General features: G+C 40.2%; 1 protein-coding gene across 9 annotated transcripts; it reads right to left on the minus strand.

Annotated features, from left to right (window-relative positions):
* Positions 1-12,149: 12,149 nt before the first annotated feature.
* On the minus strand, positions 12,150-52,059 carry LOC113167001 (neural cell adhesion molecule L1-like protein). Of its 9 annotated transcripts, XM_026367307.1 has the most exons (28): positions 39,401-39,761; positions 37,357-37,531; positions 36,991-37,099; positions 36,682-36,869; positions 36,457-36,579; positions 35,140-35,310; positions 34,823-34,861; positions 34,557-34,668; positions 34,299-34,480; positions 34,060-34,194; positions 33,757-33,897; positions 33,368-33,479; positions 32,548-32,714; positions 32,225-32,390; positions 31,775-31,899; positions 31,585-31,689; positions 30,313-30,510; positions 29,905-29,975; positions 29,571-29,793; positions 28,489-28,604; positions 26,791-26,995; positions 25,623-25,745; positions 23,834-24,016; positions 19,691-19,804; positions 19,203-19,380; positions 18,851-18,963; positions 17,143-17,215; positions 12,150-13,464 (listed from the first exon to the last, which is right to left on the minus strand). In XM_026367307.1, the coding sequence occupies exons 1-28, from the start codon at positions 39,413-39,415 to the stop codon at positions 13,242-13,244; spliced, it is 3,885 nt and encodes a 1,294-aa protein (XP_026223092.1). In that variant the 5' UTR covers positions 39,416-39,761; the 3' UTR covers positions 12,150-13,241. The 9 variants fall into 9 exon arrangements, with proteins under 9 accessions (XP_026223092.1, XP_026223085.1, XP_026223087.1 ...); XM_026367304.1 differs by lacking the exons at positions 19,203-19,380; positions 19,691-19,804 and adding an exon at positions 16,885-16,954 and having other exon boundaries at positions 13,376-13,464; positions 18,803-18,982; positions 39,401-39,758; XM_026367305.1 differs by lacking the exons at positions 19,203-19,380; positions 19,691-19,804 and adding an exon at positions 16,885-16,954 and having other exon boundaries at positions 13,376-13,464; positions 18,851-18,982; positions 39,401-39,757.
* Between the last annotated feature and the right edge of the window lie 11,717 nt (positions 52,060-63,776).

Consider the following 63,776-nt stretch of genomic DNA (forward strand, 5'->3'; position numbering starts at 1 on the left):
ACAGTTTGTGCTTTTATTTGTTTATTTGTGTATTTTCACAGAGGAATGCGACAAAGTGACTGACTTCAAATGGCGTTCCTAGATAGATTGCTCTGTGCTCGTGAATCTTTGTTTTTTTGATTTGTAAGTTTTCAGCACATACTGTACAGTAGGACTTGAGATGAAATGATGCAATGTGCATAGATTGTCCAAGCAGCTGCTGCATTTTAATTTATTGTATTTTCAAAATGAGCTTGTGCCACACAGCAGTAACACATTTTCCTTTTGTCAGGTCTCCAAAGGTTAAAAGTTATAAAATCTAAAATTAGATTACTTAAATTATTATTGACTTGAACTTAACCCCAACCCTAAAACCACAATAAGAGACAAATAATAATAAATTAATAAATTAATTTAAATAAAGTCCTGTCCTGCAGCCTAACATGCAACACGGACTACTAGATGCCTTGTTGTGTGAGACAGTTTAGCTTTCTCAAGTGGAGCATGTGTTTACATCTAGGTATAATTAGGGTGTAGTATACTCCTCTTGATTGGGTAGCAGCTCCACTTTAAGAAGTGTGTTCCACATGGGTTTATTTGGTTTGTTTCATATCCCACATAATTTACCTTTCAGTAGAAATGGGTCTGGGTTCTTATGAGGTAAAGAGGGAAATTACACTGGCAGTTGCTCTGTAAAAAGAGCTTGGTCAGTGACTTCAAACAAAGGGACTGGTTTGTAAGCAATATAATTTATCTTTACTTGTTTCATATACAATATACTGTGCTCGCTTGGTCATTTGGTTAATGTAGTTTTTGTTCATAACCATAAGCATTTTTAAAAAGTGGTGTTAACCATATAAGGAAATGTTTAATATTTAATATAAAATCATATTTAATGACTCATTGATTTATTCATACACATGTTCTGTGTTAAGATGTGCTTTATTAAAATGATTCACTTTCACAGTGCGGAGTGTCCAATTTTTAAACGCTCCCTTCTGTGCCCAGCTAAGACATCGAGATGAATATTTGTTAGACAGTAAGGTCAGTGGGTTGTCTTTGCTACTAATTAAAGTAATTTGATGTAATGTAATTGAATAGTGAACTGTACAGCTGCTGTAGGTGGATTGTGTTACGTTCAAAAAGATCCCCACTTTACAGTCATTATGCAGCTCTAAGCTTACCGGCTTATGGCTGCATAATAACTTCATTTTTATCTTACAGACAAGTGTATCAATGTACCCATCTGACACTTTCATAAAAATGTTAATGTCAGTTGATAGTCCTCACATGGCTCATGTTTTAAAAAGTCAACAGGTGAGAATAAGTTCATATGAAGCAGGAACATGGACCGGTACAAAGTGTGATAAATCCTATGCAGTGATGTTTGATTAAACAAATGAGACGAATAAGACTGCAAATAGAGAGCCTGTTCTTTTCCAAGCTTCTATTTCACCTCATGAATGTCAATGGGGAGGTGGTTGGGGTTATTTTTAGTCAAAGGTTGAATGCAGGGTCTATCCCTCTGCCAGATAAGACCCCCTTGTTTTTCTCCGTGTGAATATAGAGTGATGTCTATGCTTACAGCTACAGAGCCCTAGCATCACGGCAGGGGAGGATGAAGGGAGTGAGAGGAAGACTTAGAAAGGCAGAGAGCTTGAGTTACATTTAAAGGGAATGCCTCTAGCTGGGGCACATAGTCAGCTGTGCGCACAGACACAACACAGGCTGCACTACATTGGACGTGCCCTTCTTGTGATGCCAGCTCATTGGACACACGGCATGCAGGAGTCATCGCTGGCTGCCAAGAATAATTATCATAACGAATGTAAAGGCACAGACACAAACTATTGGAAAAAAAAATATATAAAACCAACAAGCATGTGCAGTACAGAAGTGAAGTAAGATTTCTTCCTGATGTCTTGCTAATAGTTTTACCACCTCACTGACATATTTGTATTGTATTGTCTTAGTTAAAACTATTATTGATGATGGAAAAGTTCAGATTTGAGATTTCTTCTAAAATGCCTCAGGGATCTTTAGGACATTCCTGCAATTTGCTCTGCCAATGCGTTTCAAGATGTAAATAATCTTGTTGTTAAATAATGAATGCTTGAAATTACAGTTTCTGTGATAGTTGCCTCTGTTGTATCGAGGCATCTCCGGCTCTTCAATTCATCACAGCCCATAATTCCCTCAGTCTAAAAAGTGGGATGTCACAGAGATGGCTGTGATAAGAGATTCTGCTTTGTCACCATTTGAAAGGGGTCCCCGTATCTATGGTCGCAGTGCAAGCAGAAATTGCATGCTCTATCAATCACCAAGTGTGAGGTTTAGACATAATGCCTGTGGAAAAACTCAAAATTACTAACACACTGTTGCCACAGGACAGCTCCTTCCTATTTAATCATCCTGTTTGCCTTGTTTAATATACACTGATCAACCAAGGACTTTTGCCCAGTATAATTTTATATCTTCCTAAGGGATGTATAAAAAAAAAAACAGTTTAACTTAAAACTGAGCTAACGACTAATTCAAGTAAGTGTCACCTTTCAGCTTTTCAGTTCCCAGTATATTTATTGTGGCTGAATTATATATATATATGTCATCTACAATAAACTGTCTTTATTCTTTTCATTGACAGTGGCAGGCACAGCCATTCCCACCTTGGATTCAGAATATTTGGGATGCACATGAAACCAATTTAATATAGATCATTATCTAATATTTTTAATAATAATAATAATAATAATGATACATTTTATATGAAGTGCCTTTCAAAACACACACACTGTACATCAACAATAAATCAACACAATAAATCAAAACAGACTATACAAGTACAAAAGGTGGCAATGTGGAGGAGATCGGATAGATATGGGGGGGCTAGGTTGTGTTTTTCTCTTTATGAACAAAAATTAATTAAACCCAAAAATTCCTACTGCTGCAGCTTCACATTACCATCACTGAACTAGTGAAACACAAAGTGGCTTTTATTGTGGAGGAGCCTCAGAACTATTTGTCAAAGAAGTTAGTGCTAACGGAGATCGTTCATCAGAAATGCATCTTTAAACAAGAGAATAATCAGATTCAGCAAATAAGAGCAGGTTAGTGTTTTCAAATATTGCAGGGAGACGTGGAACATGAGGGAGCAGACACAGACAGCTGTTTGATGAAAAGCTGCAGGAAAAACCTCCAACAACTCAGCAAAGTAACCAACTCCACTGTGCCCTGATGCTGGAAAACAATGCACACCGTGTTAGACTCTTAACTAATGCAACATGAGTTTGTATCTGCTGTAACTACTGTAGATATACTTGGTCATTTGGTGTGTCTAGACAAAGTTGCAGTTCAAGGAGTGTCTGCCACTTCAGGAATTCTGGAAATTGTAGTATTAAATCACTTTTGCTGTTAGCACAAGTAAAAGGGATGTCAGAAAATCAAGCAGAACTGAAATCTCAAGGATTATTACAACATCATATCATAAATGCCATAGCTAGTTTCTAATCTATTGTTAAAAGTCTGCCCACGATTAAAGATTTTAGACACACTAATCAAATACATCAGGAAAATCTTCTGTTCTGCTCTTCACTTTGTTTCTGTTAAACAAAATGTGTGTAATTTTGGGATGCTTTGTTACATTAGCAATGTAGGTAGCTGCTGGCTTTCACTTCATGTGTAGCAGTGCTGCCACATGTGACCAAAATAGTGATTATTATTATCTTGAAAGCTCTGGAAAGTTTTCCCTCTACTCTGCAGAATAGAAGAGAGCACCACAGTGCAGACAACAAATTTCTGTGGTTTTATGACCTGCTGTGTTGTTTTCTGATTATATGCCACTCACTGGCATGGACGCTTTCCAAAAACTGTATATACCAGTGAAAAACCTACTGTCCAGGGAGAGAGAAACACATGGTCCTTCAATAAAAGATAATAGAAATGACAATAAGATTTACCATCTTCATTCATCTTCTTCATTACTATCTTCAAAATATTCGGAATAAGCAAACCCACAAGCCTCACTATCCCACTAGGTCTGCTGAAATACTGGTTGGGTAAGGCAACTGGTAATTCATTACATTTAATAGGATGCTACACTGCAGTTGTGCTTCAGGGCAACTACTTATTCAGTCTTTGATAAGAGTTATAAAATACTCTTTATGAGTTTCTCTGTGGAAAAATCTTATACAGCAAAATCTCTAAAAACTCCTCCGAAAAGGAAATTTCCTATAACAAACATACCTGTTGTAAGATGAATTCAATAAACCGCAGGCTCACAAAATAAAACAAAAATAAGTACTTACGTATACTGTATTTTGCAAACTGAGCTTATCCTGTCTCTGTGTGTGGTGACAGAGAGCGATGCTACCACAGCAGCCCTTCTTCTTTCCTGTAGCACTCAGCAGCAGACAGGAGAAAATTGGTCTCTGCGGACAAAAGCAACATTAATACAGTGCTACTAAAAAAAAAAAAAGGTGTAGAGTACAGTGAAGTTACTTTCCAAAGACATGACCCTGCTGAGGTGCTAGTTGCAACTGTCACAGAAATGCCCAGCGAGTACCTTCTCCCAAAGCTTTGATGGTGTCTGAACACGGTTTTGTCACCCAGGAATTATAAGAAATTAATGATTACACCAGCTAGGTGTGAGTGTTCTTCACTGCAGCAGAAAGAGCCCAGGGGGCAGGAGGTCAGTGAGATTCGGTGTATGCCTCATAATCTTTCTGTCACTTTGATGCTACAGTACCTTGGCAAGGTCTGTTGGTTTAGCATGCGGGCTTGCGTGTTGTAAGCAATGCAGCGCCATCAAAATGTCATGTTTATTAAATGTTTGTACACATCCTACATCAGCGTCCTCTTTGTGACAGTGAACAACAAGGGATGAAATGACTGACTGAAAATTGCTGCCTCGAGTGTGCGAATATATTCATTCGCATGCGGCAAAGAAATGACATATAGAAAAGACTGAATTTCACACTCTGCTTTCTATAGAGGAGAATTAGACTCCATCACAACTGAATAAGTATGATGGGAAAGGACAGTGAGAGGCTTTCTAGTAATTGTGCATGTCAGGGGAGATTTCGCTCAGGCAGAAAATGTGGAGCCAAGAAGAAGGGTGAAGTGCAAATAAACGAGGTAGGCAGGACTTGATGGATTCCAGAGGAGGATGACTGACCACTAATTGAGGAAGAAGCACCCCTGTTGTGTCTCTCTCCATGTCGCAGAGACAATGGAAGGCAAATTAGGTTTCTTGAAGTCATACGGGAGATATAACATGAGATAGAGTATAATAGAGGCAAATGAAATGAGGTGATTTAGACTGAAAGATGCAGAGGACACCGCTCCTTAGGGGAGCTTGCAGCCACTGGAGTGTGAAAAGTTATAAGAACTTAGGTATTATGAGCCCAGACAAGTCGAAACTCTGTGTCCCTAACTTCTTCTAGTGAACAGTGGAGATGTCAAATCCAACATTACAGGTACAGTTTGACATGGAGGTCAGTTTCACCCAGGTCACGCAACGTGAACAATGCAGGGTGAGCCACGTACATGTCACAGTGCGTGTGTTTACGCATGTTTCTCCCGTCCACATTACAGCCGGGTTTATTCCTGCTGCCAAAAACAAGAGTGGGCTTTACACAGTCAAATAGGAACCGATCCCAACTCACACAAGGAAAAATCCACAAAAAGACAGAACAAACATTCGGGGAGAAGGTTTTGAAATAATATTTTAACAATAGGATAACATTGTAGATCCAATATTAATTATCACAGCTGAAAAAGGTAATAGAATTAAAGGCATAGTCAATAATTCTGGCAAGTGTGCAGTGAAAAAAACAGTTTTCACAGCTTCAGTCGAAGTTTGGAAAGCTGCAGGTCTTCTACCTGGCCTGAAAGATCTTCTTTATCATTTCCTGACCTTATCTTCTTTGACTGTCTCTACGTTATGATTAAACTGCTAAATCGGTTCCAACAGCACATTGTCACCTTTTGCTCTTATCGTGTTCAACCTTTCCACCTCTGCCAGTAGGAAAACCATTGTTTTGCTAAATTTCACTTTTTGTTTTGTAATCTTAAACATTTATGCACGATGACATGTGGGTGATGGGAATGTGAGCTATAGAAAGCACTTCAAAACAGAAAGAGGCCTGATTGAGAGTGGAGGAGACACATCTGCTTAGAGCACATATAGGCCCTATACTGTCCTAAACCAGTGTAATATAACAAGCCTTGGCTAATTACAGATGGTGGCAATTCAACACCGATCTGATAATCTATATTTGTAACACAACGTTTTGATGCCTGCTTTGCATCCCTCAGATCCCCAAAAGCCTCGCTGAACAATAAATCCTCTCTGAATCATTAGAAGCATCAGATGGCGTCTGTGTTCTCACTCCCAGTCAACTGTTTGCAAGTTGTTGCCCTTTAATTTGAGAGTTTAGTTTATTGTCAGCAAACAAAAGCCTTACCCATGAGTAGCGGGAGAGCAGCAATTTACAGAGGAATCAACCAAAGAAACAAGTTAGTCTGAAAAAATAGCATCCGTGATGTTGCACAACAGCGTAACACTGTTTACTGAGCTTTTAGCAGACAGAACTGTGGCTTGAAGGGACATCACATGATTATAATAAAGACTGTAATAAAGAAAGACAGTGAGAGATGGAACACCCCACTAAACACATAATACCCATCTGTGCTCATTGCTCCACTGTATGTGTGTGTGTGTGTATGTGTGTGTTTGAATGCTCAGCAGTAATGGCATACAGCATGCGCAAGGATCAAGTATTTTCATGGTGTATCGCAGGACAAAGCCATTACAGTAATCAGTCTGCGTTGAGTGGAATTGAAAGAACCAAATATGCAGGCGCTCATGTTTGTGTTCCACCAGGATTTAAGAGTCGATTGTGTGATTATTTCTGGCCAAATGATACCTTTTGCACCAGTTTATTTGCCATTTTCATCCATTAGGCTCTTTCGCCTTTCACAGCAAATTGTAAAGGAAAACAAAAATTGAGGAGAGAAATCAAAACCCCCACATGAGCACATCGGGGCATTATGCACAACTTTCAGCGTCGTCAAACATTTCAGCAAGTGTTCTGCTCATTTGTTTCACTTGTGAACTTCCTCTTAGTATTATACCTCTTAGTTCTCACGTATGGATGTTTTAGACCTGTGTCTCATTCATACACTGCATACGGGCGTCAGTCAATTTACAAAGCAGCATTAACGAGAAAAGGTGATGCCTCCACTGGCGTCACACCACACAAAACGGTGTTCTCATCTGAGCTGTCACCCTTTTGACCTGATAGAGATCTGTTTGATCCATTTGAAAACATTTTGGGGCTTGTAGTGAGTGGGCAGGCACTTACCAGGTAACAAATACCTCTACATCTGAGCAGGAGGTTGACGGCATGCTGTGTGATCATCCCACAGTGTCACAGAAGGCTTCCACTTCCGAGCGTTTGATTTTTGCGACAGCTTATTACACATTTATTTGGGGTTTTCTTTACCTGTGAGAGATGTGTTCGTTTCCCTTCTTTGATTATTCACAGGACCGAGTTGACTCTACCTCAGTCTTGACAAATTGTCACATTACCTCCCATCTACCAGTGACAAATTGTCTCTCATTCCTACCTGACAGGCAGCAGGTGGCAGTTGAATTCACATTTCCCCAAATGGAGTTACCAATATTAATGAAATTTAGCTGTAACTCTATTTTGGACACACATGTCTTTCTAATGTGACTTTTGCCATTCAGCCCACGTTCATTCCCATGACTGCTGCATACATTTAAAATATGATACGGTTACAAGCAACATGACATAGATACATGACAATGTACATATACAACCACATGTGAGCTGTCTTTGCTTTCAATAATAATAAAATAAATAATAAAGCACTAACGTCCACTGGATTTGGAATTCCTTTTTAACAATTCATTGACTTCTTCAAGTGGGTTATTGCACCAAAGGAGTTCACTCTGACCCACTTATATTTCTGCATGATCATTTTTAATTTCAGTCAGGCTTCTGATCAGTTTTTTGATTTTGAGACATTTCCTTTTCTGTCTCGTATTTGGCGGTCCGGCTCTATGTTAAATTATTTGACATGTACACCAGGATCAAAAGCCCTAATGCATCTCGTGCGGCCGCTGTGTGTTATGCAAATGGAGGTGCTTTAATGAAGCCATCATGAATAATTCAGGAGCAATGTTCCACAAGAAATGCACTGCAGGAACAAATTCGTAAGAAAAGGACGGCTTTGGAAAAATAAAAACTGACGTTGAAGCATCTCTGCCTTCTGTTTGATATCCAGGAATGCTCATCACTTGCTTATTAACAAATGTCAGCAAACTGAAATAGCCCATTTAATTAGTTTGTAAAGTAAAGGAGATGCACTCACTCAGTGTCCACTCAGCTTCCCTCTTGCTGCTGCCAGCCTTTTATACTTTAATAAGCCTAAAACCTAATATCAGAGTAAGGTTTCAAGCTCAATTTGTCTCTTTGGGGGGTTGTTTGTACAATACCAGAGTCTGATTACTGCCTACAAAGAAGAAAAGGAAAAAAGGAACACACACTGCTGCACTTTGTGTTCTGACATTTGTTAAAATAGACCAATTGAATCGTTATTAACAAGCATTTTGATCTTCTATAAATAACATTAAAAACATCCCTGCAGGTGGGCAGCAGGAGTGAACAAATAAGAAAGCTGTCTTTGATTTAAACGGTACAAGTGGTAGGTGCCGTTTTTATTTTTTCTTACACTGCATTGTCACACACGCTCTGAGCAAATGTACATATTGTGTATAGTTTGCAGGTTTGTGCCAAGTTGTTGCTTTGACACCCCGAGGCTAAGAAAGGAAGGTGAGAATTATTCACCGCCCACACGGCACTTACAAATCTCTTATCTAATCCTCCAGCAGTAGTCTAGATTAAAATCCTGTGCTGGCTCGAACTCAGGGTGTGTTGACCTAAAAGAGCCCAGACGGCAACCTTTAATGATAGACACACACACACGAGTGGTTTCAGATCGCTGTCAATCAGGCTCTTTTTTGTTGTGTTAGTGTCGGTATCTGCATGACAGCGTGAGTGAGCGTCATTGTCATCATGTGCACTCACTGCCACTCACTTTTAGGGAAACGCAATGCAGATGACAGAGGATGAAACTCAACATCCTGTTGTTCACTTCGTCCTGTGCAGATGTCACCAAAAGCGACCCCCTGTTCCCTGACATAGCCAGTCTGACTTTGTAATCATATTAACAATGCATGTCTCATTAGTTTTTGCTATAGCTGAGTGTCCCTGCCTCCTCCTGCTCCACTCATACCGTCTCTCACACACACACACACACACACACACACTCTCCCACACACACACACATACACCAACACCCACTCAATTGCTGGCTGGCATTTGAGAGCGTTTGGGCTTGCATCTAAAGCAGTTTAGCTGCAAAATAATAGCCCTCTAAAAGGATTCTCTGTATGCAGAATCATCCCATTCCATTTGCATTCTAGTGAGACAAATAAAATTTTAGCAGAAGGCGAGTACAACACCGTGTTGAGATGACAAAAGACAGGCAAATGGAAGGAAGATGCCCGAGACCTGAATTAGATGAGAGATCTCCTGGGTGTTACTGTGACTGGGATAACTTCTGTTTGAGATATTGATGCAGTTACATTTATTTCGTATAAAAGTGGAATCAATAAAAGCTACAGGTTAAGGAGTTTAAATGAAAGGCTGTGAAGGAGACAGGCGAAATGCATTTTAGACAGCCTCAGGAATGCATGTTTAGATGCTGATGTCTTGCTCTCCAACTCTGTCTTTGTTCGTCTGCGTTGGATTTCAACAAAGAGGTAAGACAGGGCATTTATCACACACCCACTTCAACACAGACACAGACAAAGGTTGAAGGTCAGTGGAAGAATACGGAGAATAAAACCGTGCGATGCTGTGTCAAAGTCATCAGCCATCTCTCTGAGCTGCTTTTCTTTATCTGCAATGTTGCCGAAGCAAGTTTCAATAGAGAGCGTGCAGTCAAATAAACTTCAATCCCCGACGCCCGTTTTCTCCACCCACCCTTAACCCCTGCCTCTGATAAAGTGCTCGCAGCTCGTCCTTGAAAGCATTTGTGTATGCGTTGTATGGTTGTTTGTCCCTTTTAAGCAGGATCTGTGTTGTCAGGTTAACGCCAGATAGCAAATGCTTTGACTGCATTCCTTCAAAAGACACCAAAGAGAAGGTCTTTATTAAGAGCTTCTTCGGGAACACCTGTCACAGAACCCGACGGTGTTCATTATTGATGAGTCCTTCATGGACCTCATGCCTCCTTCTTGTTTAGTGTAAACTCGATATCTTGCATCCTGAGAAAACTGCGACTCTTCGCTGCTTGTCACTGTTCATATACAGCATCCCGTCCTTGCGAGTTGGTATAAAGTTGGTACAACACCGAGTGGTTACAACCTGTGGTTACTGGGTCAAAATAACAGCATCAAATTCATCCCACCAGGCAATTTCCAGGTCACTTACGCTAAATATCAGCTCCAATCAAATGGACTGAAGGGGAGTGATCAGCCTTGAGTTGGGATCCATGAGTTTTGTGAGTGTGCAGCACGCACCAAACAAAAAACGAATTGATCAAAACATCAGGCAACAAACAGGGCTGTTGCATTCAACATGGATTCGTGTGACATTAGCGTTCTGACCTACACTATGCTCGTTTCTAAACAGGGCTATTATGAATTTTGAAAGGGTCACCTGCTTGTCCTCTGAATAGATTTAGCGGAGCAACAAAAAATAAATAAAAAAGCTGCTTGTGTGACACTCATGGGGGCTCTGACTAGAGTAATCTTTTGTTGTTGTTTAGAGGGTTTAACGTTCCATGGAGAAAGCAATTTTAAAACGGATGAGGGCGTAATCCCTGACAATACTGGGATTATCTCTTTAAATGACCTTTATCTTGCCATGAGGCATGGAGCACTTTTCAACTCCACTATCCCGAGTCCGGTTCGATTACAGCTAGAATGCCCATTTATAATCACCAGGATATACATAGACTGTTAAGCTGCAGGGAGGTTATGTATTCAAAATGGAAGATAAGATGCCCTCAAGGCATTTTGCAGAAATGCAAGCAGTCTAATAACAGGGGTGGGACAATTTGAACAAAGATAGTCCAAAATTAGACAAAATAATCATAGCTGTCATTTAATAGCTTCTTTTTAAATAAATATTCAAAGGCTGAAGATAATCTTTTACTATGCCTATCATTACAAGCATCACACATTTTAAATCTGATTTTTAGCCTTAGTTGTTTTGGATTATTACAGATATTTGGGACAAGCACGTTTGGAAAGTAAGGAAGGAATCTTTCATCTCAACAGTTGAGTTTTTCATTGCAAGGCTCACAAATAATCAAAGGGATGGCTGCACTCTTTTAGAAAGATTTATAGAGGGTCCTGCGAAATGATGGACGAGTGCATCATCTCCCGTCTTTGTTTGCTGGGATTTCTGCCTCATCAAAGGTGTTATATTTCCCCTATGAAACTGAAAGGGAGAGTAAGCACTGCTTTGGTTCAGATAATTGGAGCCATGGGACCTGCTACAGTAATGGGAAACAGAGGCTACAATGTTGACTATATCTCATAGCTAAACATTCTTCCATATGACCACTTTTGCTCTTGTTGGCTTGAAGTAAACAAACTCATTGTTTGCTACTGTTTTCTCTTGCTGTTTACTACGTGTGAGGATTTATGTCTTTAATCTCTACAAAGATGCTCATATAACATGCTGTTCATTTATTCATGTTTCTCTGTTTTGCATTTCTATAGTGTACATTTGTTTTTTCTTCAGTATAAGATACTCTATTCTCTGATTTACGCAACTAACCAGCTTGAAGATTTTTTCATTTCAAAGCTGAAGTGTTCAGTAATGAATCTTAAAAACATGAAACCTTTGCTACTTTGTAAAAAGCATGTAGCTATATCCGTTTTATTACATCTGGTTAAATAAAACTCTTGAATAGGAGAAATCTTAACTTTGAGTTACATCCTTGATGAATTTTTTAACAGTAAGCATTGTTCATTCACTGTGTGTATTGCAGAGATAACAGAAAAAGTATTTCTGGGAGTTGTCTTTGACCTTAGAGAGTACTGAGCTTAATTCAACCATGTCTGCAACACTTTATTATCACTTTATTGTTTGCAAAATTCACTGTATAATTTTGAAAATTGCTAAGCACCAAAGATCATATTAACATATTCACATTGTGTGTTGAGTGGAAGAACATCTCAACTTGAAAGTGAACTTACCAAATAAGTGGGTGCTTTTCAAATTACAGACGGGGAGCAGCACAATGATGAATTATTGCACCACATCAAATTAAAAAAGAAAGTACCCAACATTTTCAATGTTGAGATAATAAATAGCCCGGGTGCCTGATTATTTTAAAGGGATGATGAGTGATTCATACTGCGATATGCTGCAGAAGAAAGGCGTATGATTAAACAGTCCAAAACCTTTTAAATAGTATGTAGTATGAAAAACAATTTAGCTTAAAATATTCCTCTTCAGTAAAGGGGACGGTCTAAGGTGGTGGTTTAATTCAGCAATCACAGGTTTGAAAAGTGCAGAAAAACTTTTAGCACTGTCTCTTTCTTGCTGAACACCTGATATCTACGTTGTTCTTACATCCATGTTATTCATTTATAGCACTGCAATGGTCAAAGAAAGTGATTGGTATAAAGATATAAAAGGACATAATCAGTATTTTAATGACATACAATTGTCACTTATTAACAAAAATGTAGACGCACAAAATGCAATATGTAGTCAATGATTTATGACAAGCGAGTCTGTCTTAAAAAAAATAAATAAATAGGACATCCTGTACTGTATGTGCTATTTTCATCCACATTTTAATACAATACATACTGTATATGATGAGATTTTTTATCCACTGCTTTTTGTTTCAGTAGTAAATCAAAGCACGCCATTAAAGATTGATACTGATAGGTACAAAAACACTTTATTATTACTGTATTAATAAAATCATGAATTACTCAGATAATACAGTTGATTTCCATATAGTATGTACAAGCACTCACACTGGAGTATATGGTGGGTGTATTATTTCCTTTCCAGTCATCATGCAAAACGTCTGCTTGCTGTAAAAACCTTTACTTTCACATTTAGGTCAGTTTTATTGTCCCATATTTGGCTTTTCAGTACCAGGGAAGCTGAATTTGAAAGGATTTTAAATAGACTGCTTCAACTGGAGCCTGGGTTAGGTCCACTGGGCTCACTAACAGAACCTCTGTGCACACGTCCAGAATACCCACAATATTCGCCGATGAATGATCCATCCTCATCGAATTCTCCCCCACCTTCGGCGTAGTCCACCAGGCTGTCTCTGCTAATGCCGTCCACGTTCATGTCATCACCGTTCAAGGAACCCAAGCTGCCGCCCTTCAGTGGCCTCTCTTCGCTGTCACTACCATCAACAGAGAATGATGGCATGGGTCAGCGGCGCAGTGAATAAACAAACACACTGGATAGTACATCAGACCACTGTTCAGAAGCAACACGCATGACCTTCAGTGGCTGTTTTTGACACACAAAGCAAACACATGCAGTATTTTTGCACATAATCAAAAGCTACACAGATTCACAGGGTGCATATACAGTGCATAGAGACCGTTAAATGCAAGGCTGTGCTAACAGACACACACACACTCCCAATCACAAAGCAACTTCTTATGGTCTCAATACATCACTACGGGTGGTAAGCAGGGGTGGATGCGGCGGCTGCACAGCAGGAATGGGAGCACTGGGGAGGCGGGAAGGGCTTGCTACAATCACTTCGCTAATTGCTAATTGCCAAGGCTTCAGGACCAAAGGCAATTTCAAATCTCTTTAGAGACAGCGATGGAAATTGCCTGAGTGCAGTGAGAAAGAAGACGAGTGGGAGGTGTGTGTGTGTGTTTTGCGCGCGTGTGTGTAAGTGGAGGTGAGGTGGGGTGACTTGAACCGAGAAAGGCAGAAGAAATGGGGAGGCAGAGGTGGGGCATATGCAATCCCAGACAAACAGCCTGTCATTCCTGGTATTCCCAAGGGGCCCACACGCAGGCTGAGAAGATTAGATGCCAATTTAAGGCTGGGCAACTGGCCAAGTTGCAGGTGTCTCACTACAAGACGCAGGGTCACCTCAAAACACAGAGGATATTTCTCCTCCCTGTCCCCTTTTCTAATTCACTAAACCACCCGTGTTTGGCAACACCTCTCTCTCCTTCGGTTTAGTATTCATAACGCAGAGCGTCTGCATTCGGAGACGACGCTCAGGTGGCTGGTATATGATAGCGCCGTTTGAGGTGTACTGTAGTTGACACCTTGAGTAGCACTGAGCAGCATTTCAGCGCTGAGACGTGGTTCAAGCTAAGATTACAAATGGGGTCTCCTTCACGGGGATTTTTAATAACCAATCTTATCTATCCTATTTCATGAGGCCGTTTACCATGCAAGTCACGTAGGGTCCACATTTCAACTCTTATCAAACCTTCTTTCTCTGACGACTCTAGAGCGCTGAAGATAAGTGGCTGTTATCTAAGAGCAGTGGAATGCCACAGCCGCTGCAGCCCTCCCACAGTGACTTTGAATACGGTGATAAAATGGGGCTGAGTGCTTTTGAGCCCCAGCTTATTCAAGACCTTGTTCAGGATCCAGCTCAGAGTCAGCTGTTGCAGTGGGAAGGTTTTCTGTCAGCCATCATCCGGCAAAAGGTAATTAAATTTGCCTTGCCATGGGCCCATACTAACTTGGTTTTGGGCGGCACAGAAACTTCAGGTGTAAGGTAGATTTTCACCCGTTTGCACAGAAAGTTGTTTTGATTTTACTGAAAAGGTGCGTGGAGGAAAACCTCCCCCTGCACACAAAAATATGAGAAGATGAGAGGTTACGATGAGAAAGAATGAGCTGAATTGAGCAAACAGATCAACTATCTGAGAAACAAGATGTTGGCTAACTGCCTACTCCAGCTGTACTCGCAGTGGACAGAGGTATAAGGCGGTGGAGGTCTGTCTCCAAAGAGAAATTGTCTGAAGCATAATTACCACTTGTCAGCTCCCCAGACACGTGGCATACTAGTGGGAGGTCTATTGCCTTCAGAGATTCAAAGGGCACAGGAGAGCCCTGTATGCAGCTCTAAAGCCTGGAAAACAACATCATAGTGAGTCTAAGGACACTCTGGGGGGACAGTGGGCAGAACAGCCTCATGAAACCAACCCATGAGAGGCATTTTAAACAGATAGCTGCAGCCAAACATCAGCACCAACTCATATTACTATAGCTTCTCCCGCCTGACGAGCTCCAAAGCTCTAATGTTTTCTAAAATCTAAATCTTTGTATATATAACGCCGTGAGAAATCACAATATAAATTTGTAAACCTGAAACCACGTTGTACTGTTTGTTAGGTTTCAGTACAATTTGTTTAATATCATTAATTGACCATCACGTGATTTTACTGGAAGTCAGTATATAATGATGTTACTGTACATTATAGACCAGCACATCCCAAGTCCTCAAGTAGTGTTAAACTTCACAGAAAACAATAACTAAACACTTCACAGCAATTATTGAGTCACTGATATTAATAGACAATGCCATCAATCCACATATAGCTAGTCATTTAAAAGTACAGGACAGTAAAAACCTGCTCATTACAGCTTCAAGCTATATAATCATTAACAGGATTAGAGACACTAGACTGTTTTTTTTTCTGTTTAACAGAATTATAGTCTTGGCAAGAATCACAAGAATGCAATTGGCAGCGACCACACAATTGTGAGTAATCGTGTTCTGACTAATATGATGACGAGCAGAATCAAAACAGACAAAAGGGGCTATTTTAGGTGATTTCTGTTGCGTGTGCACAAACAAACAAGCCATTGTCACACAGTTGCTGCACCGCTGTCAAGCAAAATAGGATTCAGTCGATTTCCCCTAAACTGTCACCGAAGCACCTAAACAAAGCAAACAATGGAAATTCAACGGTTATTATAAAGTACAACAGCTGTCTGCTTTGGGCAAAAGTGTCCGCTTTATCCACCCTTTTGCCAAGGTTGTACGTGTCTTATTGAAGATAGAACAGTTTCCATCAGCAATTAACGTTCATCTATAATCAGTCTGAACAGCTGCAGTGGGCGATTCCTCTATTGGAAAAAAGATGTGTGACCTCTACTGAATTTCAATGAGTACATCCAAATTCACCAGTGAATCAGTGTATAACCAGAAATGTACAGCCGTCAAATTTTCAGAAACAGATTTGCAATCGAAATAAGCTCAAGTCTCTTCAAAAGACATCTTTCTGTGTGAGTTGTATCTAAACCGCTAGTGGATCCACAGGCTTAAGTAGCACTGCAGCTGTTGCCTTAATTGAAAAAGTCAATTAACTACCAACAGACTTTTTGATCTCTGTCGTTTCTTTCAAGTAAAGACTGTGTGAGTGCCAAAATTCAAAGAACAAGTGTCCTGTTTTGAGTGCACGATTCCAGTCGGCTTGTGTGCAGATGTTTTTTTTGAGGAGTTTCAGGTGTACATAATGTGAGTCAGCAATATAGATATTACACAGAAGGCAGCATTTCGAAGCAGACATCGTTTCACATCAAATAGGAAGCACTGTATGTGACCTCAGCGAAGGCAGACCTGACAAGAAACGAGCAGCATACAAGAATGCATCAACACGTAGTCACACACAACACGAAAATAACTTACTGATCCCTACAGGAGGCTCACTCACACACAAATACATGCAAACAACTGGAATCTAAGGATAAGTAAAGGCACATTTGGCAATTGCAACTAACGGGGGAACAAAGCTTAAGCTGAGCGTCACTCTTAACTACGCCGTGTGATTACCTAGCCTGTTAAATGCTGAGAACAGTGGCTTCTAGGCTGATCCTGGTAAAGCTCATGAACGCAAGGTTTGCTTTTGAAATGGGAGAGAAAGACATCACCGTGACACATAACATTGGGTTTTAAATAAAATATTTAACGTATTATTGTTACATTAATGTTTCAACAACACAATGCATCTAAAAGACATATAGAAATGTAGTTTCCTCAGCACACTTTTTGCACTGTGGCTTCCCTCTGCAGAGCAGGAGCACAGCTCACCTGTATTCACAGAAGGTGTCATCATTCATTCCTTGTGACTCCACGTCAGGGTGGAGGTCCTCCTTCTCTTTCACTGTAGAGGAACAGGACAGATGCATTTGTCACAGTCAGATAACTACAGTATAAGCGCTGATGGCTTTAACATTTTTCAACAGGAAATAACACAAACAGCATTTTGTTGGTTTTTCAACCTCAGTGATTTTCTGTCAGGTGATGTTTGGAAACTAGAGCAAGGCCACAATTCCACATTCATTTCTGGTGTACAAGCAACAAATCATCTGTCTTACATCACCTGCGAGTACGAGTATCCATAGCTGAAAAAGCTTTTGAAAACACCAACATATGACTTTGTAAACTTTATGTGAAATCTGTCAACTGAAAGTGCTACGAGTCAGTTCTTTGTGTAAATATGCTTTAAAAATACCAGTTGCAGAGAGACAAAAGATGGGTTTAATAAAAACAGCTGGATGGGCTAGGGGGAATCCAAAGAATCTGATGAAATATTCAGTGCTTCATGTCAAAAGCTACTGCAGGCAAGGAAGTGGAGTTGTGGGGAGAAGAAGGGGAAGCTTGTTGAGAGGAACAAAACCAGGGAGACAGTTCGCAGGTAGGTACCACTGCAAGACTTGCTGAATTTTGCTCTTATACTAAGCAGCAAAAAGGTACAGCGGCAAGAAAATTAGATGAACCTTTTGGAATTTCATGGTTTTCTGCAATAATTTGTCATAAAATGTGATCTGATCTTCATCTAAGTCAAGAGTATTAACAAATATAATGTCCCTGAAATAATAATAACACATACGAGAACAACCATAAAAACCTCATAGTGCTAAAAAGTATGTGAACCCATTGAATGTTGACCTCAAAAAAGCTAATTCTTCTGGATAATGTGAGAATGTCTGTATGACAGCTGAAACTTTGTAGATGAACCAAAACACACAACAGAATGGCTTTAGAAAGACAACATCTGCCTTTTTGAGTGGTGGAGTCAGAGCCCAGACCTCAACTCAATAGAGATGCTATACATTGATTAGTTATTAATTTCAAGGGTTCACATACTTCTTTTACCACCACTATGAGGTTTTTATGGTTGTTCCCAATGAAGACATGACAGATCAGAGTTTCTATTGTGTTATTATTTTAGGCACATTATATTTGACAAGTTAATGCAGAAAACCATGAAATTCCAAAGGGTTCACATACTTTTTCTTGCCACCGCATAAATGTAGAGACAAGGAGGTTTGCACAGGTTACAGGTGGGGAGGAGGTGGACAAACACAGACTGTTAAACTGCACTAGATATAAGTATGTAATGTGAGGGTCATTTGAGGGATAATGATTCGATTTGAAAGGATTGGCATGCTTTGGTGTCCAACATGCTGGCATAATGCATTTCCAAACAGGGTTGAGGTCACAGTTGAGGGCCATTGTGCATTTTTTTCAGGAAGTCAACCAAAGTAACATTATTTTAGGTTTCAAATAACAGCATTATGGCTACAGAATAGCTTGTGCCATTTAAACAGAGATAATTAAAATGAATCTTACCAAATGAGACTGATTCAGCTTCTATCTTCTACATGTACTGTGAATTTCAATTTTGGTTCACTTCCTGTCATGCAAAATGACAAGGTGGCCCAACCATGGTCAAAGACTAACTGACCTTTTTCCATGGAGAACATGTCTTGTCGCTGGGAGGGCGGCGGCGTACCTGCATACTTGCCACCTTTGTTTTTTTGCACAAAGCAGGCAATGAGCGCAATAAGGGTGAGGAGTGCCACAGCACACATGGTCCCAATGAACCATCCGTGGGTTGAAAAGTCCCTCTTCAGACCTACCGCACCTGAGAACAAAAACAGCAAAGAGACACAATGGTCATGTTTAAAACACTGATAAAGTATCACACTCCCCTCATGCACTCTTCACATGTTTACCTTTGAGGAAGCAAACGAAACAGGTGGACAGACCAAACTCACAGTGACCACAGTGAACACCAACGTGTTAATGATGCGTGTACTGCCGCACGTTAGCACCTAATCACTAAACTCTACCGACTGCAACACCTTTCTCTCCTCTCACCTTTGACTTGAGTCTGGATAACGTCTTCGAAAATGCTAGCATTATCAAGCAACCTCTTGGCAATGAGGCGTACGGTGTACATCGTCCCGGGTTTGAGCCCATCAACTATGTGGAAACTCTGAGAAGTGTTTACAGCCTCTGAAATCTGCCAGTTATCATCACCTAAACAGCCAAGCACAAGCAGTTCACAAGCAGCGAGTCCACGCCAATGGAAAAGAAAGATGGGATGAGTTTTTGCCAGGTAATGAATGGTTCTTACATTATAAACTCTATTTGTTGTACTAAATATAACTTTTATATATACTGAATAACTTAATACATTTTGCAGGCAGTCATGAAAATGATGCAGACATAAGGCTTAGACATATATTTTTAGATGTTCATATAAAACCTTCCCTGTTGCACCTAAACATGACGCCACCTAAAATTGCTATCAGTGTTTGGCAAGGTGGGGACAGGAAAAGTAGCTTACGGTTATTCCTATAAGCCACATAAAGCTGTGAGTCCTGCTGCTCTTCTCTGGCAGTCCAGCTGATTTTGGCAAAGGTGTCACTCACATAACAGCTTATGTTCAACAGGGCTGGAACTGATAAAGAGAAGAAATAGGGGGGAGGAAAATCGGGACGAAAAGGAAAACACAGACAGCCACAGAAAGAAGGAGAAAGAAGGCAGGAAAAGAGGATTAGCAGAGGCAAATAAGATCCCCCCGCAGCTTGAGAACAGTGCAGCTAGCAGAAAACCCTTCAACACGACAGTTCAAAAGGCAACGCTGGGCCCCAGACTTAATTGAGTGGAGCTGGATTTGGGCTCATAAAGGGTCGATATAGAGATCGTGGGCAGGAGTGACATCTAGTCTTCACTCTCTCTTAAGCAAAGCTGGCATTTCCAGAAGCCCCCCCCCCCCACCGTGAGCAGATATCAGAATATACACTGAAGCAACTCCATGTCTCACATCTCATTGTTAGCTGAATGTTCAGGTGTCGAGATGAGATCATATCATTGGCTGTGTGAGTGTGAGCTATACCTAAAGGGGGATGAGTAGTATTGTCTGTGATAGAGCTGGGAAAGGAGAGAGAGCAGTTGTGCCCTGAAATGAAAGAGAAGCTTCAGATGTTAGATCCCTGCTACAACACTGTCAGGTCTAATATTCTATATCGCGCAACAAGCAAGTTTTATAGACTACACGGAGGCAGCATTGTTATAGAGCAACCAGGGGAACTGGATTAATGGGAGTAACTGTGCAAGAACAGCGCAAGTGGAAGTAAACACACTATAACTGCAGCAGGGATTGGGTCTCTCCACAAAGAAATGCTTCATCTTACATGAACAGGTATCCAGGCATCACCTAAACTGCAGTACATTGGTATATTGTATTTTGAAGGACAAGCTTTTGCTGGGCCTACGGCCAGTTAATCACTACAGTACCACATCTACGGTTTTGCAGAACTACACCGTGGCTTCTACTGTATGTTAGAAAGCAACTGCAGCAGCCGACAATGATACATACGAGCCACAGTTGGAGTCGGGGACACATCTTCAAAAGGGATAAAAGGAAAATCAAATACAGCAAAAGATTACAGAGATATGGAAAACCAGCTGGAAATTGTGCAGAGCAACGACAATCACACACACTCGCACTCACTCACTCAGAGATTTGTAGTTATGCATGATCTATAATGCATGTTCACACACAAATAAACATACACATATTCCACATTATATCCATCAGCAAGTATACCACAAAGTGAACAAAGAAGGGAGAGGCAGGAATATATTCGAAATATATTCGGGTGCTTTTGTTTAACAAGTGCATACCACTGCACCAGCGTGCAGGAACAGCCCCGGCCTTGTCTGAATGCATGCCGTTAGGCTGTTGATCCTAAAAATCGAATCTGTGGTCCAAATGTTTTATTAGCTATGGCGCGCACATGTAATTATTTCTCACATTGTCTAGTGTGAATGTTGGGCACCCCTACCTGAACTTACATTCAAAAGCTTGGTGGTTGTTGAGACCTTTTGTGCAGTCAAGCACACCTCCACTGTATTTGGAGCGCGGCTGCTGCAACAGCCTGTTCTGCTCTGATCGCTGAATCCTGAGCTGATTGGAGTGAACTTGAAGTCGGCCCCCTTAATTATTATGTTTCTAACTAAACTTTTTAGTTAGAACAGTAAGTTTTAACAGTAGGTTCAAGCAATTAGCAAATTTGTTGGCAATAACAACTTGGGTGTTCAAAACTCTGTGCCGGGGAGCAAATAATTTAATCTCTGGAGGAGCGGGTTATTTTTGTATGACTTTAGAGGTAGCTGCTCCTCTGTGTTTTTTTTTTTTTTTTTTGTCTCGTTTGTAACCCGATTTATGTCTGCTGCTTTGTTATCTCATGAGACCCGATGGAGAAAAACAGATACTGTTCTCTGTTTGTCACACTCTTTTGCTATGACTGTTAGCTGTTCTCTCTCAGTTTTTCCCGCTCCTCTTTCCCAAAGATGTATCACCCCATCCCTCTGTGTTTTTTGTCTGTGTCTTCTTGCTTCAGCTGCTCTCTCTACAAGCCTTTGAAACAAAGACATGTGGCCGCACACATGCACATAACCTACGGTGTATAGTTTGTTCTTCTGGTATGTCAGTCTGTAACTTTTAGAATAGACTGCAGACTACATGGCAATAAGCAGAGCTCAGTCACAAAGGTGAAATCTAGACAGAACACCTCAGTGCCGGGGCTTAATGATTGACATGAATTCATGCTTTTCACTGTCACTCCATCAGTCCCCATTAATGTCTCTAATTCACTGTGCCCCGGCGTCATGCCTTTGGCGTCCATAACTCTGCTCGGCTGCATTGTGCCTAACGTGCCCTGAGGACAGCACTCCGAAACCGAATCATTTTATCTCCCCGCTGAGCCGTTACTCAACCGTCTTTACAAACAATGCATCTAATGGCTCTCAGGCTGGACATCCACCTACAAGATACAGAGCCTCTCTCAAAGGAAATATAAAAGCCAGGGAGGAATGAATGACTTTTATTAGAACATTCAGAGATAGTCAAGAGCTATTTTCTCTTGCTGACTTACTTTTTTATTTATTATATTTTATTCAATTTTATTTCTTCCAGGAACTTTGAAATGTCACTAAATTCTAGCATGCACTTCTAGTGTTACTGCTGAAATTAATACCGGCCAAATGCAACTGAGCTGAGCTGTGGCAGGTAATGGTAACAAATTGAAAGAGTCAGAATCTCCACGGCTTTAATTTAGGGGAACTACATTTTTTTTAAAACTTCAAACATGGGAGAAAAACAGCACCAGAGATCCAACAGCAGAGGTTTTGTCCTCTGGATTTATCAGCTCATTAATTCAGAGTGAGACCAGCTCTGCGGCTGATAAAGATGATACGGTACCTTGAGCAACAACCAGATCAACACTCAAGGTCGTATAGAGGTCGTGTGACAGAACATCACCATAACTTATCAACTCTATTCGAGCAGGAGATCATGTGGAGTCAGTGGAAAGAAAATGCAGAGCTGAGCTATAGCTGGATGTCTTCTTCATGAGGAGCATATAAGATGACCCATTTCTCCGAGACAGTCAGAAATACAACAATGATATTTTAAAAATACAACATGGCCAACAGCGGTGCTAGCTAAATATAACAATTGCTGTATCCATCCTTAAAAAAACAAACCTGTACAAGAAGATTCTGTTGACTGTATCAAACCTGCCACGTACCAGAAAGATACTTGAAAAATACTGATGCTCTGATTTTGAGTGTGTACAATACCACAGAGATGCAGGTAACATGTAATTATACATTTCTTTGAAAACCAAATACATAAAATACCTTGATCTTGTTCCTTAGGCAAAAACTAGATAATATCTTTTTAACCTTGAATTGTAGAACCAGCAAATAAAATCAGAAATTATACTTAAAACTGTCTTCGAATCCAAGGTAAGCTCTAAATCACACATCAGCAGTGACCAAAATAGCATCCTTTCATCCAATCAAGTGTATGTGTAGGGCAACATGTCAGTCGATGTGATGGATACTGCCAAGGTACAGGTTCTCCCAAGTTAACGAGATAATGCAAAGCCAATTCACGCTTTCTTCTCAAGACTCTCTCTTTATAAGGGTTTTAGAGGATTAAAAGTAGTCATAGTTCTGCTGCTAGACTTCAAAACAATATTTAAAAAAAAGGAAGAACAGCTGCCTCGGCTCCCTGTGTCCTTTAAATTTCTTTTCTTTTTATTTATTTATTTTGTGTGTGTCTGTGTGTTCTGGAGCGAACTAAAGTGCAGACTGTTGCTTTTTACTATTGGTATTTTGTTGTCCACGACCACTGTGTGAAACCTTGAGATGCACATTTTTACATGAGGAAGAGCACTCAGAAGGATACTGGTGAGGACATTTCACTGGGACTTTTTAAATTAGCAGCTGTGCTGTGCGTATTACATTACTAATCTTACGTCGTCCTTGTTCTGCCATTTTCTTGTTTCCATTCTCACAGTCACTTTTAGTTGTCCACAACTTTTTTAATGAGGGAACTTGACTTAATATGACCTTCACATTAAAGCCAAGGCAAATCTGTCACATTACCCAAGCAAAACTAATTTCATCCACTCACTTTCTGGGGTGATGGTGTTACTCTCCTGGGCCAGCAGAGGTCCACAACCTGCTTGGGTGCAGGCGCTGATGTGGAATCGGTAGAGGCTGCCCTCCTTCAAGCCCTGAAGCTGCCACTGGGTGGTGTCAGCCCCAGTGATGTTCTTCACCTGAGAGTCAACTATCTCTAGTGAGGTCTCATTAACTATAGATGAAGGAGAAAGATGTCAGGTCAGTTCAGGAGGCGTGAGAGAGTCTTCACCAGATACACGCCGATAAAGTCGTCACTGTTGGTTCACGCTGTATGTTAGTGGAACACAGCTATAATAAGGGTCAATGGCCAAGGGAGGGGAAGATGAAGAGATGTCATGCTAGCTCATGCAGAGAAGTGAATGTAGCAGATACATGTCATGACAGGTGAGCTGAGGAGGAATACATTAGGAAGAAAGGCGAGAGAAGATGAAAAGGAAGTGATAGAGAACTCAAGTGTGGGGGAGGAGCGGGTAAACAAGCTGCGATGGATGAAAACAGGAGAGGAAAAATAAGAAAAGCGTGAGAAGGAGTAAAGTGGATGAATGGAAAGAGAGAAAGAAGAGGTGAAAAGGCAGAAGAAGCAAATTAGAAGAGTAGCAATCACAAGCAGCATAATGTATCACCAAACATGCATTATAGATCAAAGTACATTATATGGGCAGGCTGTAGAAAGCATTGCACTTCTCCTGAAACCCCTTTGTTGATGTCATTATTGCACCAATATCGAAATGCAGGTGAGAGTGGAATACGTGCCAGACCTGCTGTGCTGCTTCAAGAAAATTTCCATTTGTTGGCTGCACAGGAACACATGTATATTTTCCATAGCTCGTGAACACGTAAGCAGCGGATTATTTGATGACTAATTACACAGCTGTTTCATGACTCAATGGGGTGTGCAGACGGCGCATATAGTGAGAATTCACAGAAACTGAAAATTTGAATCATGCTTGAGCTATGTGATGAATCAATTCAACTGTAAAACCTTCAACGCCCACAGACTGTATTGTGTGGGAATATCTGTGTAAAGTCTGACATCTGATACGGGAAAAAGCAGAAAGGAGAGGGGGACAGAGTGTATTGAAGAGCTGGCCAGACTCCGTGGGTGCTGGTGGAGGCGGCAAAGAGCTGTCTCTGCCTTCACATTTTACACAAAAGACTTCAGAAATGTCAGCCAACGAGAGTGTAGGCTTTGAAAACAGAGAGAGCGTAATGAAAGCCCCTCACTCACTTGTTCACCCTAAGTGTATAAAGGGTGATTTTTACAAGGTAAATGCTACAGACTGATAAATACCAAAGAATTTCGAAGATAGGGCACAAACAGCAGTGGCTTCAATTATCCTTTTAGAGGAGGACCTGTAGTCCAGAGGGATACGAGATAAGAAATAAAGTCAAACCAAATCTAAAGTGTCCTCTACATATGAGCTGCTGCAGACCACTGTGCAGTGTTCAGTGTTGAATAGTGCCATCTAGTGTCTTACGTGGTAACAGCAGAGAGGAGAGGAAATGTTATCAGGTTTTTTAAATGGGAGTTAAAAAAACGCGTATGTGTGTTTAAGGTAAACTGTAACGTCCTAGATGCACTCCACACTTCCTGCCCTCTGATCTGGACATTTCTCACCTACGCTGCTGAGTCACCCACAACACCTCACACAGCAGATAAAGCCGCAGGATTCAGCGAAAGAGAAATGTAATAATGGAAAACCTTGCAACACCAAAGGTCTTACACTGTGTGAGTCGGTGAGAAGATACTGTAGTAAAACAACACTGTGTGTACATACTGAGGTGGTACTGCAGGAGATAACCAGTGAGGATGCCATTCGTCTCCAGCGGGGGTCCCCATACCAGCAGGATGGACTCTTTCTGAGCGTTGGAGGCAGTCAGTATGGGCACCTGTCCAGGAACTGTGAAAATAAGGGTGATTTTAATGCATCTATCATAGCGTTTCTCTAGCTGCTTGTTATTTACTTGGTGTTTGAGTTCCAGTTTTAGTGATTTTATTTTTAGAGCTTAATCATGACAGTCATGTCCACATAAGTTAATATTCCTTCTCCTTCATATTCTTCTCATGTCAAGTGTCTTTTCATGCTTGATGTTGTTCTTTGTATGTAGCTTTGTTGAGAGCTCAGTGTATCTTTATTTTTTCTTATTTTTTTATCCCTTTTTATTTGTTAAACAGATGAAAAACACAATGATGTCAACATACTGCTTGACAGTTTTCCTGATTTTTAAGCAGCTTTGTCATTTTGCACGGCCACAACACTGTTTTCATGAAAAGCTTCATCAGCCTGCCTTTGATGATTTTTTTTTTTTTTTACTACCTTAAGGAAAAATCCGGTACTGTGGTTATTTTATTTAAACATACCCTCCAGACATACTGTATGCTGAGATTCCAATATGAATTTAAACTTATACTCTATACTCTAATATGTTTTTCCCACAAAAACTTCAATTACCCAGTTATCTAATCATCTTGTCATTCTCTATCCTATAAATATGCTAATGTTTTTCATTTCTTAAGTTTTACCACTGGACACATTATCTCCTAAAAAGCCTTTTCTTTTGCGTGTGTGCACTGGACATTTCTATTTCCTGCTTCACGTGAAGTGAGTTGCATATTGGATCATAATTGGTTCCTAAACTAATTCCCGGTGAGTACAGAGATTGTTTCCCATCTTAGCAGGTGAATGTCAAAACAGCCTCCTGGTGTCAAAGTCTGCACATACATCATTCTGCAGAGTGGAACGCAAACATCCAAGTGTCAAAATTAAGTTTTAAGTGGAATTAAGGGTAAGGTTCAAGCGTGCTTTTGTTCAAATTTGTTGCCTCAATGCATAAGTGAATGCAAATGTTTACAAGGCTATGGATGTATCTTTCTGCAAACTTTATTTCTTAAATTTTTTATCAAGAAGAAACAATATGTTGCGTGTATCATTGCCAACACCTCACCTCCCTCTGGAGTGCTGAAGGTGACTGGGTCACTGCTGGGCCCATTTCCCTTCTTGTTGAAAACGTTGACAGTCAGGCTGTACTCTGAGAAAGGTTCAAGGCCAGGCACAATGGCATGAGTCCTCTTCCCAGGGAAGGACAGGGACTGGCGCTCATCTAAAACCTTGTTGGGATTCAGCAGATTCCGCTTCCTTATCCAGTGCACCTGTTACGTGGAAGAAATTGACGATGATGAGGAACCAGCCGGAACACAGACGGGTGGAGGAGACATCCAGTAAGACAGATCAGTGAAACAGAAAAGTCATGCCTAGTTTCACATGTAACGAGGCAGAGATCTGAAATCCGACATCACGTATTAACTGTGACTCTGAAATGTAGCTTTTACCTGCAGCTGTGGGTTGACGGGTTACTATTTCACACAGTCACAGCGTCACTCGGTTAATCACTTTACTGCCCCCATACTTTTAATGATAATACTTTGACTGAGAAAAGTTATAAATGTTCAAAAAATGCATATTTTATAGACTTTTTTATGAACTTTTTAATGATAATCTTGTAAACTTGAGCTGTTATTGTGACAACAAATGGCAGTGTCACCATTAATGACCTGTTCAAATCTACACAGCCTACCCGAATTATTTAGCCATTATTACAGTGGTTTCTGCATTAATTTGTCACAAAATGTGATCTGATCTTCATCTAAGTCAAGAGTATTAACAAATATAATGTCCCTGAAATAATCACACAAATTAATTCAGTCCTTTCATGTCTTTATTGAGAACAATCATAAAAACCTCATTGTGCTAGACCACTTTGGCAGAAATAAGCTCAACCAGTCACTTCCTGTGACTTTTTCCACTTTGAAGTTTTTATGATTTTTATCAATAAAGACATGAAGAATCAGAATTTGTATTTATTTATTTTGTTATTACATTAGTTTTTGTTAATACTCTTGACTTAGGTGAAGATCAGATTACATTTTATGAGAAATTAAAGCAAAAAACATGAAATTCCAAAAGGTTCACATACTTTATCTTGTCACTGTATAATACAAAAGCAATCATTTAACATATTTAGATCAGGGCTGCGATTTAGGCAAAATGTCCTTGCTAAGTAATTGAGTTTGAGAATGTCTGGGTGCAGTATCGCACCAGAAACTACTAAACAGACTCAGTGTTATAAAATTAAGAACTATTAGTGCATTTCTGTCTCAGATCTATCCTGCTGAGAAAGAGATTGTTTGCACAGTGATTAAAAAGAGATGTTATAAAAGACAAAATAGAGGAGGTGAGTAGTGTCTGTGTCCTGGGAATCAGTCTTTGGTTATATTACTCTGAAATTAGCTGAAAAGGGTACCAGGTAAAATGGGTAAAGGACTTTAAACTTCAAAGTTAACCTTCCTTGAATCTTGAAGCAGTTTTATCAGCAGTAGCCTGCTTTATTATTTGATTACAATAAAAACTCAAATATAAGAAATACTCGGTATATGATTTTATAGGAATCTCTACAGGTACTTACATTTTGCCCCTATATTTATATTATATCAATTAGTTATTGTGTAAAATGACTGCATTATGAAACACTGTGCTCTAAAGTCACTTCTATATAGTTGAGTTCTTTTAAGTTTCTAGTTTCACAACTTAGAAAAAAAAAAGAATAAAAAAAGAAAGAATAAAAGCAGCTTCAGGACAAACGTACATTGTGGCCTCCTAGATGACCTCTTACTGTGGCAGGTGGAACAGGGGTCCAGCTAACTCTCAGCACAGTGCTGTTGATCACTTCCACTGCAACATCCCGTGGTGCTGTGGTGGGAACTGAAGGACACAGAGAGCAACATCAGGAATACAGATAAACAGCAAACAACAGGCCACCTTTCCAGAGACTCATAAACAAAGACAGAAAATTAACAGAATAAAAAGCTCACAGAGATAATAAGCAAAACAATAAAATAAAGCAGTTGGACAGAAGCAGCCTAATTAGATGGTCTAAGGTGTTGTTTAAGCAAAAGAAGATATTCTCTCATTTTAGATTGTGTGGAAGTCGGTTGTTGCTGGTTAAGGAGGTAAATAAGCACCGGTGCTGCATAAATCAGCATAAAGTTGCACGTACACACTCAGCTGGACCCCAGATAAAGCTGCTTACTTGGTAAAACCTGTTTTTTCTTTTCTCACTAGGGGAAAATACAACACAAGGCATGAGCTTAAAATGCTCTAAATATTATTTGCTCTACATGTACTGGTGGTAGGAAATGATAAAAGCACAGGAGACATTACAGAGGGGAGCAGCTATTGTGCCTCAGCTGGCCTACAGAGCAAAGTGTGTCGTGATCTGTCAAATATCCCACAGCGTCTGAGACAGAAGTGGAAATTTGACATCCTTACCGACCCACACAGGTTATTTGCCACCTGCAGGATTAAAAAATGTTGGTTTTTTTTCTATCAGAGGGGAGGGAAAGTGACTACTGCAAACCTGCACGGGGGTTAAATTGATGGGTAAATGGAAAAAAGGAGAGAACTTAACCTGACACATTTTCTCGCAGACAATGCCAAAAGAAAACTGGAGACGTGGAAAAAGTGCAAAAACAAACAAAAAAAAAAAAACAGTGGAGTTAGAAAAAAGTGACAAGTAAAACAACATCTAGATGTTCTGATACAACTTCAGGGTATGTTTTATTAAAACAGCTCATAGGATATAAATACATCATCATAGCGAAATTATGGATTTAAAAAAGTAAAGATGTGGACAAGTAGAGTACAAGAAATAATAAGTCTAGCACTCACCATCTTCTCCAGAGTAACCTGTCACAGGTTTAGGTTCTGGTCCCCAGCCATGGCTGTTCCTGCTCTGAATTTTGATCTCATACGGGACAAAAGTGGCCGTGTTTTCCACAACAAGGGAGTGTCTTTTAACCAGGTCCTCCTTCCAGTCGTCGTCTACCCCCAGTTTGCGGTAGCTCACCTTGTACTCAAGGCCCGGGCCGTTGTGTTCTATAGGCAGCAGCGGCTGCAAAAGGAGAAAATGATTTGACTTTTAAATTCTTAGAAATGCTTTCGTACTGTAATGATTTCCAGTGGACAATCTTATACATGGATTTGTTTAAAATAATTATCTCACCTCCCAGCTAATGTGCATTTGATGAGGAAGATGACCTTGAATTTTGATGAATTTTGGGTTCCTGTCAGGAGCTTTGGAGAATATTGTAATCATATTATTACAAATGAAAATACGACAATGTTAATCACACTATGTTCAACTTTTACTGCTACAGTGTTTTCCATTAATATTGTCAACTTCTGCTTTTAGCAGTCTTTTACTGCTTAAATGTCTGCCCATGCTAAAACTGGACTTTGGGATGCTTTCAATACAAAAGATTAGTCACACCAACCTATTGCTACAAAGTCTTCTGGCCAAAGGCTGACCTCCTTGCACATTTAAAAAGAAATGTGAAATCTTTGCATGCTTTCATGATGTTCAGATAGCCACAGCGAAAAAAAAAAGTTAATTAAAGGCAGTGAGTCTTACCAGCGGGGGGTGTTTTGTATCTCTCCGTTGGCTCACTAGGGGGTCCAGGCCCAACAGAATTGACAGCATACACTCTGAACTGATAGTTAAGATGCCCATGTAGCGCCAGCTCGGCTGTTGCTTGGTTACCAGAAACGTTTTGTAGCTGCCTCCACCTGCCAGGCTCCCATTGGCTCTCCTCATACTCCACTATAAATTCTGTGCTCACGGAGGAGACGTACATATTTAGTCACCATCATAAAGCTGATAGTCACAATAGCTGAGAAAGCATGCACCACACACTCTTCGTTTGTTTCATTGTTGATAGAATATATACACCTTTTAGCTCCCAGACTTTTTATCTCAGAGTTTGATGAGAAGCTCAAAACCATGTCTCTGCACTAAGTACGAAGTTGGAGTAATGGAGCAATTATAGTAGATTATAGGGAGATAGGATACAGCCTGTGTCTCCCTCTTGGTTAAACAGCACAATGTTAATTGGTAAACATGTATTTTGCACATTATAAGAGCCATCAATATAATCAGAAAAGAGATGGCCTTGCAACTAACATCTTTTGCTCTAAGATGTTTGATTAAAGAAACTACACATTACAGTCTCACAAAGGCTCCTTCTTCTAGCAGGCCTAGTCTAATTTCTGATCAGAGATAGGCATATCAAGGGTAATACACATTACAAGTGCACAACTCCAATTTCTACCTTCAGTAAGTTCCAAAAATAAATAAGTCCCTTTTTGAAGCACAAATGAGAAACAGCTTCCCTGCCAGGCTCCTCAGCACTTCACAGCTATTTACAGCCAGCTCTTGTTAATGAACTTTAACATTTAGTTAGAATTCAACAGTGATTACAGCAACAGAATCTGTTAATTTGTTAATTCTCATTTTCAAAACAAAGGAGACGTGACAACATTCAGTCATCTACAATAGCTAAATTAGAACTGGATCAAAAAACAACTATAATCCATTTTTAACAGCAGTCAGAAGACTCTAGGTAACATAGTTCAACATCAGAGCCCAATAATTAATTAATATGAGCTAATTTCTGTAACTACACTACTGTATATTACATTAATTTAATTAGAATTATTGTGTAATTTCAAACTAACATTTATATGATTATGTAGACTGGAAACTGAAGTGTGAGGACACTACAGTATATGTGATGTCTAAAAATGTTATTTCTCTGTTGCATTGTTTAGTACCACCACCTCTAACACTCTCATACTCAGAGAAACTAAAGAGTGTAGAGAATTCAGGTTCTACATAAACTTCTACCTGTGACAGAGCTGTTGTGATCGCTCCCGGGTACCCAAGACAGGGAGATATTCCTCGGACTCTGAAGTTCAGAAATCACCAAATTCTTTGGCGCATCGGGAACATCTGCAACCCAGAATTCAAACGGCAACATTCGGTGTTCAGTAGCAGCTGTTAATGAAATAACCAACATATCTAGACAATATCTTACCCAAAACTGTGAGAAATAAAGTAGCGTTGTCCTCATCCAGATCTGTTCTAGCAATGCATGTGTACCGTCCTTGATCACTCAGGTTAACATTCATAATCTGCAGCATCTCGTTGTCCACCAAGTATCTGAACATTAAGATAATGAAACATGAAACTATTTAGTATGTATAGATATTCTGCACATTAACTAGCTAACTAATAACCAGATAAACTTCTTAGTGGAGGTAACTAATCAATTGATCAAGCAGATAATAGAAATCCCTGGACAAAATCCTGTGCGTCTGACTTTCTGCGCTTGTTTGTATTAATTAGGATTAGAAACTAATCTTTAGTAGTCTTTATTTTCTTTAGCATTGTATATATTATACAGATAAAGACACTGAAAGGAACCATCTTCAACACAGACACAACTGAAAACTAGTGGAGAAACTGTCAAACTCCTGCTGCCTACCTGGAATTTTCTCCAAGGGAAAGCAGGATCTCCTCTCCATCCTTCCTCCACACTACCTCAAAGCTGCTCTGCAGGCTTTTATCATACTCCGGCTGGCACCTCAACTGAGCTGTGCTCCCACTGACGATCTGCACATCCTGAAGTGGATGCACTATTCTTGTAGGGTCTTAAGAGAAAACACAAGGTGTAGGTCATGAAATCTCCATGAAGAAATGTGGACATTTCATTAACTAACAGAGGTTCAGTCCATCCCTCATTAACAGATAACTGTATGCAGTGAGTAGTACTGCTGCTTACGGACAGCAGTAACCATGTCTCTGTACCTTTCACATCCAGCACAGCTGTGACAGTTGAGTTACCCTCCGTGTTAAAGGCAACACACACATATTTCCCAATGTCATTTTTTTCGGCGCTGTTAATTTTCAATGATCCGTTCTGAAGAGGGAAAAATCGCTCGCCCGTGACGGTTTCTGCAGTCTCACCTTTGACCCTAGAAGAGAAGTTTTCACACCTTATATAGAGTGCATGTGCAAGTATACTTGACAGCAGAAGAGGGAATCATAGTTTGGTTAATTAAGGTGACAATTTCCTATAAAGTCAGCCAGATTTCTTCGATTTGTGACGTTTATCAGGCCTATTTAATTTAAGGTTTTATCTTAAGAGCTTCAGTAAATCAAATTGTTTTTGAAAGAACAGTTTAGTAGATTGTCAAGCAGGTTTGAATTACTGTACAGTATCATTTAAATCAAAGTAAAACATGCATAGGCTTGTTGATTCAATTTAAGGAGAACATCTAATCTAATGGAATCAGAAGTACAATCCTAATGTTCTGAGGGTGTTTTGTCATGGGCTGTCTGAGATCCAATTTCTCTTTTGTAGCAGAGCTGCAGTGGTACGTAATAGGATTTAATTAGACCAGTTTCAAGGAATGGAAGACGATTATCTTATTAAACAGGCTAAGTGTCAGCATCAGACTATATCATGCAAACACTTCAAGCAGTGCTGGATTAATAGCATGACTCACTGTGGTGATACTGTATGTGTAAGTTTACGGCATTAATACCCGCAAACTGCCCAGAACAGGCTAGTACAGGACATATTGCAGATGAAGTATGATTTCTAATTTTGTTAGTAATCACTTACCAATAGACGGTCGATGGTGGAGAGCTGAAAACCCTGCAGTTCAGGATGATGTCTCCTCCTTCTATTACCGCATACTGTTGGTAGTCCATCGTTAGCATCAGAGGAGCCGTCTCTAAAAGCAATGAGAAAAAAAAGAGATTACAGATTACAGCTGCCAAAATGCTAAGAAATACATTTTTTTATTTCATAAATGGGGACACAAAGAAATAAATACTGTATATCAGAATCGTATCATGCATCACTTCTTGGAACTACTTCACAAAAAATTAAAAAAGGGAAAACCTCTCTCAGAATGTCAATGACAGTTGTAAATTGTAAATAACCAGTGTAATAGCTACACTTTGTCCTCGCTGCCTGTGCTAGGCTAGATGTCTCATTTTAATACTCACTCATAACCAAGATGTTAACATTGGCCAGAATACTTCCGTGATTGTTGGAAGCTTCACATTGATAGACAGCGCTGTCCTCTGGTGTGGCGTTATGGATCACCACCGTGTCATCAAGCACTCGTCTGTTGTTCCCGGAGTCATCTGACAACAAAACACAGGCTGAATAACTACACAACCAAAAAACAACCAACCAGTTCTTAAGCCTGACAGCGATTCAAGTTTTATAAATACGAGAAGTTGTGCGCTCCTGGTGCCAAGTGGCAAAAGATGCACAAAAGCACAGCTAGAATTATTCCCACTCACCTCTGAGAAGTTCTCCATTCCTCCTCCATGTTATGTCTGGTGCTGGTTTCCCACTGACCGAGCACTTGATGTGGACATCAGACCCAGTCACAGCGAGCTGGCTCTGAGGAGGCTCTGGCAGCCACTTTGGCGGCTCTGGAGGACGTTAAGGAGAGCTGTGCTAGTCAAAACAACTGGCATACATGTGTGATCAGCTTCCTCTTTACAAAGGCATGATTAAGTGCTGATGTCTGACCCACCTTCCACTATCACGTCAAAGTAGTGTGCAGCCTCTCCAGCAGAGTTGCTGGCTATGCACATGTACTTCCCCTGATCGCTTGCTTCTATATCAGTGATGGTCAGCAGCTTTTCAAACTTGTACATTTTTGTCCGCGAAGGCAACATGTCTCCCATTTTCATCCATTTTATCGTGGGGGTGGGGCTACAACATGAAACAACTAATAATGCAGCTGATAATGAATTGGATAATGGATAATGACTAGAGCCCATATACATACAATCCCTCTGATATGCACTCCAGCTGCAAATCCTCTCCCTTCAAGAGCACCTTCTCTGTCTGGACACCAGAGGGCAGCAGCAGGCCAGGCTTTCTCACTGGGGGGGCTTCCGCTTTATTAAACGCAGAGAGCAGATTTCCTCACTCACATGCAGAATTTAAATTAATGGTCACTCAATCTCCACTGAAGATGTGAGCATGCTCAAGTGCTGTGGCACCTGCTATCTTTTAATACTGTCAATACTTTGATGTGGAAATGTCACTCACTGGCATCACTCCTGTCATCGGAGTTGTTGTCAGATTTCCCTGGAACAGAAACGTAACAGTGTGAGAACAATGCTGTTGTGGGTGAGGATGCTCAGTCTTTACCGCCATGTGTTGCTCAATCCAGTTCCACAACAGGAACATGACAAGACAAGCACCGCATTTCTTGGCACATGATAAAGAAATATCTAAAATAGTTGTACCTGAAATAATATGCAAATAATTTCTGTTTCTCTGACAGCTTTGTTTTTATTAGATACCACATTGTCATATTAGGGATGTGCTACTGTTGTCATACACTGACTATTTTATATACGTACAGCTCTTGACTACGACAGCCATGGCGGATTTCTGGACAATAGTGCGTATTCTGGAGAAGGCAGCATGGCAACAGTAATCCGGACGACTGTCTTTCTGTAAGGCATTAGAGAAGTACAGGTTGCCATCAATGCCCATGGAAACCCTCTCATTCTGCTCAATGTGCTGGAGATCTGGAAGAGAACATATTGGTATGAAAAGGTGCTATAAATGTAAACAAGATCTGCATCCAATGTCAACCTATGTTTCTGATTGTAGCTGGTACAAAGACATTAACTGATTCTTCACACGGATTCTCAAAGATTCCTGTCACATCGCACTTGAGCTAAAGATTCTCTAATGCACAGAGAGCAATCATTTTACAGCTCATTCCCACGGACGCAGAGCACACTGTCCTTTGACGTGTGTGCACTTTTAAGACGAGACATATTGATCTAACTCATATCAAGTTTCACGCATCTGCTGTTGTGACAATCCCTGGAAATATAAATGTGTGAAACTAAGACTAAAAAACTAAACTAAAGCAACAAATGGACCCGATCGCTCTTATCCATTCTGTCCGATGTCTGTGGAGCCCCAGTTGTCAGAGCACCAAAAACCTCCTGTTGTGTTTTGTTGTGTGTTTTTTTCTGACATTAGTCTGATTTGTTGGAAGCACTTGAGAGCCTCTCAGGAGATTGGACAGAAAACTTATTGACAAAGCACTTCAGACAGAACGGAGGTGACCTTTTACGCAGTAAATAACTTCATTTCTGCGAGACTGCTGTGAAGTAAACTTGTGGTTCTTATTGCAAACTTGTGGGTCTCAAGTGAGTACCTTTACTTAACTGTCTTTATTGTCACTGCTAACATCAGTGCTACTTGCCTTTTCTGATGCTACATCTTTTTCATCTGTGAGGTGCTTCAGGTAGAGATGACGCAGACAGACCTATACATTAGCTGCACTATTCCACTGTGGAACATAATGCAGTTTGTAATTTTCCACCTTCACCTTGTGCTGCTACTTTCCAAGTGACCAGAGAAGTGAAAGAAACATAAGTTAAACTTCTATCCTATGCTCTCTGTTCACCTGTGAGCAAAACAGGGGGACAGACTGTCCAGCCATGCATACTGCTATCCTGATTTGCAAGATCAATATGTGTGTCCCTTTTGTACAACCTAGTGAATCAAAATCATACTGAGGCCAATGTTCATTAGAGCACTACTGCATCCTAACCAGGAACTGAGATGTGAAGACTACAGTGTTGAAAAAAAGGGTTTGTGCCTCTTCCCACCCAAACATCAGCTGCATTTCTAACAAACATCAGCAACGGACTTACCAATAGACATCCAGTAGATCTGACGTGGGGCCACCCCCTCTGGAGGGTTACATTTTAGGATGATTGGATCTCCCTCCTTAACAAAAATGGGATCAATTGCCTCCTTTGGAAACTTGGGGACATCTAATCAAAAACACACAATAAACAAATTAAAACCTTGCCATCTTGTCAATAGTAAAAAATGACTGTGAAGAGCATTGGGGTGAGCTACGTAAGGTTACCTACTGGGAACTATCAGTGCAATCTCCTCCGTCATGGCAGTTCCCAGCTTATTAGATGCATAGCATCTATATTTACCCTGGAACTGGGTGAGGTGCTTGTTGTGAAGCACAAAAGTGCCAGATGTTTGGTCTGTTTTATTTGTTATGATGTTAGGAGGGATAAAGTCTTTGCCATCTTTTGTCCATCTGTATCTGAGGGAACAAAACATTTAGTAGGTTTTCTTCAGTTAATCTCTGATCGGTGTTCTGCAAAGCTGAAGAGGTGTTTTTTCCCATATTAAATTATGATAGGAATCATGTAGGTGTGTCTTACTCTGGTGGCGGGTTGCCCGTGGCTTCGCACCTCACAGTAACAGTGTTGTCAAAAGGAAGAGCAATGATTGGACCTGATGTGTGAGTTACTATGGTTGGAGGCTGCTCCACTACAATATGAAGAAACACACACAAATGCAATAGTAGTGGTTAACACCATTTAAGTTGTTAGTCAGTTTTTTAAAAGCTGCTAACATGTACACACTTTCAACACCCATGTTTGACAGGTGTTGTGACTCAGAACAGAAAGAGAGGAAGTTAATGTGTCAGGTGTAGACCGATGGAAGAATTGTATCTCCAGTTAACAAATGCAGTAAGATAAATAAACTTCACTCTATTTAACGTGGCCTTAATCAGACACACCTACCTTCTAGAGGAATATTCAGGCCTGCAGCCTTTGAGGTCCAGGCCAGAAGCAGAACAAGCTGCAGGCTCCCCACCGACCTCATCACCCTCCACTGGTTCACGGAAACCGTAAAGAGCAGGACAATGTGCTGATGCAGATCACCTGGTGTCACTTGAAATTTTAAGGCACAGACGTCCTGGAGTCAGAATAAGATTTTAAAAAAATCATAACCTAATAATTCAACGTTAATAATCATAAGCAGAGAGTTTAAATTCTAAAAGTGGTCAAAAAAGGGCCTTAAAACCATCTGTTCTAATCACAGAAATGCAGCAATGAATGCACATCCCAGAGGGAGAGTTGCTTTGCTCTTAATGCGCTTCAAATTATCACACATTAAGAAGCATGGTAGAAGGCAGGCACTTCACATAATATGGCTGACTGCCAAGCCAAACTTAAAAAAAAAAAAAAGAAAATGCAGGAAGTACATAAATAAGATCTAACAATTTCAAAAAGTTTCATTTCAAACAAGCTGTGCCTCAGGGTAACAATAACGTCCTTCATGATGTTGTACAAGCAAATGCATTTTCTGAATGAATCTGAAGGCTTTCCACTCAAAGGCAGCACAGCCTCCAAGGAGCAGTAGAGACTATAATGAATGTACTAAATAAAACAAATTACCAAATTAAATATTTTTAATCTTAAGTTTTTATTTCAGTTAAAATAATTACATTTCATCCATTTGCACACGGTATTAAAAAGATATTTAAAAAACCTTGAGGGATTGAAAATTTCCCACTGGAAGACGCCAGCCATTTAGAGGTTCTTGTCCTCCATTGATTGGATGGTGTAGCTCAACGCAGCGGTGCTCTTGTCTTAAGATTAGCCTTTGAAGTGTCAGGCCTGGCTTGTGGCATTTCATGTCATGTTTACAGTTAACCCAACTGGCACAAAGAATGAGTTGCTGTCCACTATGATCGCTAGATCCAAGCTGGCAGACAATAAATTGGTCTAAGCCCATCCGCATGCCAAGTGGGTTCAGCCTCCAGCTAATCCTGCTATCAGGAGAATGAAGGCGAGGAGCTCCAGCAGTCATCCAGTATGCTGTTTGACAATGACTGAGCGCTACTCGGAGTGCTTCTAAGGACACTAGGCTGCATGTGTTATCCCTCATTGGTGGGGTTAATGTGGTAATTGTTGTAGACTGGGTCTAAGATTAAGCTGCTTGAATTTAGAATCAATTAAATAAATTGAAAGATTGTGGCAAAGCATTATTTACAATAGGAACTTGTTATGGTTGTCTCCTTCTGCTCTGAACTGTCTGTCTGTGTACTGTTTCATACACAACACACATGTACACCTGCAGACAGATGTAGCATACAGTCACATTTCACAGACATAAAACAGCCCAGCAGAGTCCTTGTTAGGTGGGAGGCCCAATGTCCCTTCCATAACATGACAAGTGGGACATTTTATCCAGATTCATGTTGATTCTCACAACACAGCGAGTGACAACTTCCACTCATGTGTAGCAAATTTACTGCCTCTTGCACACCCAGACAACTCTGTGGCAATAAGCTTTATACCACATATATGCTGCAAACCTGCCCCCTAATAAGAAATCAAACAAAGCTGACACCGTCCATTTAAAACCAAAATCCTTAGAGCATAAAATAGGGTGGAGTCCCTATGTAAACACACAACAAAGCATTTGTTTTGGGTGTCAACAGATCTATTACCTGAACACATGGCCGATCATAGCCACAAATCCGCAGGGATTGTGTTGTGTAAGCCAACAGTTGGCCAGGGCATGAAGAGTGTGACTACTACGCGACTAATCCGTGCTAGTACACATTGTATACAATGAGCCCCTCCCTTCTCCTTAAGCTCTAACTTCATAAACTTCCCTCAGACCAAACAGCACCTCCACAAATTGTGTATATGTAGCTGGAAAGTATGAAATGTAAAAATGCAGAAATGAGGTGTGTAGACATACAGTAAGCACAGAAAGAAAACATTTCCCAGGGACTAAAAGCAGAAGACTTCAGATGACACAATCAATACTTACTGATGTTTGATGCATTCTACATCTTAGGACCACCTACAGCAGAGGCCCAAGGCAGCTGCACCACAAGTCCATAGAAAAAGTATGAGACAGGACCGTCAAGAGTTCATTCCAGCAACTCCCTCTAAACCAACATCTCTGACATGTCCTTGCTCTGCCACCTCACGTCGGTTCTGTCCCGGTGCACCGACACGCCTCCCTGCCCGCCCTTCCACTCAAGCGGCTAAAGCAGCGACAGGAGACTCACTGAAGTGACATATGTCGCCAAAGCCTCTCACTTGGCAAAGGGGCTCTCTAAGCCTGTGACAATGACTGGGACAAAGCTTGCACTGCAGGGCTACTTACTCAACATTAAAGAATGGGCGGAGGGGAAGTGCAGGCATGTCTCTCCCACTCTCTCACTCCCTCTGCCTTTTTCTTGATCCCTCCATCCTGCCTTCTACAAACTATGCACACCCATTTACACCCAACTCTGTCACAATGATTTCAATGCAGTGTGTCTTAGCTCCATTGAAAAGGAAAGGGAGTCATCTTTTCTCAGAGGACTAGAGCTTTTGTGGACTTGCACTTTTATTTCCACACAGTGCTTGAGGATATTGATTGATGGAGGCTTGGGAGAACATGCCTGAAATAGATGTTGCTGATAAAAGAGTGCTAGGATCTTTAGCTACACTACTTGGCTTTTCCATTTTCCTCAAGTTTTTATTGTGCAATCGTCACTTCATATGGTAATAGTAATAGTAATGGCCACACCACAGGGCTAAGCAGTAGTCACGGTGCCTGCAGAGTTAACCAATCAACAGAAGAATCCTGAAATTAGCCAGGACAAGCTCCTAGCTCTTCTTACACTGATCACATGGATCTATTCTATGAGATTTATAAGCCAGATAAAGTGAACCATGGCAGACCAAGGCTTTTAAAGAAAGCTTTAGCAAGCAGTTCTGGAGTAAACATAATATTAACTTACTCTAACTAAAAAAGAAATCAGATTGGATATCAAATACCCATCTTCCTTTTGTGGTTGTTTATTTACAGATTAGAAAAACAGCATTAACTAGGAAGCTTTTTAAATGTGCTGCCTGATCCAGACTCTGCAATTCACCGTAAAGTTACTGTCACAGACTGTGCCGAACAGCTGGACATAATTACACAGTCCATTTAGGATTGGTGTAATCTCTTCAAATGGATCTTTTCCATGTTTAAAAGAGCAGGACTTCTGTAAACACAGATGAAAAAACTTTAAAGGCAAAAGCTCATCGTCACCAGCGTGCATGTTCACCACATAGCTCGTCATGCTAGACACAGAGCCATGTGCAAAATAAGTACATGACGTCTTGCATATATCTTCCATACAATTAAATAAACAAAGGAAGATCAATGAGAATGTAAAAGACTATGTGTTTGACTTTGAGTTTCATCTCAACACCATATGACTAACTGAAAAGGCTCGTCATGATGCATTTCCTTCCCTACAATTCTTGCCCCTGGTACTTTTTGATAATTATAAGCCTTTTTATGCAAAGCTCACAAATGCATAGTAATTACACAATACCTTCACAACAAACCAATGATAAGCTTTGACATATAGCATTAGCAGATGTCTGGGTTAAAATAACTGTAAAAATATGAGTGCGTGTATGTGATGAGTATAATCATAACAAGACCAGAAGGCCACATGGTCACACCTAAGTATGAAATGTAACTCTTTTCACAACACCAGCTGAGGTTGTGATATGTTTATTAGTCTATTACGTCTTCAAAACCCCGTTTAAAATCACAATAGTAAAGATTTCAGCACGCGTTAACCCACACAACACCATCAGCAGACACACAAAACTATGACACATGAATGCGCACACAAAAGAAAATTACCAAGCTCTGCTGTCAAAATACAACAATAAGGGAGGAGGTTTCAGAAACATCTGCTGGGACTGACACGGAGGAAGTCAACAAACTCTATTCATGACCGAATACTTGAGTGCTTTTGCAAACAAAGAAACTTTCCACTGTCTGCTTCGTCCCCGCAAAGCACACAAACCAATTTAAAGCTCAATGAGTTTGCGCTACTTAATTCGGGATGTGAAACGCAAATGTGCCAAGTCAACATAGTCATGATTTTTAAATAGTTTATAGTTTGATTAACAGAGACCAAAGCAAAACCTCAAAGCCACATGCAAAAGAAAACTGGCTTTGAGGAACGTTTTTCCAGTAGCTTGTGTGTATTACTGCTAGAACTCATAAGATGAAGCATGACTAATGTTGGCATGTGAGTGACACAAATCGTTAGGCTTCATATAGATGTTCCAGATTACTTTGGCAAGCACTGTATCTTCATCTGCCCTTTCTTATCTAGGCTTCTTCAACAATTACTCTTACTTAAAACAACACATTCCCTGAACTATCTTTATCTCGATGATACAGATATGACGACGGTGCCTCAGTGATGGTATCAAATAAATGGTTACGTTTGAGATAAAACAGTTATTCTCAAAAGCACAGAAAACTTCATCTGGAGAGGAACGTGCTGCAGCCCGGGCCTGAGTGACACATTATTAGGGTTTAGCAGCCTAGAACACTGTTTGCCTCTAAACACGAAGATATAAGAACCTAGTTAAGCTCAGATAACTATCCTTCTTACCTTTAAGGTCAGCACGTCTTTTCGTCATTACTTGTTGGTGCAGAAAGGTGTGTCCTGCTTCAGTCCCCCGAGCGCTTTTACAAGGTAGTAATCAAGTAAGCCTGGAATTCGCACAACTCTCTCAGCTCTCTGGCAAACATCAAACGCATTCACATCAAACCTGTGCTTCCAGTACTATGTAAAGAGGCAGGCAGAAGGTGCTACACATTTTTACATTGTACAAGCATAACAGGTTTAAAACAAACACTTGTAGCAGCTCATATTTCAATATGGGGAGGTGTGTTGCTCATTAAAGTGCTGCCAAGCTCACTCAGCTGGTGTTTAAGTGGTTTCTGCGCTCTCACATAGTGAAATGAGCCTTTGTGGAATGACATCTGAAGTGTTGCCTCTATAAGTTGGAGCTAGTCTGGCACGCGATAACAACCTTCTGATAGCAGTACACAGATGGTGGGTTTGGTATTTCCTGAACAAACAGAGTTCCTATCCTGCTTCGCTCATTTAGCTTTTTTGGAAATATTACCATAATAAAGAAATTTGTGTTAATACATATTACAATAATAAATTATTTCTAATCAAAGCTAAGAACAGAGCTTTAAAACATTTATTATAAGAAATACATGAGTCTTGCAGTGTGAAGAGTGACAAAGAGTGGCATTCAGGTGCTTAATCAGTTGGCCATAGCTGGCAACACGGGGGAGAGACAACGTGGCGACAAGCAGTCACAGTCTGCTTCCTTCCTTCAAAGTGTTAGGCCTCGAGAAATCCCCTTCACAAACATATTGTTGTAGAGAGGCAGAAAAGAGAGCAATGCCGTATGGAGTTTGTGTATTCTCCCTGTGCGTGGGTTTACTCCGGTTTCTTTCCACACTCCAAAAACATGCAGGTAGTTAATGGGTGACTCTAAATTGCCCATAGGTGTGAAAGTGAATGTCAATGGTTGTGTTTCTTTATCTGTCAGCCTTGTGATAGACTGTACCCTGCAACCAAGCCAGTGACAAGCTGTGAAGATAATGAATGGATGGATACAGATGTATACCATCTAAGCTTGAGCACCCTTGCACCCAGACGTCCTTCTCACTCACCGCAGCGAACATCACGCTTTCAGTCCACATTGACTGTTAAAAGAGAAGGCAAAAAGTCAAAGACTTCAGCTGTGTATGAACACTTTAGGCTCAGCCGTGATGAGACAAAAGCGGTGTGCCAAGTATGGAAGTTGGACCACCACAGTACAATGGCAGTATGGAGGTCACCTAAATGTTGTAAGTAGATATTGTTTGATAGTATAAAAACCTGACTATACGAGCTAGCAAATTAAGCGAATGTCTCTCTTGTCAAGTGTGATGACCCTGCTTTAAAAATTTAAACAGAAATGACGCATGATAGACACTTTTTCTGACTTTGTTTGGACTGTAGTGATGGAAAATAGAGCTGGAGCTGAAACAGCTCTGTGCTGCAGCTGCCAACTGCTTCTACAGACGACAAATAAATGTATATGAACGCAGAGAACATGTCAAGAAAGACATTGTAAATAAGCATGTGTTGCAGCTCTATGCACGTGTTGACATTCTCAGCAGAGAATGGAGACATAAGTGTTCAAACAACATACATGTCATTTTATTAAACAGAGGGATTAGTGTTCATCTTCAAACAGTTCAGACACCTAGAGCCCAGAAAATATTGAACCCTCACTTCAATGTAGAACCTGTCTGATCTTGTAGCATGCACACACCTTTGTGAGCACTGTCTCTCTCCCATGCGTCCTTTCCCACCCATGTTTATGGCTAAAAACACACTTTGTGAATGCCATTACTCAGCCTTTATGTAGACTAATGAAAGAAAAGGACACAGCAATTTTCCTGTCACTTAAAAAAAAAAAAAACACTTTTTTGAGTGCATGACAAAGATTGAGCCTGCAATCCCTTAAATGCGTGTGAAATGAAGAGATATCATGCACAATCTGTGTATATTTAAAAAAGTGGCACCTTTTAAATACTGAAATATGAGGCAATAATTAGAAATTGTGACTCTTAATGGTTAGGGTTAGTATGCAGCGAAAATATTTCTCAACTATTTGTGACTGAATCAAAGGGATGTTGTTATTAATTTTTTCCAGCTAAGTGCTTAAATTCTCTACATTACCTTCATGCTTTCTGGGAGAAATACATCAGCCTGGCAAATTCTCTGGCATCCACTGCGTTTATAAAATAATCATGCTCGTGAGAAACTCATCAGAAAATAAATTACATATCCACCTACTCACGATGAGCTGGCAAACCGAGTTTTAAAACATCTACTGCAGCAGAGAATGGGGCTCATGAGTCACTTCAAAGTGTGCTGGGAAACTATTCCAAGCTCTGTCAAAGGCTGACGACGCAAAATAAATCACATAACAACAGAACGTTTTAATTGAACTAAATCTTGGCCTTTTAAAAACGTTATAATCTTGTGAGTCATATTATCTCAGTCGATGAGGGGGGTGTGCAGCATCAGGTTCGTCCCAATATCTGTTTTATCTGCCGCTGCTTCCTTCTTTCTTATTTTATTCTGGTTTGCTCTTGAGCACTGAAGCTGTTGCTTCAGTGTTGTGGCTCAGAGCCAATGATGTTTGAAGAGACTCATCAACTTGGTGGATTTAAATGACTCTCGGGACAGCCACCAGAGGAGTTGTACCTTACATCACCCTGTGTGAGCGATCCCCTCACTGCTGTCTAACACAGGATCATGACAGGGGTACCCTTGTGAAAGTGTCAGGGCCTTGCTTCATTTGCATTTTTGGAACACTGTGAATGAAAGTGTTTGTCCTGGTCTGTGCACCCAATTGAAAGGGTCCATTAAGGAGTGTTTTAGGGGTTCCACTGTGTCGGGTCGGAAGTTTGGGAGCTGGTGCTATGGAGGAAAAGGTCAAAGCAAAGGAAAAGCGCTCTGAAAGACATTGTGGCAGCGGATCAATCCACATGGAGATAACACACTACTTGACATTTTGTGAACATGCAGGCTACATAACATGGGAAAATATGAATCAGGTTAATAACGTCAATCACAGGCACTGAACATGTTGGCAGGCTGTGATTAAATCCAACGTTGCTGGTCTCACATTCAGAGCCAAGTATCAACTAAAGCTTGTCTACTCATAGACAGAAATTGCACCCACCCTCGCGGCAATTCTACTGAACAACAATTATCAAATACCTCAGTTTCCCATACACATAAATGTGCTGCTGAGTGCGAAGAGAACTGATTTAAACTTTTGTTGAAGATAAAAAGTTATAGCCATGAATTTAAAAAAGAGCGATGAATTACGAAGGTATGATAGTTTATACATGTTGACAATAGGCCTAATGATAACGGGTCACTGTTATCAACACTAATGATATTTCTATTCAGTGGCCAGACCCGTCTCTACAATCTTTTGTTATTCAGAACAACCGCACTGCCATGTATTCTTTCATAGATAATAATGTTCTTTTTTTGCTGCTGACATTGTTATATTTATAAAATTCAGTGAAGAACACCACTAACCCCAATTCTAAAAGACCAGTTGTGCAAGATGACATTAGATTACACAGGTGTATAATAACACGCATAACACAGAAGCATACAAAAAGCCACAGAGTGAATGTAGATAACAAGACACAAAGAGGTGTCCAGAAATACAAAAGAGTAGAGGACAGTGGAGGAGCACACCACAACACAGAGGCATGTCCTTCAGCAAGTCCATTATTTTTATACAATACAAGGACACGTGAGAGTGCATTAGTACTATTATACAGTACCACTGCCAGCTGACACACACAAAGTTATCATAAATAATTTGACTCATACTGTATATCAGAGCTCTAGACCGCAAGTGATCAATTTGCAGCCAGCACCAACAGAAGAAAAACAACGAGAAGAGAGGTGACGCACAGAGTCAGGAGATGTATTGCTGCCAAAAAAAGAAACATGTATTTCAACAGGAGTGATCAGCTTGAAACTTGAAAGCTGCACAATGACAGCAGAGATTCTCATAGGCTGCTCTCCATAAAGCAGCTTCTCTTCTACGATGATAAGGTCCTTTACAACAATCTGCAGATCAAATATTTATTTATCGTCTGTTCTTATCAATAACATACATATGGGCTCAACTTTGTGCAATGGAGTATCCTATGACAGAGGTCACTGAAGCAGTAAGTCTACTACCCAACATGAATGAATTTAAACACTGAAGATAAGTTGATCAAACTGTCCCTCCTGGGACACCATATTATGCGTGTTTACAAGTTACCAGGGCAGTGAAGAGAAGGAATTTTAGCCAAATGGCAACCCCCGTCCCCCCAGAACTACTGCACAGCGTATTTATTTACTGTAATTTCACTGAGAGAAACTTTGTGCAGGAACGCCCTCATCACATTCACAGCATGGTCACACCAGGAATGCCCAGTAAATAAATAGGATGTATAGAAGTGTTGAGATGTAAAGAATGTTTAAGCTGCCTTAAACCAATATTTATCTGGAGGAAATATTCAAACATCCTAGTGTTTATCTATTTACTGGACAAAAGCATAGCAGACAAGCAAAGAGATTCTTGCTGATTTGCCTGCATCTCAACATCCTCTGATGGCAACGCAGATGCATATCAACACCTGCATACTATCATAGAAAGAGATTACTGGGAGGTCGGTTGTGACCCTGAGAACACGCGCTAGATAGTGAGGTGAGAAGAGAGACAAAACCAGACACAAACCAAAGAGGTGGGTGGGGGACAAAGAGTTTGGGGGAGATATCTACAGCACAGGGGAGGGAAATCCATGGGAATTCAGCTCATTAGCATATGAATCGAATTCCAGCAGCACGAAAAAGGCAGATATTTAGTTCAGAGCCGTTAGGAATACCAGCAGTGGAAGAGCAAAATCATCACAGGTGGAAGGGTCGAAGTTAATCCTCCCATGGTGAGCGACAAAAGTAGAGCTAAGGATTTCAGAGGATAAACATAATACAAATAAAACATATAGTTCCATGACATGTCGTCCGAAGCTCTTGTACAACACCGAACACACAGTAGCAGTGAAACTCCAAGTATTAAAGTATTAACTTGCTGCTTCTAATTAGTAGTTTAGATATTATATCAGTAAATGATGCTGATATCTATTTATTCAGGCTAGTTCTCCACAATATGAGAAACAATTGTAGGAAACCTCAGGAGCAACAGTCTGAACCAGTTTTGCTTGTATTGCTAATTTAACTGCAACTCAATGCTACTGTAAATCACAATATGTTACTGGGATTATTAACAGACAGACATGTTTTGAGCCTGCTGTTCACTCCTCTGTGGTGAGGACCTGTCGTGGCTCATTTAGATCATTCCAGGAAGAAGGCGAACATGTATGAACATGAAGGCTGCTGCCAAACACATAAGACCTCCTATTATTATGTTTACTCACACGATTCTACAGTTAGTTTCAGTGCTGATCGTGTGGCATGCTATTTCGAACGAGGCCGTGTTCTAGAAACTAAGCAAAACAGAAATTGCGAAACGAAATCTGCAGGAGGTTACCGCACACAGAGAGGATGTTTACTTCACAGTAGGGCAACTGGGACATGCTGTCACTGATAACAAGGAGATGTGCTGTTCACGTCACAACTTATTTCTGTATTTCTGTCTCAAAGTCGGTGTCCCAAAAGAGGGGTCTTTGTTTGAAAGCAAAAGTCCAGATGAATGCTGTGAAGAGCATGTCAAGTGCCAGCAATCCGTGTTCCTCACTCACTAGGAGGAATGCGACCTATTGTGAATTGGACTTTGTGCAAAAGCTCCTGAAAGTGCGGCAAGTTGATTGAAGGGAGGCTGAGAACAGCATAAGAGACCCCCCCCCCACCCCCACTCCCCCTCACCTCCACCTCCACCACCACCGCTAAAGCCAGCTCATCCTCCAGCTCCTCTCGTGCTCACTGGACAAACTTTAGCTGCTGCAATTCAGACAGGGTGCAAAGTTATTTGTGCCCCCTGTGTGAGGCGTTGATTTCACCAAACAGTTGTCGGCTGGGGCGGTCATGACCTTTGCTCTTGGTTGTTAGGAGCTGCGAGAGCTCAGAGGCAGGAAGCCAGACACCATGGTAACAAGACCGCTGGTATCTACGCTGGACATTTTTACTAAGATTCAAGCTTAATGTCTTGACAAGTCAAAGATTGACGCTAACAAATCTGTCAACAAACGTTTATAAAGGACAGACTAAAGATTCGATCATTTTCTGTGACAGTGACTCCTCTATTTTAAACCACAGTGGCGATGGTGGTGGAGGGACTCTAGTAATACTTTACAAGCATTCCAAATGGGGACTAGCTGCGCTTGGGGGAAAGCAATAAATTCCATTCCCAAATACACACATCAGTGCTCAGCTCATTTAATTTCTCTTTCACAGCAATCAAAGTCAACCAAGCATCATTAAAATATCGAGCAAGAAGTGAGGAAGAGATCCCTGCGTGTCCTTTTTATGTCACAGAAGCAGGGAGTTACTACACGCAGCAGGAGAGACCATGGGAACGACACAATAGAGCCACCTGCCTGTCTTTGTCAAATGGGAATATTCTCCCTTTTTTCTTTTTTGTCCATTTGTTTTGCATTGGGAGCCATCTGCAGTTTCCACAAAATATTATTTAAACGTGCGAATCAATTATGACAGTATGTTTTATGACAGCTGTTATCTCAGATAGAGCAGATTCACAAGCGCACACACTATTCTCAGATTACCTTCTCAAACAGTACTTAAACACTTAATCCACATGAATGCCTTCTCTGAAACTATTGATATGTAAAACACGTGATTAAAGTGCTTCTCTAGAACGCAAACACATCCACTTTTTTTCGAATTTGTTCGTTTCTGCAGGAGTGAGAGATTTTTCGCCCTCTACTTTAAGGCACTCGCTGAATTTGTTTCCCACAGCGAGCTGTGCATTAGTTAATTGTCATTCCAATTAGGAGGTTTTTGTACTTGAAATAATTCAGCAGTGGATGCCTGTCAACAACTTTTAGATTTTTCACTGATGAGAAACATTTAATTTCATTACACTATGCAGTTTCTTAGTCTAACTCAACTGCTGGTCTAATGTTATTAGCTGGTGTTAATCTTTAAGCTATTAAGCTTTGCAATATGTTGTCTGTGCTTGCCTACCTTCCTGTACTGCATGCTCTAATTAAAGGGATCATGTCTACCAGGTTAACAGAATTCAAACACAAATTATTAATGATAAAACCAATAAATACACTTGTCTGAAAATGAAAATAGAATAGCTGATATATTTGCTGATCTACACAGTTAACTCACTAAATGTGCTTATTAGGCAACATCACATTGTAGTGGCTACATGTCGAAAGCGTGAAGTTGCTGAATATAAGTGACACAAATTGAGCTGAACTTTCCAGTGCATCACTGATTAAGTGGCTGGAGAAACCCACCCCCTGCATGGTAAGGCTCTTAACCTGCAGTAGCTGCTCCTAATGGATAACAATGAGCTGATCAGATGCTGACGGCAGCTAAATGCGCTCCGTTCTGTCACAACACAGTTGGCAGCATTTCAAACCCACCCAATGCATTAAACAGTAACATGATGTTATATAAATGTGCTAGCAACAATATGACTCAATAATGCACTATAGTGCAGGATTTATTCCACATGCACATCATAGAGGGGTTTTTGACACATATGTACAGCCAGATTTCAACCCAGGATTCCAGCACTGACTGAATATTGTAAAACCCTTCTGACAGACTCCAATTATTTACAGAGGTTGCTCAAAGGCAAATATCTCTTCTATTTTCCTGATAGGATGAGCAGATCCTTTCAGACAACATGCCTAGCATGTGGCAACACATGCTGGAGACACCTGCCCCAGGGTGACATTGTGTACAACCTCTGTAAAAGTAACACAAAGTGATTTACTATGGCACTTTTGCATTTATGTTCTCTTATTGATACCACCGGAAAGCTATTTGCCTTGGAAAGTTTTGAATTTCATTTCATGGTCTCAAAGCATTGTGGCATTTCCAGTGTGAATCCACTGTCAGTTTGTATTCAGGCACTCACTTCATAGCACGTGCACTCAGACAAACCACTCCAAATCTGACATTTAGAATTTATCATCCTTTCCCTGCCTCTAATGAACTAGAAAATGACAGCAAGCCGTGGAAGTTTCCATTCATTTTTTGTGGAGAACCTTTTAGTCAAAACATCCACCACGGTTTCTCATCTCAAGATTTACACTTTTACATTTTTAATTCATTCAATTTAGATTTCTAAAAACAGTAAAAAAAAAAGCCAAAAAATCAAGGTTTTGCAGAATGCAACGTGATTCATATGTCTTGCTTTGACCTACATTGTTAGAAGCAAAATCAAGAAGAATCATCATTTGGGAACAGTGAGAGTTTAATAATAATAGTAGTAAAGTAAAGATATGTATAAATTCATTAAGGACACATAAATAACCAACATTATTATTCCCACAAACCCAAGGGTGTGTGTATGTCATATTCATACATATTATATTGTACAATTTTGTTAGCTGCTGATGCAAACAGGTACTGTTGGTGTATATATACTACTATACTATACTGTCCATTAACATAATTTAAACTACTACTCTAAACTAATAAGGCTGTACTTCTGGAAGGGAGAGATGGCGTACCACGCCTCAATGAACACAAACACGACGGATGTTTTTCAATTTTCCAAATTAAAGGCTGACCCGTTTCTCATGTAACAACTTGCTGTACTGTAAATGAGTTTATTGAAGGTTGGGCCCAAACATCACCGCAGGGAGTGAGGGCCAGAGGATTCCCCAATTACCACATTTCAGTCAAGCTGGGTCACAAAAAGAAAAAAGGCTCGCCCCATTTCATTACAACAAAGCTCCAAATGATTCAATAGGCCAGTTTCACAGGGCCGAGCATGGCGAGCCCCTCTGTGAGTGGACAGAGTAACAGACAGTGAGAGATATAATCTCACCTCTGTAAACAGTAAGTGAGTTACATGATGTGCAAAATCTGAACATGAGTCGGGCTGCATCAGCTACTGTATGTGAGGGGACAAAGCCAAACACACAAAAACCAATTGAGTACAGCTGTCCTGATAAACGTTCCTGGTACGAGCTATGTTAATGTTTCAGAAATTCTTGATGACCTAAATGAAAGATGAATGAATTACCTTAAAGGTGATCCTGCTAATGTTCTCATTATAGGTAAATGTTAAATCTAACAAACACTGAAGATATAACAAGTTACTTTACATAGGAACAAACTAATGTTGGCACCATTACATGTGGGACACTAAGACTATGTAGTAGTAGGTGCATGTTAATTACAGTGGTTTGCAGTCTGTAGTTTGCATACCACTGACAGATTTTTATAGGAAGTAACTTTACCAGCCCTCATCCCAACATCAATACTCGCTACTTTCTTGACTGTGCATAAAAAGCTACTGTATCTACAGCAGTAAAAAAAGTCACGTCAAAATGTATTCAGTGTTCTTGTCTCACAGTCATCATTCACTGTAACGTCCCCCTTGGCCCACAGAACCTGGTTTTGTGTGAGATCTGAACAGGGATTAGATTCAAGGTTCACAGGTGCAGTGTGTACCTGGGAACTGCCTCTGATTGAAGCTTATAAATAAGACGTGCAATTTGCAGCGTTGTGACTAATTGTTTGTTCAGTACTCAGGCTGTTACAAGTTTAGACTAGATGCAAACATCCCGGTTTATCACAATATGCCACTGTTAACAAAGCACAGACAGCATTTTCTTCTCCGGGACAGAGGCGAATAAAAAAAAAAAAAAAGCAAACACGTTTTAAAGTAAACTGTGAACTACAACTTACCCATAAGACGGGCGTGATGACAGCAGTCTTCTATCCAGGTTTCGTCTTCAGTTGTCTCAGGAGGCGCTCGTCTTGCCCAAACTCTTAAAGTGATGATAACTTTTTTTTTTCTTCCTTTCTCTCACACCATCCTGTACCTCCTTCAGGAACACTCTGATACAAGTGAACGCCTTGTGCGTACTTTTCTGGCACAGCGGTCCAGCGTGTGTACGTCTTTGACTGACAGCCAAAACTGCGCCGTCAACAACTGCGACTGTGAGTCAAGTCCCTGCAAGGTCGTTCCTCTATTTTGGAATGAGCAGAGGTCAAAGGACACACAGCGACTGTGTGTGTGGAATGAGTGCTGTCATGTCATGTACTATAACCAGCCTATGCCCATAGGCTTTGACAGAAGTATGTGCACATACAGAAGCATGGAGACATGTCATATTTCATTCAAGGGGCGTCATTATTTGCTCCACTCCTGACCCTGACCACAATATATGCAGAGACACAGCCTTTTTCTTTAACCATCATGCACGTAATTGACCTTTTCCAATATTCAAAGACGAGGAAGGATACTTGATGTTGACTTTCCCTTTCTCATCCCCTGTCCACTTAAGTTGTCTGCTCAAATGTGAAGGCAATGCAGAGGAGCTGTAATTTTAAGTGTCTAGACACAGAAGGAGTAAGTGTAGGTGACAAAACATAAAGCGGTGCTGTTGGTGCAATTTCAGTAAACAGTGCTGTTGCAACAGAGACAGGGCACGCTCCATAAGTGAATCAACCCAGTGAGCATTCAGCAAGAATGAAAAATGTGCCGTGTGTTTTACTGAGCCAAAGCGTCCCATCACCTCGAGTGACTGTCTGAAGGAATGTGAAGAAGTGCAGGTATGTGAAGACAGAACAGTCACTGGTTCAGATCACTGGTTTCAGCTTCTCAGATATGAAGATTTACTGGCTGTCTTAGTTTTCCATGCCAGCGAACTGAATAACTTTAGGGTTTGAGATACTTGGAAAGAAAAGTCACTAAATAAGCCAGAGTCAGAGTTTAGGACTTGAGAGCATAAAGACTGCTGTCTTAGTCTTTAGACTGCTGTATTATCTATCTATTATCTATCCATCTTACCTGTGTTACTTTTGTTTGTCTTCCACAGCCTCCACAGTTGGACTTCCACTGATCCCCTTTAGTGTTGTTTCAGTAGAAATTTCAAGAGCTTTGACTTCTTTTTGCAGCCACAGTTCTTTTTTCTGAGGACTAAACTAATGAAAACAGCCACAAAAACACTGTACATAGAGAAATGGGAGGACAAGCCACAGTTATTTTGTAGGCATCATGTATGGATCATTTTTAGATCCATAAGTTATTTAGTGGTCAAACTATTTATTAGCTCTGGAGATGTCATCAGCTAAATATAACATCAATTCCTATTGACAATGTTTCACCTGCATTACAAGTCCTAATTAGTCATTAAAATGCAGGACAGCACCGATCTGCTGTATGTGTTTTACAAGTGGAATCGGTCCAACATAGTGGGTAGGTCAGAAAAGGGGGCTCTAATTTAAAACTTTAGTTAATCATAGCAATTAAAATGTAGCTTGTCCATTAGTTTTCTAAAATTGTAATCCTTGATATTATCATCTGTTTTTTTCTTTACACGCTGGCAAACCTTGATGCAACGTCGTTTTTATTGATTGTGGTTACGCTTCATGAAATGCTTTTAAAAAAACCTTCCATCAACATGTATAGACCATAAGATAAAACTCTTCAGTGTCAAGTAGTCCTGGGCATGCTCCGTTCCCACAAGGTCCAAACTTAATTGTAAGGCAGTAAAGAAGAAGTTTACATTCCAATTACCACTCGAACCAGCGGTGAACAGAGTGTCTTGAACCTTGACTGTACCCTCTATAGAGAGAGACAACGGCGCATTGCTTGGAATTCACACGTTTCCACCCATTCGAAAGCCATTGTGCTGCACTGACCCGTAATCTTGACCTTGAGTTGTGTTTCTCTCTGGCTTGAAGCACTTCGCCGCTCATAAGTGAGATCTGTAGATTCCTCGCCACGTTTGAGTCTCAGTGTGTATTAGTAAAATTGATTCAATAGTAAGTGGAAAAACAATGTTTGCCCAGATTAAAAACACTTTGTTCAAGTGCCGAGACATACGCCCCTCAAAGCAGTTTATTATTATCAATGTGTACAGTCTCAGTGGTTGCTCACGTTGACCTGCAGAGAAAACCTGCAAAACATATTCCACACAGGAAGGATTGTACAAACTCTAGTTACCATGGTAATGTACATATGTATATTTTATCTTTCCTCCTGTGGTCTAACAATGCCCCCTAGTGACACCTCCGATGGCCCTGCACACCAGGGAACAACAACAAAGTCTAGAAATGGTATTTTCACACTTAACACTTCAAACTTAGTAGCCCGAGAAAAACTTCAACCAACTCAACTTTCATTTCTGTGCACTAGCATGTGCAAACAGTTGTACCGATCTATGTTCAACTTGAATTTTTTACTAAAGGTGAGATTTAACTGTGAATGTCTGTCTTTGTGTCAGCACTGTGATAGTCTGGTGAACTGTCCAGGGTGTTTACCCCCGCCCCCCGCCCAGAGGCAGCTGGAATTACAGATGTCAGGATCATGATGACGCGTGTATTCTATATACCAGCATCATGTAGTGGATGGGCAGCGCATGTCTTTTTTAAAAGTAAAAGATGCCAATATAATTTAACTAAATATATCTGCTTCTCACATTAAACTTTGTCCTTGACTGTAGAAAATCCGTGCAGATGTTTCAAATTCTGAATTAATATTATCCTTCTGGGTTTCCTATACTGCTCGATCCATCAAGACACGTTCAGTTTCTTTGAAGTTAAACACTAGAGGGAGCTTGCAAGTACATTTCAACAAGGTTTCCATATTGTTGTCTGTATAGTTAACCCAGCTATTCAGGTAGGGATCTAATGTCAAATTAAATACTAGGAAACTACTAGAAAATCTGCTTTAGGAAAACAAATCACAGTTCACCAAGTTCCAAGTTGTAAATGGTTTCAAATGTTTCAGAGGACTGGGCCTCCTCAGAGTTTTAGTGGTCATAGAGAAAGGGTGGATTTAGGTAACCTTTAATTAACATTTTTTTCCTGTGTTGTGTTTCCTGCCATAGAAAACAACCTGACATTTAATTAGAAAATGTTTGAAGAATGTTGACAATCTTCCCTAAACTGTATTTAGCCTGCATTGTAATTTGGCACTGACCCCCCAGATATCTGAAGGTTAAGGTGAATGAGGCTGAATGAAAGAAAGAGAGAGAGGAAAGAAAACATGGTTGTTTATTTTATTTTATTTTTTTCATTTGAAAAAATGTATGTGTGATGTCTTGGTGCAGTAAAAATGTTAACAGTGGGTCTGCCAACTTGATTGATCCTACAGATGACAGATAACTATCAGAGATGCAAACTGGTACCAAAGATGAAATTTGAATTATAGACCAGGCGATTTGCATCTATACAGATTCCAAAATTTCAATGAGATTCAGCATTCACAACCGCTTTTGATTGATAGCCCTTTTGCCACTGTGAGGCCATCATTCAGACTATGAATATTAACAATGCTTCAAGGATGATATAGTACAAGGCTGAACTACTGCTCACTGTATGAAATCATCCAATTATGAGTTTCTTTGTATCGAGACCCAGCATGTGGGCACATTGACTTGAAGATGTCAGGAATCTTTCTCTGCATCCACTCCCTTCTGCTCAATTTTCAATATCTGCCTGCCATCCAGAACTTCTGATTCCTCCAACCTCACTTTTAAGGGTCAAATTCATAAAAGAGTGTCAGAAAGGAAGGAAGGGGTCTGGAGGGAAAGGACGCCGTGATGCTGTGCGGAGCAATGCGCTTTCTGAAAAACAGCATTTCGGAGAATACAGTGCATGTGTCTCATATCAGAGGAGGACGACTGTGCTGTGTGCATGTTTTAATGACTGCTTTTATTGTGTGAACTACACTGGGGACATCAAATACCTCATGCTGAATTTCAGTCTGGCAATGGATTATCTTACATTTGTCGCTGACAAGATAACAGCATCGCCATGGGTGCTAAATAGAGATGTACTGGGAATAAATGTTGACTGATAAGTACAATCAAAGCATGCTGCCTGTGTGTGTTGGCTCAAGACCTTTGGGTGTGAATGTGTGTGAGAATGTGTGTAATGTCAGTGTTGCAGTGGAATAAGAGAAGTTACATCATCACAACTTAACAGTATTACAGGCAGCTCTAGACTATTGATGCCCAGGAGACCACCTGAAATGAATGAAATGTCGAATTACATGAATGCACATGCACGCTGGGAATATGTGATTGCGGGCTGTATTTATGTTTTGTTGTGTTGTTGTATGATCTGTGTGACTCACACCTCACTTGCCTTTTCTACTGAGTCATTTTCATTTGAGAACCACACCTTTTGAAAAGGTGTGAGTGTGGTGAAGGTGTGTGTGAACTCAGTGTTCCCGCTGTCATTATAAGTTTAGGATTGTTTAGTCCAGATAAGTCAAAGCTTAGTGCATTAAAGCCGTGAACAGCAATAGCTGTAAATACTGTAGAGCACTGGGCTTATTTTTACATTTAGTACATTCAAATCAACACTGTATGTATGGAGTGTGTGACTCCCTGAGGGGCAACAGCGCCACACTTTTGTTTATATTTAGAATATGAAAGTGAGAAACCCCCTAACAGATAATATTACATTAGACTAAAGCCACACTGTACATGATAGTAACAGTGTGGCTCAGTCCAAGCTATCAGAAGTTTCATTGCAAAGCAGTAAAGTCTTAAGTCAGCATATGTACCATTAAGTGATCCTGTTGTTAATTAAAATGTGTGAATAATTTATGTTATATTGAATGCTAAGCTATACAAAGGTATCGGGAAACAGATGTGTTTTCACCCTTGACCAGCTAATGATTATTGATTTAAATCTGAGAGGCAAGCAGATGTGCTGCCCTTCGTGGCAGACTTAATGAGAAAACGTTGCCTTTTCGCACCATTTCTGCATCATTTGTCACCAAAAAATGTGCAAATTAACACATCGAGAGCTGTGGTCTGGTCGCCCGTAACGTGCTGTTTTTTGCAGCTTCCCTGAATGTGATGATGAGGATATTTTGTGAGCCGCGTGTTGTGTGCGGGGATGGCGGTGGCTAATTGCTACTGAAGCACATCTTTAAAATCAACTGAGATCCTTTTTGTCTTTTATACGCAGCTTTTAATTCATGCTAAGTGCAGGGGAATTGTATTGTTTACAAGTAGAGAGTGAAAACATTCATTAGAAAGAGACCATTGAAAATCCATACAGCAGGCTGCACAGTAAATCTACACACATTTAAACCCTAACCACCAAGGATAGATCTCGTCATTGAATACCTGAGCACATTGTGTGAAAAGAAATGCCAACAGGACCAGGAAGCACATTAGCTGGATGTCCATGATGTGCGTTTATGTGCCGGAGCCTTCTCTGGAGAGGAAAAGTGTGGGCTAGAAACCACTTGGGTGGCATCACCGTTGTTTGTTCCATTATTCTGCGGGGTTCACTTACGTATTAGCCTCTAATTCTCTCAAAATGAAAGTAAACACAACTCCCAACTGCCTTGTTTTCTCATGAAGAAGGCAAACATTTCATTTAAGTATAAAGGGCAAGCCAGCACTTGTCGGGTTAAGCAAGTTAGGTGGCGCTGGCGAATTTCCCAAACAATCTTTTGTGCTAATAAGAGATTACATTTGTTAACTTCTGGGTGGTATTTGTTTGTGATTATCCAGGGCACAGTTATTGTTTAAATAAACAATAACGCTTGTCAAGGTGTTTAAAAGCTGTGTGCACTCAGGTAAATGATATACTGTACATGTAACCTGGTGTCACATTATATGTAAATAGTTTGCTCAGTTCATTTAATTTTTTGAGTAAGTGTAAGTAATTATTTGTTTTATCTTATTTCTTTCTATATCTGGTTTCCACAAGTGTTAAAGAGAAGAAAATGTGATCCTGTCATCAAACAGGGACCGTGTGTGACTGTGTAGCAGCTTCTTATAAGGGGAAAATTGCAAATCTCATGTGAGGTTCAGTGGTTTTATTGATTGCAGATGCCAGACAACCTAATATTGAGCAGCAATTGAATCTTGAAAAGAACAAACTCACATGTTTGCACACACGCACACACACACACACAAGCACACACATGATGAGTCAATAGAAAGCGGGTGAAATGAGAACTAAAATATTTATGGGTAATGAATATTCAGCTGAGAGTATGTTTGTGTCATCCCCCTCAACAGTTCTAAAATTTAAATATTTATAGCTGCTAAATAAATGAAACAGCCCCACAACCTAAACAATGAGGGTGTCTAGCTGAGTATGAATGTCGTACAGGAGGCTTGTTAGTCCATGAGTTTCAGATGTCTAAAAGCATGATTTAAATCTTTATATCCACTTCACGCTGTCAAATGAAATATTCCTGAATATGAGCACTGGATAGACTTCCTGTCTAAAAATTCATCACACATGGCAAGTTGTTCCATTTTACAATCTCCTCTTCCCACCTTCAACCACACTTAACACCTCGCCCTCCCCCTCCCTGCCCTGACTCAAACGAAAGCATTAAAGCGATTTTGATTCCGTTATCACTTTAAGTGTAACACTGGCAGATTTTATAACCTAATGAGCACTGCACTGGAAATGTCTGTTCAGATTGGCATGAGGACGTGGGCAGTAATGTCTGCTGCCACCTGCTCCTCTCCCAGTGTTTTGTGCTCAGCGGTGCAAGGCTAGAGGCAGTGAGTCTAATTCTGTCTGCACTGTGGGTTTAGGATTTAGGGTAAAGGCTGTAAAGGCATCAGGAGATGATGATGTCAGTGCAATTTAATCTTGTCAAAACTTCAAGGTTGGCCTAGAGGTACAGACACTGACTATCAACAAGTCAAGTTCTGTGAGAAACTCTGCTAGGTTCATTTCCGGCACTAGGTGAGGCAGATGGGTCATTCAGTTTGCACCATATCGACTCTAAAGTAGTTGCAACCCACAAATACTGCTTGATGGAGACTCGACGGAGACACCAATGCACCAAATCACTGCATAGTGTCTCAGAGTGAAACACTTCCGGGGGGGTCCTTCGAGCCTCTCTGAGTTGCCTTATGTTGCCTTCACTGTTTTTGTCTCTGTTACACTGAAGCTGGTACATACTGTTGGCTGGATTTAGCTTTGAAATGACTCACTAATGTGAAGCTGCCCTTTTGTTTTAGCAGCTGTCCTTGCTGGAGCTTCCAGTGCATCAGTCACAAATACTGTGAAATTATATAATACAGCAAAGAAAACTTCTCAATAAACACATTCCACACTCAGGAAAACTGCTCCAGCAAAGAGCACCATTGATCACAAGTAGCTCCTTAGCAACGCCGACTAAAAACCACTTAACGGGACATTTGCTTAATAACACTACAAACTACAGTCTCTGAATGACCATCGAATTAAATCAACACCCCTGACGGTCTCTAGCACAACTGACCACAAAGAGCTTCACCAAATTTGTTGTTACCTTGTTTAATTATATGTGAAATTCTGCCAATGGCATATATAATGTCAATGATATTTATACCTGTATTATATCTACACTAGGTTTGTCATTTTGATATATATAATATAAACCTGTAGCATTAGTACTGTAGTCATTATATATCATTATAACAGTGAATGTCTTGCTTGATTTACCTTGATACATAATTAATTAAGTGATGGTTGAAGTAAATAATAACAGTCTCTGTTGCACAGCAGATGTATGGTTAGTGGTGGTAAATTATGATCCATATTATGACCACTTTCCAAAAAAACTGTTTTGCTTCTTGTTGCCAAAAAGAAGGCTACTGTTTGTCCTGCGGGGCATCACTCTGCATGTTTAATAGAGCAAGAAGGATAAAAGCTAATAGTGGATCATGGATAGGGTCATTTTATCATCTGTTGTTGCAAAAGTTCACTTTTAAGTTTGGAGTTCATTTTATGTGTAAATGTTTTTAGTTGGTTTATACTTATAATGTCAACTCCTCTCTTTTCCTATTAATTAATTGTAACACTAGGAAATATTAAATTAAGGCCATATTGAACTCATGAAAATGCTAGTTTAATTCCAGATATATATTTATAGCGTATGCATAAATAAATATAGCTAGTTAAAATAAGAAATGACCACCTATGATAAATGAATGGCTGCCATTTGCATCTCCGCAGACAGATAGACAGAAGCATCCCCCTGCTGAAATTTACTGGACTCACCCCAGGTCAGACCAGCTGGTTTTTAACTGCACGTCTCCTCTGTACCCAGGCTAATTTTTTATTGTCCTACAGGAGGATTTATCTCAAAGTAGAGCTTTCCCTTCATTAGCCCCTAGCAAGGTCTCCCTATAGTAGAGAGTAAATTCTTGATCTTCCGAAGTAATGGACTTCCACAGCCATGGAACAGCAGTATGCAATAAAAGGCATGCTGGCCCATTAGTCTTCTATGCAAGGCTGTTGAAAAGAGTCTGGCTAATGAACTAAGACTACTAGAAATGTTGAAAAAAGAAAACAACAAGGGAAATATATGGAGTTAGTATAAGAGAGAGAGAGGAGAGAGAGAGAGAGAGAGGGAGAGAGAGAGAGAGAGAGCCCCCAGGAGTGTTTGTGTGATATATTTAAGTGAACTGTAGAAAACACCAAATCACTTTAAATAGACAATCACACTTGTGAAAGATGTTTTTATGTTAACATGTGTCTTACAATAGAGTTAAGGGGGTATGTAAAATGGAGGAGGATGTATGGTTTTGTAAAAAAAAAAAATAATAATAATGACAACACAAGTTGAAGTGATGTAAGTTTACATATTTGCAGCAACAGCTGTTGAATTTTTAATGACATAATAAAGTAGCCTACATAGTGCTCCCTCTAGTCCTGACAAGTTGACAAATTGTCAAATTACTTTCCATTTACAAGTGACAAATTTCCTCCCATTTCTACCTGGGTCTGCATGTGTGTTTACGTGTGTCTTTTTCATTCAACGCTCTCCAATTCGCGCTCTTCAAATACATGCATTTTTTTTTTTCTGCCTGAAGAATTCCTGTCAGGTGTGCAGTGGGGAGTTGAGCAATATTCTGTGATCAAGAAACATCATAATTAACATCTTAAATCCCATTTGAAGGGAGTGCCGTGTGTGAGATTTTCTCCACCACTTTGTGGGAAATTGCTGTGTTTTGCTGTCTGTTAACTGACCTGCAGAGTGAGCAAATTAGGCGGTGATGTTTTCTTCTGGGTTAAACATGGGGGTTGCTGCATTGTGCGATAAGCGCAGATCTTGCAACAATTTGCACTTTTCTTTGTTCCCAAAATGAGACAAGCTACTCATAAAGGAGGATTTACACCTCCTGAATGGTTGAGGAGTAAAACCACATAACAAATAAAATGAGTTTTGCACAGCACAGTAGTTATTGCCATCATACATGCACGTACCAACAAGTGCACACGCATGCACATGCAGGGACGCTCACACACATTGAAGAAAGCAATATCTTCAGGGGTTTGCTAATAAGACGGTTAATCCGCAGGCCTCGAGAGGAGCAGGATAAAAAAAAATCATGGAAGAAGCTTTTCACAACAAGCTCCTAGGATCAAGTGCATGAATAAATTACAGTCATAATTAAAGGAAATGTCAAATGGTTGCTGTATGGAACATTATTACCAATGCCCTGGCCATGTAAAAGGAATGCAGCCCTGAAATGAGGTTGTTCAGTGTAGGTTTAATGGGGTTTCTGGTAGACTGAGGGACTACAGGACGTGCAATAATATAGTTAGGCTATGAGGCCCATGCAGCACAGATATTGACCTGTCTATGCAGTGTTTTGGAGGAAGAGGGTGGTGTACAAAAGGATAAAAGTCTTAGGTTGTAAAGAAGAAAGATTCAGTGTTTGTGTCTGAGAGTAGGAGATAGACAGACAAAGTAAAGAAGGGCAGTAGCTTATCTGAGAGTGGGAGAATGTGAATAGGAAGTAAGGAAGAGAGTTACAAGAGAATGCAGTTTTTTTTTTTCAGTCTTGTCAAGGGAAATGCGTCTTTTCACCATGAACCAAAGCTGTCAGCGGATGCTTATCAAACAGAGTGACACGTCAGCCTTCTGCAACTCGGTACGTACAACGACCCAATTTCTTTCAGTGTGCAGAGCAAATGTACTTTATACAGCCCAAAATCACAACACCCAACCACAACACACTCCGTTTCCCCCATACTGTAAGTTGAAGGATGAAATGAGAGAAGAGCAATAGAGGAAGAATCCCTCTTGAGGATGGACAGACATGTAGAAGCTGATGTATAGACTAGACAGAAGAGGTGGTTTTAGAAATACGATGTGAAGCAACGTAATGATAGTGTTCAGTAAATAAAAATAATATTAATTATATTATTTATAAAAATGTATTCGTGTTTTGACTGCAGGTACCTGCTCCTTTACATCTCCATAACAACCAGGTGAATTTTTTGTGCAGTGAGTGCAACAGTAAAACATAGGTTCAGTTGTGCCCACAATAATTTAGCCTCCCACAGTCAGAAACAAGTTTGAGTGATGTCACTCAGCCCCCATGCATGCACAGCTACCACACAAACAAGAAGTCAAACTCGCACATTTCTGAGTCATTTTAACACCACTCTCCGTGGCTCCATGTTTTCAGCCACTTGCAGCTCATTATATTGCTTTCCTGGTACATGTATGCTCGAGTCCCAGTGGCTCTTACTGACCCCACATATAATATCTGGCAGCCACTCCTAGCTCATAAGCACACACAAGCTGATTTTTTTGCTGCCCGTCTAGTGTGAAATGGATGCTTGCTGAAGTGACTGGTGAAGACAGTCGAACTCAAGCAGCCGGTATTCTTAAGGATTTGGTTTCTGAGTGTCCATCCAATCCAGAGGTGAAGATCTCTTTATGATGCTTTAAAACTATCAAGAAAAGATACGTTGTTAACACAGAGCATGATAAAAAAAAAGAGGTTTTATTAATAGTCGCAAGTACACCTGTCTGTTAAAGCTATAACAGAGCATATAATCCACACAGTTCACACTGTCACTTATCCTGTTCCATGCTTCTTTAGGTATTAAACTGTACTGATATGCAGATGCATTAAGCAATGCAATACACTTACATTAAATCAAATTATAGGACAAGCAACTGGTGGTACTAATAATACTAAAGATGGCTCTGTTCCATTAGGTGGATTTTCCTCCTCAAGTCTTTTTTATGCGCATTTTCAATTAGTGCATTAAAATCCGAGAGTCAGAAAGCAGAGAATTCAAATAAATAAATAAATATTGGAAAAAATAAAAAATTCAACACAAAAAGAAAAGTTGCTCTTTCAATAAAAGCCAAATGCATCAAAAGTGCAATGGAATCGAATCGTGTGAATAAATTACAGGCATGTTCACATGATTTTAACAAAAGGAAGCCGTGTTGCTGTGGTGTTTTTTTGAAGGGTGGAATAACTGGTTTGGTATTTACTGAAAAAGGCCTATTGGGGTTCTGCTTAATGGACTTAGATAAGAAAATTGCCTAATATGGCCAATAAATGCCAACAAATATTGGAGCCTGGAACTTTTCTTTTTTTTTTTTTTTTCAAGTTTTGTAATAATTAAACAAAGAAACTATAATGTTATAGTTGTAACTATTATTGGGCTTTAGAGGTTCTGTTGATTTCATTCCCTCTAGATAGAGTCAGGTCATGTGTACTGTAGAAACCAATCTAACTTATGAAAACGTGGAAAGAAAAACAGAAAACATGCCTACATCCTGGAAATGCTGTGCTTCTGACTGGTTCAACTGACTGATGCTTATTATAAATATGGTTAACACAC

The sequence above is a fragment of the Anabas testudineus genome, chromosome 7, assembly GCF_900324465.2.
Source record: "Anabas testudineus chromosome 7, fAnaTes1.2, whole genome shotgun sequence".
In the NCBI taxonomy this organism is placed as follows: Eukaryota; Metazoa; Chordata; class Actinopteri; order Anabantiformes; family Anabantidae; genus Anabas; species Anabas testudineus.

Coding starts and splice junctions, on each gene's coding strand:
- LOC113167001 (XM_026367307.1), bottom strand. Junction 25,746..26,790: donor CTTCAGCACTCCAGAGGGAG/GTGAGGTGTTGG, acceptor TTATTTTCACAG/TTCCTGGACAGGTGCCCATA. Junction 17,216..18,850: donor CAAAGGTGGCAAGTATGCAG/GTACGCCGCCGC, acceptor GTTCCTCTACAG/TGAAAGAGAAGGAGGACCTC.